Consider the following 72,089-nt stretch of genomic DNA (forward strand, 5'->3'; position numbering starts at 1 on the left):
CCCTGCGCCACCAGGGAAGCCCCAGATTATTCTTTTTATTTTCTACTTTGTATTTAATTAAGTAGCTGTTGCAAGAAGGTGTACACATACTAAATACATCACATTTAGCTAACCTCATTGACCATGGAGACCAGCACTAATCTGCAGTCTTGTTCTTAGCCCAGAAGGCACACCCCCACCTTGAAGCAGCACCCTTGAAATGACACTGAGTTACTTATGTTGACTCCTCTGCATCTTGCCTAGGCCTTCCCACCTTGTTGGTAGACTGAGGAATCCAGTCTACCAACTGGGTGCACACTCACATTTGAGCACCACTGATAAAGTCCATCAAAGGATTGTTTTACAAACATGAGTGAGGCCCAACTCTACAGTGAGGGTAATAATCAAACTTTGTACGTCACAGCAATGTTTTTGTACTTCATTTCTTTCCAAAAATAACCTTGTGAGGCAGAGAAGGCTGATGTTTTTATCCTCATTTTTCTCTCTGAAAAACCTAGGATTGTCCCTGCTTGGATAATAATTTGGTTTTAATTGATTCTTAACATTAAGCTAAGCAAAACCATGGAGTGCCAAGTGGGCAACAATATCTTGTTAACTAGAATTCTTATCACTTCACAAACATTCATGGGAAGCTTTAAAACTTCTTTTATAAATGCAAATTAAGCCTTAAAGCAAGCTTGTAAGATAACTGAAATTCTGTTTTAACCTGATGGACACCAAAATGACTTTGCTAAATTTAAACTGCATTTCAGTGGAAACCCATGGTCACTGTAGAACCAAAGGGAATTGAGCCTGTTGTTTGTTTGCTGTGATGGTTTTTTGTTTTTTTTTTAATATTTATTTATTTGGCTGCGTCAGGTCTTAGTTGCAGTGCGTGGGCTTCTCTCTAGTCGTGCCGTGTGGGCTCTCTAGTTGTGGTGTGTGGGCTCTCTAGTTGTGGTGTGTGGGCTCTCTAGTTGTGGAGCGCAAGCATGCAGTTATCCCATGGCATGTGGGATCTTAGTTCCTCGACCAGGGATCAAACCTGCGTCTCTTGCATTGGAAGGTAGATTCTTAACCACTGGACCACAAGGGAAGTTCCTGCCATGATGGTTTTTAAATAAAGCAAGGAAACACTAAAAACAAACAAACCATCAGTGAGGCATTAGAACCAAAGAGGAATGACAAAAACAATTTGCAACTCTTATGATCAGTCATGAGGCTTATTAATTTCACACACTATCTTATTTAATCCTCAAGCAAACCTATGATATCAGTAACAGCCCCCTTGGTACCCATGGAGGATTAATTCCAACACCTCCCTCAGATACCAAAATCCATGGCTGCTCAAGTCCCTTATATAAAATGGCATGGACTTTGTATATACCCTGCAGACATTCTACTGATACTTTAGATCATGTCTAGATTACTTATATTACCTAAAACAATGTAAATTATATACATAGATGTAAATACAACATAAATGCTGTGTAAATAGTTGCTTTCATGCAGCAAATGCAAGTCTTGCTGTTCGGAACTTTCTGGAATTTTTTTTTTAATATTTTCTATATGTATCTGGTTTTATCTGTGGATGCAGAACCCATGAATATGAAGGGCGGACTGTACTGGATTTCTATAAAGCCACTGCTCCCCCAGATGAACCTTATTCATTCTCCTAAAAACAATGGGGCTTTTCTCCAGAAAACTCCTCCATCAATATTGAAAAGGCTGGGTGGGAACTTGTCACCAGGTAAGAACGCAACCTCAGCCAGGATTCCTTAGCCCTAAATTTTCCAAGCTTTTGTCATTTGCCTGCCAATTTAATTATCATTTACTTCTCCTATTCACTACTTGTATATGAATACATTTATTTTGCAACAAATCTTTTTATCAACACACCTTTTTCTAAAATTATTATTGAAAAATAGTTGATTTATATTAGTTTCAGGTATACAGCACAGTGATTCAGATACACACACACACACACACACACACACACACACATATATTCGTTTTTAGATTCTCTTCCATTATACGTTATTTATTACAAGATATTGAGTATAACTCCCTGTGCTATACAGTAGGTCCTTGTTGGTTATCTATTATATGTCTGTATATATATATGTGTGTGTGTGTATATTTTAATCCCAAACTCCTAATTTATCCCTCCCCCACCCTTTTCCCTTTGGTAACCATAAGTTTGTTTTCTATGTCTGTGAGTCTATTTCCATTTTGTAAATAACTTTGTTCGTATCATTTTTTTAGATTCCACATGTAAGTGATATCATATGGTATTTGTCTTTCTCTGTCTGATTTACTTCACTTAGTATGATAATCTCTAGGTCCATCCATGTTGCTGCAAATGGCAATATTTCCTTCTTTTTTATGGCTGAGTAGTATTCCATTGTGTACTACATACCACATCTTCTTTATCTATTATCCATTTTTTATCCATCTGTCAATGTCAGCATACCTTAAATAGAAGACCAGTATTGTTCTCAGAAGAAAAAAAAACTTAATAAGCAAATACATTGAAACAAAATCATTCAATGATGAAATTTGGTATGTGGCCAGTCAAAGACTCAAAGGCTGAGTGCTTACTCTCCCCTCCCCTCCCCTCTCCTCCTCTCTTTTCTTTCTCTCTTCCAACAGGATGAACAACTATTAGAGAGGTGTTAAAGATAGAATAGCACCAAATTAAGACTTTCTTCTTGAGTGATCAGTATTGAAAGAGAATAAAAAAGGTATCAAGAGGGGGTATATGGAAACTCCCTGTACTTTCTGCTCAATATCTCTTAAACCTAAAACTCTTAAGAAAAAAAGCCTATTAATTTTTTTAAGTGTACTCATAAAAATAAAATTAAGAGTTTTAAATTGAACAACAACAAAAAGGACTAACATTCTCCCTGAATGAGTCAAGGCTATTTAATGCTGCATTCCCCATACTACCCCAAATCATCAGAAATTACTACCTGAAATTACCTCTCGTGGTCACATGGGTCCATGGCTTCCATTTTGTGAAAACGTAGCCAACGTCTGATTATATGAAAAAATAAGAGGAAAAAGCAGAGATGGGATGGTTTCCTGTTGATGGCAGAATGAAGTTGTGAATCACTCATCTTTCTGCCAAAGCCCTTCGTGATCTGGTCCTCATGTTCATGTTTGCCCTCCTGCCATTGCCCACAGACCCCAGGCATTATCATTATGTCAAACTCTGTACTCTTCCCTGCATCTGGAATTTCCTCCCCACATCTCTGCCTGTCAAATCTTCTTCAGGATCACCCAGCACACACACCATTCCTTCAAATGGGCCCACACAGTCATGTGAAGCCCCCCTCGGCTATCCCAGATGGGGAGAGCGTTCTTTCTCTTGGGTGTCTGTGGAGCTGTGTGTGCACAACCATTAGAGCCACCATCTTTTGTGGGGTGTGATGGATTTTTACATCTGCCTAGGGTACCAGATAAAATACATGGTGCCTAGTAAACTTTGACTTTCGGGTAAACAAAGGATAATTTTTAGTGTAAGTATGTCCCATGTAGTATTTAACTGGGTGTCCTGTATTTTTTATTTGCTAAACCTAGCAACCCTGTGTTTGTCTCCCGTGAGACTTAGCTTCCTAGGAAAAGGGTGGTAGCTTTCCATCCCTGTGCATGCAGCACCAAGGACATTACCAAGCACTTAGTAGAAGCTTGGTAACTATTAGATGGAGAAATGGCGGCATGAATGACTTCTGCCCAAACTCACACAGGAAACCCTAAGATTGCAAATAATGCCAGGAATACATTTCTATTCCTGCCTAGAAATGCAGGTTTGGAAGAGGGAAAGATAATGTGCTCAAATCTAATACATTCATAATCTACAAACTAGAAGGAGCGAAGCTGTCTACATTGTTCTCTAGCTTGTCTTCAACACATATAAAAACAAGTCACAGACGGCTTGGTTTCTGTAGCCTTTACAGGTCTATAGTCGGCTCCCACACAGATCACATTATGAGGGTGAGAACTTGGTCTACTGAATCCAAAGCCAGGCATGATGAATAGTAGCCACAGACAAGAACAAATCTACTCCATGTTAGGGCCAGTTCTGCCCCTATTATTCAGGTAGGCAATGAATCACCATGTTTTGCTTTCAGGCCTTCCTGTGAGGGCGGTGTGTGCTGATGGAAGAAATCACAGGCTCTAAAGTCAGATAAACCTGGATTTGCAGTTATGACTCAGCCACTGCCAGGCCAGAGGCCTCACTGGGGCTCAGTTTTCTCATCTGTAAACTGGGCTATCGTGGATACCTCCCAAAGGTTGAGGTGAGTATTAAATAGAATAGTGTACATGAGGCGATTGTATGGGACCTGTTCACAGCAAGTGTTCCAGTGAGGATGGGGATAACGATGATGATGTTTTTATTTCTACTGTTCCAACCAGAATGGAATCTCTTTGAACATATTGAACTGATTTCTTTATTTTCACTTTTTTTTGTATGGTCCAACAGCCTCTAGTACCATATGCAATAAAGATTTTTCATCCTAGAGACGTCAAAAGAGACCAAAGTTTTTAAAATGTTCAGTGTTTTAGGGCCTTTCAGAAATCTGACAGTATTTAACCACAGTAGGGTAGGGAAGGGCCAAAAATTAACCTTTGTAGGTGACTCGTGGACTGCACATCGTCTTTCATAAATCCTTGACAGACTAAGTCTGGGCAGATAAGAAATACTAGAGAAATAAAGAAGTAGGCACGTCCTTCTTAAAATAGTAAACAACAGTTTTCGCATAAAAACTGCCATTCTCACATTTCCTGCCAAGATGTTCTATTGGACTGTGTGCCCTAACCACAGGTACCCACCATCCGGAACATACCTCCATGAGGTGATGGTTGCCCTTCTCACCAGCTGCTCAGGAAAATGAGTTCAGAATGATTGATAATCTACTCTCAGCAAATGAATACTTACCATTTAAAAGGCCTTCTCCAATCTTTTTTGTTTTCTTTTTTTTTTTAACATCTTTATTGGAGTATAATTGCTTTACATTGTTATGTTAGTTTCTGCTGTATAACAAAGTGAATCAGCTACATGTATACATATATCCCCATATCCCCTCCCTCTTGTGTGTCCCTCCCACCCTCCCTATCCCACCCCTCTAGGTGGTCACAAAGCACCGAGCTGATCTCCCTGTGCTATGCGGCTGCTTCCCACTAGCTATTTTACATTTGGTAGTGTATATATGTCCATGCTACTCTCTCACTTCGTCCCAGCTTACCCTTCCCCCTCCCCGTGTCCTCAAGTCCATTCTCTACGTCTGCGTCTTTATTCCTGTCCTGCCCTTAGGTTCTTCAGAACCTTTTTTTTTTTTAGATTCCATATATATGTGTTAGCATATGGTATTTGTTTTTCTCTTTCTTACTTCACTCTGTATGGCAGATTCTAGGTCCATCCACCTCACTGCAAATAACTCAGTTTCGTTTCTTTTTATGGCAGAGTAATATTCCATTGTGTATATGTGCCACATCTTCTTTATCCATTTGTCTGTTGATGGGCATCTAGGTTGCTTCCATGACCTGGCTATTGTAAATAGTGCTGCAGTGAACATTGTGGTACATGACTCTTTTTTTTTTGTTTCAATTTTCTTTAGTTTTATTTCCTTTGAATTTTATTTTTTTTATACAGCAGGTTCTTATTAGTTATCTATTTTATACATATTAGTGTATATATGTCAATCTTGATCTCCCAATTCATCACACCACCACCACCACCCCTGCCACTTTACCCCCCTTGGTGTCCATATGTTTGTTCTCTACATCTGTGTCTGTATTTCTGCCCTGCAAACCAGTTCGTCTATACCATTTTTCTAGGTTCCACATATGTGCGTTAACATATGGTATTTGTTTTTCTCTTTCTGACTTACTTCGCTCTGTATGACAGTCTCTAGATCCATCCACGTCTCTACAAATGACCCAGTTTCATTCCTTTTTATGGGAGAGTAATATTCAATTGTATATATGTACCACATCTTCTTTATCCATTCATCTGTCAGTGGACATTTAGGTTGCTTCCATGACCTGGCTATTGTAAATAGTGCTGCAATGAACATTGGGGTGCATGTATCTTTTTTTTTTTTTTTTTTTTTTTTTTTGGCTGTGTTGGGTCTTCGTTTCTATGCAAGGGCTTTCTCTAGTTGTGGCAAGTGGGGGCCACTCTTCATCGTGATGCACAGGCCTCTCACTGTTGTGGCCTCTCTTGTTGCGGAGCACAGGCTCCAGACGCGCAGGCTCAGTAGTTGTGGCTCACGGGCCTAGTTGCTCCGCGGCATGTGGGATCTTCCCAGACGAGGGCTCGAACCTGTGTCCCCTACATTAGCAGGCAGATTCTCAACCATTGCACCACCAGGGAAGCCCACATGTGTCTTTTTGAATTATGGTTTTCTCAGGGTATATGCCCAGTAGTGGGATTGCTGGATCATATGGTAGTTCTATTTTTAGTTTTTTAAGGAACCTCCATACTTTTCTCCATGCCTCTCCAATCTTAATTCTTAGTCATTCCTAGCTTCATTTAACTACAGCTATCATTAAATTTGTATTTCCATATTAAGATACCTTCATGTAAACCTAGCATATTCCTCATTGACACCTGCCTTTATAACCATGTCTCTCTCTCACACACACACACACACAATCATCTTCTTGGAACTCTGTGGCTTTGAACAGTTTACCTGGGATGGAATTTTTTCACCTGTACAATGAGAAGGTTGGAATGGTGTGGTCTCTAAGCTCCCTTTTAGCTCTGTATCCTTAGGATCCTAGCCTTCTGTTTTGTCACCACATCTCCCTTAGTTGATCCGGAGTCCCACCCACCCCCCGCCCCCCATGCTGAGTCTAAGTCTATGAAAGAATGCATTGGTCAAATTATTTTTTCTCATCATTTTCACATTCATTTCTAGGTCAGCTCTAATGTGTACTCAAGCTGATCCAGGTAACAAAGGATCCCAAGATTGAGGTTTACCTCTTATTAACCAGGAAGTCCGCTGACAACTTCTTTCACAAGGCTTGGAGATTGAAAGGGGCCTGACACCTAGGAAACATACAGTAGTTGTTGTGTCATTGCTGTTACTGTTGTTATAACTGCAATGGGGAAAATTAATATATTGGAATTATTCCATCCTTGTCTATGCCCTTAATTGAGCATGGCAATGCCCACCCAGCTGCTCTTTTGTGCAGAGAAAGCCAAGATACAGGAAAGGAGAGGAAGAATCAGCTAAGAGTAACAGCCTAGACTGATGAGAGCAGAATTCGATATTCCCCAACTTTTCTCTGTTTTCTTATTCAGTCACCCCATGTGTGTAGTTTGTATGAGGAGCTTGTCCATACTGAATGATTTAAAGGACTCCAGATGCCTTCAGTTACACCAATAGTTATTCATTTCCTTATGGTAAACAGTATCCTCTCCCAGTGGTCTTTAAAATGTGGATATACCCAGGTGGTAAGACATCAAATTCCTAACACTTTTTTTAAGGTAAGTTCTTTGAGGGGAAAAAAAGAAAGAAATATCCTGAGAACAGTTTAAAGTTAGAGGTCAGCTAGAGGAAGTGTGTTGGTGAAGTGGGTAAGAGGAAAGGATGCTAAGATGGGGGACAAGATTCTAGAAAGGTGGGGCAGGGGACAGAGAAGATATGCCCCACTTCATGGTTTCACCTCTGGGCTACTGCCCCTCGTCCACCCCAGATATTAACAGTTTGTGGAGTCCCTTGGGAGCTGGGTCTGTCACACATACATCAGAAGAGCTCTGTGCCTGTGGCATGTGTGGCTTCTGACAGCATCTGGTTGCCCTGTCCTCAGGAGACCCGGCAGAAACAGCCCTGGGACCTTTGGCGAGGAGTCTACTCTAAGGATATTATTGAGGACCTGTGAAATCACACTATAACAGGAGAATGATGATTCTTCTTGAGAGAAGCTGGGTTTTACTCTCTGGGCCCTGTGAACCATGAATCTGAGCAGGAGTCCTATAGCAGATGCTGTCATGTCCCCCCAGACCCCCTACACCAAGTGGAGGTCCCCAAACCCCAGTTGTTGTGGTTATTGGCTGATAATGGCTACCAGCTGCCCCACTTCTCCTGAGAATTATCCGTGGCTGATGGGAGCCCTTTGCCCAGGTGGTTATAACCCCTCTAAAGGCAACCCGTAGTCAATAAGTAATTTGGGAGTAAAACTGCGGTGGGGCTTGCACTCCGGAGCCCACTTCCAATGGATCCGCCAGAGGCTAGTCCTGACCTAAGATTTTGTTTGGCTCCGTCCCTGTCCCTCTCATGCTTGATTCCCTCCCTCACAGGATTTTTTGAATAGAGCACCCTCAATAAATTGTATAAACCCCAATACCTGTCTAGGAACTTGTGCCCTTTACTTCACTGATTCTGAGACACTACCAATGGGAAGGTTAGTATGTATCACGAAGAAAGAAAAAAATGCTGACACTTAGTGTGGGATATGCTTCAGTTCTAAGACATACCATAATTTCAGTGAAAACAATATGCATCTTTGAGTTAATTAAGGTATGTTTAATATGTATGATCTCGGGGCTTCCCTGGTGGCGCGGTGGTTGAGAGTCCACCTGCGGATTCAGGGGACACGGGTTCGTGCCCTGGCCCGGGAGGATCCCGTGTGCCGCGGAGCGGCTGGACCCGTGAGCCATGGCCGCTGAGCCTGTGCAGCCGGAGCCTGTGCTCCGCAACGGGAGAGGCCACAGCAGTGAGAGGCCCGCGTACTGAAAAAAAAAAAAAAAAAAAATATGTATGATCTCGCTTCATCGCATACATCTCTCTATGCCACATGTTTGTATAAAGGCAAATAAACTTTGTTTCAACTATCTTTTTATACATCATAATTTACAAATCTAGAGAACCATTGCTGTGGTCTGAATGTCTGCTCCGCCTCCCCCAACCCCGTCCTCAGTTCATATGTTGAAATCCTAACCCCCAAAGGTAATGTTATTAGGAGATAGGGCCTTTGGGGGGTGATTGTGTCCTGATGGTGGGGCCCTCATGAAAGGGATTAACAGTCTAATAAAAAGAGATCCCACAGAGCTTTCTTCTGCTCTGAGGACATGAGGACACAAAGAAGTCTGCAGCCCAGGAGAGGTCCCTTACCCGACTGTGTCTGCACCCTGATCTTGGACTTCCAGCCTCCAGAACTGTGAGAAAGAATTTTTTTTTTTTTGCGGTATGCGGGCATCTCACTGTTGTGGCCTCTCCCGTTGCAGAGCACAGGCTCCAGACATGCAGGCTCAGTAGCCATGGCTCACGGGCCCAGCCGCTCCGCGGCATGTGGGATCCTCCCGGACCGGGGCATGAACCCGTGTCCCCTGCATCGGCAGGCGGACTCTCAACCACTGCGCCACCAGGGAAGCCCTGTGGAATTCTTTTTAATTTAATTTTTATTTTATATTGGAGTATAGTTGATTTACAATATTGTGTTAGTTTCAGGTGTACAGCTAAGTGATTCAGTTATGCATATACATATATCCATTCTTTTTCAGATTCTTTCCCATATAGGTTATTAGAGAATATTGAATAGAGTTCCCTGTGCTATACAGTTGGTCCTTGTTGATTACCTATTTTATATATAGTAGTGTGTATATGTTATTCCCAAACTCCTAATTTATCCCTCTTCCCCCACCATGTTTCCCCTTTGGTAAGCACAAGTTTGTTTTCAAAGTCTATGTGTCTGTTTCTGTTTTGTAAATAAGTTCATTTGTATCATTTTTCTTTAGATTCCACATATAAGTGATATCATATTGATATTTGTCTTTCTCTGTCTGACTTACTTCACTTAGTATGATAATCTCTAGGTCCATCCATGTTGCTGCAAATGGCATTATTTCATTCTTTCCTATGGCTGAGTGACATTCCATCACCCTTTAGAGCCAGTTTCTTCCTCTAGCTCCCGAAGAGCAGCTGCTTCTGGGCTCTCATTACCATCTGCAACACCTGCAGAGAATTCTAGGCATTAGCCTCCCATTGGTGGTCGGAACTGCTTCCTTCGCCAGGACGATGCACTTATAATGAAGACTTCTTTGCAGCTCAGAGAAAACTGCCATTGTCCTTTCCTGGTTGTCTGCTTCACGGTCTCCCAAGTGCCTATTTTACCAGTAGGATCCATGTAAGTTTTTTCAAGCTTGATCTGTTGTCCTTCTGAAATTAACTCCTCTGAAATAACAGACTGTTTTGGTATTTGGGAAGAATCTGTTGGTTCTTGGTTTTCTGTTTTCAAACGAGTTAGTCTTCACAGTCCTCAGGCAGGAAGTTCCCGTCCAAGATGTGGGGTGAAGGGAAGGGGGCCAAAAGAAGAGAGCGTGAGGCCAAGGCAGCGGTCTAAATGCTACTGCGTTCAGATCTTAGGTTGTTGTGAGAATTGTGTTCAAAAATTCAAAGTGCATGGTTTATTCAGCTAAAATCCTGGGCGCACAATAATGAAGCATCATCATCTCCTGGCAGGAATGACCACCTCTGCCAGGCAACCTTTAGCCTCAGTGTCCTTCCTTGGACACCTCTGGAAGGACAAGGCCAGCTGACGTCGCACAGACTAGGCACAGCCCTCAGATGAACTCATTCTTTCATTCATTATAGTAATGGAAACAATCAGGAGCTGGGAGAAATTCAGGCTTTTTCAACTGTGCAGCTGGGAAATTACAACTCCCACTAGAACACCAGTACCATGAGGGCAAGGATTTTCATCTGCTTGCTCACCACCATCATCCCAGTGCCTGGGACAGTGCTGGGCACCTAGCAGGTACTCAACACACCTAGTTGAATGATTGTGTGAATAACTCCACAGATATTTACAAGAGTTAATAATAGTGAGATGAGAGAATTCACACTGGGGAGGAGATGACTCACAGCTGAGTCAAATGTGAAACAGGCTTTAATCCTATAGTCTCCCCTTTTCTTTAATAGCCTTTAAAATATCCCAGTTTTATGGGGCATTTTAATGGAGATAAACTTAATAAATTAAAGTTATGTAATTAGTTATACTCAGCTTCCGTTATAATTACTTATTGATCCAAGGCTGCTTAGGGAGCACCTGGCAACAATGAAAGAAAAACAGTAGCAGGTGTTTGGACTTAGTTTGTGCTTGCTAACTAATTAGATGAGGATTTTTTCCCCTGGAAACCCTAAGCAGTTCTCCTTTGGCTCCAAAATTGAGAGTCGGAACCCAGGGGCTTCAGCCAACTCTGTTTCTCTCTCTTGCTTCTGGACTGGAAGACATTCTAGCATTAAGATGCTTTTGCATATTACTAATGTTATTCATTAGAGGTTGATTTTCTAGTTAAAGTCTCAGCATTCTATTGATGCCAGAGTTTGCACAGTGGAGCGGCTGGAGTCAAACTATTAGAGTTTGAATTGCAGTTCTGCATTTACTACCTGTGTGACCTTTAGCACATTACTTAAATTTTCTGTGCTGCAGTTTCAAAATCTATAAAATGGGCATAATGATGGTATTTACATCACTCGATTATAATGATGATTAAACAAATAAACAACGCCTTGGACACAGTAAGTGCTATAAATATCCCTTTAATCATAAAACTACTTGAATTTCTAACACTTAATTCCCAGTAAAGATTTTGTTAATAATTGATTATCTGATAATTTAGGCATATGATCGAGGTTGTTATAAACAGGCTTATATTTACACATGCCTAGTAAAAATTAAAAGTGTAACTCCTAAACGAAGGCTGGGTTGTGTTCAAGGATTGATTGGGTGGAGAGGGTCAGCCTGCCAGAGAGATTCACACTGGCTACCTTAGGCAAATGGGGAGGCCTCCAGAATCAAGCCTCAAGAAGGACAGGAATCAGGCATTTCCAGGGATCTCAGGAGGAGGGACCCAAGGGGAATCCCTTCAGGGATGACTCCAATGATTTTCCCTCTTGCATCACTCCCCTTGAGAGCTGAGCTCTTCTAAGAGAGTTTGATTGGCCTGAAGTCAGCTGCCCACCCTTGGGCCTAGTGGTGGGGCAGGTCCTAACAGGATTACAGGGAATGGAGGAGAGAGAGTTACCCAGAGGAAGAGCAGGGTGTCATTACCCAAAGGAATGGGGAGGGTTGCTAGACAGGCCAAAGCAGCAGCTGTCTCCTCCATGAAGAAAAGAGAAGGAGGCAGGGTAATTTTTTCTAAAATACTATTTATGTTTGTCCCGGAGGCCTTTCCAGGAATTTAAATGTATCTCTCTCCCTGAGGGGCTGGCTCATCCTCTCGGGGCATTCATGCAAAAAGAGCAAGAGTCTGGTGATAATCATAAACTACTTCTTTCCCTGGCCTAATGAAGCAGATCTCTAGTTGTTTATGTTGCATTCATTTAAATCTCATCTTTGCCTCACAATTTCATAAGAGCAACAATTCCTAGTTCAATCAAAACACATTATACTAAAAAAAAAAACACATTATACTAAACTCTCAGAATTCAGCAGATGATAAGCTTACAAAAATGGCTCACATATTCATGAATCTTTTCCCCAGTCAGGTTGTTTTTGGCTATAAGTGCTAGAACATCCAACTTGAAGTTGCTTAAGCCAGACAAAAATGTATTGATGCACATGACTGAGTGTCCAGATGCAGGAGAGGTGTCGGTGGTGGGGAGGGATTTCATCCAGTGGTTCTAGCCCTCTCCTCTGCAGTTACCATGATGCTTTCTGCCCCGTTTTCTCCCCATGTTCTTCATCTCAGGCTGGAAGCAAGATGGCTCAGAATTTCCAGGCCTCAAGACTACAAAAAGCAGTATCTGGAGGGAAAATGAGATCATTACTTAACGCAAATCTCAGGAATAATGTAACTTTCCCCAGAATCTTCTAGCAAACTTTCCTCTCATCTCCTTAGCCCAGATTGGGTCACATTCCCAATCCTGAAACGACCCTGGTGGTCAAGCAGATTCCATCTGCTAACTGGCTTAGACCTGGGTTCTTGAACCAGTCAAACTGGCAAAGGGAATTATATTATCATGCCTGGTTCCCAACTCACAGACCACTAGATGAGAAAAAGAAGGAACGTATGTTAAAAAGAAAATAGGGTAGGCATTTATCTTTTTTTTTCCTCCCCCAATATCTGAGCCTCACTGCTGCCCCACCCCTATGTCTGAGAAATTTAAGATTTAATGGAGGGTTTCCCTGGTGGCCCGGTGGTTGAGAGTCTGCCTGCCAATGCAGGGGACACGGGTTCGAGCCCTGGTCCAGGAAGATCCCACATGCCACAGTGCAACTGAGCCTGCATGCCACAACTACTGAGCCCACGTGCCACAACTACTGAGCCCATAAGCCACAATTACTGAAGCCCACGCACCTAAAGCCCATCCTCCGCCACAAGAGAAGCCACCGCAATGAGAAGCCTGCACACCGCAACGAAGTGTAGCCCCTGCACGCAGCAACGAAGACCCAACACAGCCAAAAATAAATATAAATAAAATGACACCTTCTTCTAAAAAAAGAAAAACAAGATTTAACAGAAGACAGAGGCCACTTCGTGTTAATGTTGGAGACACCATCAGCTTTCTGACTTTCTCTCGGCAAGAGCAGGGACATGTAACTGAGGCTCCACAGAACTATCTCAGGTTCTTTTCAGAACCTTGAGGCAGAGAGCCAGGCACCTCCTAGAAAATCCATTTGAATGGCAGGTGGTAGCAGGCTTCCAGGGACATCAGTGGCCCCAGCAATGGTACATCCAGTGTAGGGTTGCCAGGTTTAGCAAATGAAAATACAAGAGATGCAGTTAAATTCAAATTTCACATTTCAAAAAAACAGTTCTTAGTATAATTTTTTTTTAGTGTGTGTCCCAAATATTGCATAGGACATACTTATACATAAAAAATTATGCACTGTTTGTTTAAAATTCAACTTTAACTAGGCATCCTACGTTTATCCCACAGCCCTAATCCAATGGCATCCAGTTTCCAGGGGCAACCACGTGTTCAGTGGCAATGGCGGAAGGGTCCTCACCAGACTGGTTTTGTGGCTTCTTTGTGGTTGTGGTCCAGCCTGCTTATCTCCCTCCCTGGCTCCTGCTCAGTTTCCAAGCCTAGTTCTGCATCATGACCAGAAATTCTGTGCAAATAAATCATACCGTGTAAGCTTTGGTTGCTCGCAACTCTGAACCCTGGTAATACAAACCTCGACATCCACTACAAAAATGTGAACCTGTCCTTTGGCATTGATGTCAGTACGAAACACAAAGGGAGAATGGAACATTTTTAAAGCAGAAGTAGCATGATACTGCCTTTTTTTTTTTAACTTCTTTATTGGAGTATAATTGCTTTACAATGGTGTGTTAGTTTCTGCTTTATAACAAAGTGAATCAGTTATACATATACACATGTTCCCATATCTCTTCCCTCTTGCGTCTCCCTCCCGCCCACCCTCCCTATCCCACCCCTCTAGGTGGTCACAAAGCACGGAGCTGATCTCCTTGTGCTATGCGGCTACTTCCCACTAGCTTATCTATTTTACGTTTCGTAGTGTATATATGTCCATGCCTCTCTCTCACTTTGTCACAGCTTACCCTTCCCCCTCCCCATATCCTCAAGTCCATTCTGCCTTTTGAAGTCTGGGTCTTAGAACACGATGTTTGGCAAGCTTCTTCTTTGTCAGTGGCTTAAGGAATTTCCCAACAATGCCTCCTGCTTCAACTAACCTAAGGGTAAAATAGAAACAATTCTGGAATGTTCAATGACTTTAAAATTAAGGATAACAAAATTCTGGCATAAACAGACAAAAGTCCCTTACTAGGACTTTTCCAATCTTTTAGCCTATCCTGACTAATAAAACGAAACTATTTTCATATATCATAATCTCACTACTACTACATTTAGCAATAAGAATACAATGAAAACCTGTAGCATGAAAAACGTTATTAATACTTTCTGGCTCCTAAGTTAAACTGTATTCCTATTAACCTTCTTATGTCCGCAGAATAAGACATATTCATGGTCTGGATTCTGTTTGGATTGGGGGCTGATGCTAATTTACCAGTTGTCATTGGGTAGTATAATAAAGCAATTTAATTACACTAATAGTTATAGACTGGAAACACTGCCCTCCTTCCTTCTCTAGACCATGAAAGAAGTATCTTGGTTCTAGGTGGTGACATTTGCTACCCTGCATACATGCCGGGGGCCACTGGGGTGCTTGGGCTACTGGCTTATTAAGTGATGATATAGGTCGTTTGCTGAGGTTGAACATGGTGCTTATAAGCTGGGCACAGCCTCTCTAGCCTTTTTCAGCTTCACTCCCTCACAACTGGGACAGCTGGCAAGGCTCTGGAAGCCAAATATGAAGCAAACATTCTCTTAACAATTGACAATTCCAAACATGAACAGGCTCCCAAAACATAGGGGTGGTGGATTTTTTTTCACATCCAGCAGCCATTCCTTTTTTCTGACATCCCCTGATTCCTACATAGAAAAGTATTGCTCCCACATGATGTGAAATCTAAGAGACACAGTGAAACCAAAGGCTGCCATTCTACTGAAGAAGCTGAGGGGGTCCCTGAAGGCTCCTTCTATAGGATTCTACTCCCAGCCTAGCCAAAGGGGTAGAGGATGTGACCTCATCCTGGCCCAGTACGTGGCCATGTTGACTGGTCCACTCAATCAGAGCCAACCGGACACAACAAAACCTGGACTGGGACTCCTGAGAAAAAACCATTTTCGCTCTTTTTCACTGAACTTGAAGTGCTAGAAAGTTAGGGTTAGAACTGTAGCAACCAAACTGCTACCACAGTGAAGAGGCTTTTCTGAAAATAGGGCCAATCAGAGGCCAGAAGATCAAAGAGAAACTAGGTCCTGGTAACATCACTTAACCTTCAGCAAGTCATAACTGAAGCCAGACCTACCCCTGGAATTGCCAAATTCCCTTTTCTAAGGTCAGAGTGTTCCTGTCACTCGGGACAGAGCTGAAGTGGTACAATTGGTTTTCCCTCCACATGCAAGTGTGAGACTGTCCAGCATGAAGAACAGTCACAGCCAGGCCTCGGACCAAGGCCTTGGATCTCTGGATCACCGTTGGGTGGAGTCTCATCCAGGGTCTCCTGCTGTAACTTCAGGCAAATCACCTCACCTGTCTCTGTCTCCTCCCCATCAAAGGAATGTTCCTACTTGCCCTAGAGACTCATGTGGCCATTGTGGGAAGAGCAATATGGAAGCAACCAATATGGAAAGGCTACAATATTATTTTGTTCTAATATTATAATATTGTATTTGCTTTCCATGCAATCTGGGAAGCTTTACCAAAAGAAGCAACTCTAGAACCACACTTCTTTGTGTTTTTGTTTTTCCTGAGGGGCATAATTTCTTCCAAAATCATAGAATTTACAAGACCAACTACCTTTTCTTTTAATTTTTTTTAAAATTAATTTATTTATTTTTTAATTTTTTTTTTAATTTTTAATTTTTAATTTTTTAATTTTTTTAATTTTTAAAGTTTTTTAGTTTTGGCTGCACTGCACAGCTTGTGGGATCTTAGTTCCCTGATCAGGGATTGAACCTGTACCCCTGCAGTGGAAGTGGGGAGTCCCAACCACTGGAGCGGCAGGGAAGTCCCTCAAGTGCCTTTTAATTCAGTCATCTTGCAGTTCATTTTTTGCTTCATATTTAAGTGTTTGGTGGTCAGACCACATTTCCGCTAAGAGTTCATGACTTGTTTTCAGGTGGGAATGATTAAAAGTTAAATATAATTGTTATCTGTTTGAGATCTATGAATAATTTTGAGAAAATGTTCAGAAAGTGTTATTTCACAAAACCCTGCCCTGAACTCAAGATCAGATGGTATTGAATTATGGTTTTCTCAGGGTATATGCTGAGTAGTGGGGTTGCTGGGTCATATGGTAGTTCTGTTTTCATTGCAGCACTATTTACAATAGCCAGGACGTGGAAGCAACCTAAATGTCCATCAACAGATGAATGGATAAAGAAGATGTGGCACATGTATACAATGGAATATTACTCAACCATAAAAAGGAATGAAATTGAGTTATTTGTAGTGATGTGGATGGACCTAGAAGCTGTCATACAGAGTGAAGTAAGTCAGAAAGAGAAAAACAAATACCGTATGCTAACACATATATGTGGGATTTTAAAAGCAGTACTGATGAACCTAGTGGCAGGGCAGGAATAAAGATGCAGACGTATAGAACAGACTTGAGGGCACAGGGAGGGAAGGGGAAGCTGGGATGAAGTGAGAGAGTAGCATTGACATATATACACTACCAAATGTAAAATGGTTGGCTAGTGGGAAGCTGCTGCATAGCACAAGATCAACTCAATGCTTTGTGACTACCTAGAGGGATGGGATAGGGAGGGTGGGAGGGAGGCTCAAGAGGGAGGGGATATGGGGATATATGTATATACGTAGCTGATTCACTTTGTTGTATAGCAGAAGCTAACAAAATATTTATTCTCCAATAAAGGTGTGAAAAAAAAGATTAAATGGTATTGAAACACTGGTTTGTTTGGTTTGGGGTCAGCAGATGGGGCTGTGCTAGATTATATGTTTAAGTTATCAGATTTCACTAGAAAAACGAATGATTTTCTAAATGTGTTTCCAGAAAAAATGACTAAGTGTGAGTAACACTAAAATAAACGTCCTGTAAATTGCGAGAGGGATACATTGAAGGGGAGAAAAGGCTCAGTGTTTCTACCACTGTTTCTGAATTGTGTTACCATGGAAACTGGTACCATAAAACAGGTCACTTTGTTATTCGACAAAGTATTTATTAGTTTCTGCAATCAAAAAAGAAAACAAAAGGGGGTTTGAAGTAAGTACAGATAAAACCCCTATTCCTCAGTCCTTGTATTTCTACAAGGAATTTTGGCTGCTGACAAGGTCTGATCAGAGCTGCACGTCTAAGTCTGTTTTCCATTCTTGTGACCGTAGGCAGCATTTGCGTTCTATTCAGGGAGCAATGAAAAGATCATTGAAGGGTTGGTTTCAAGCAGAGGTGTGACGTGTACATCAGATGTACATACTGATGTGTAAAGAATGGATCATAGTGGAGCAAGCATGGTAGAAGGGGGATGAGTCACGAGGGTATGGCTGTGGTCCAGGTAAGAGATGAAGTGGTCTGAACCAGGACAGTAGCAGTGAAGTAGAATTGAGGAAATGCCAAGTGCTTTATTGGAGTAAAGATATCCTTTATGAGCAAAACAAAGGTGACCTCACGTGAATCCAGTAAAAGTTACTACAATGATTCTTTGGGGTTTTTTGTAAGTTTATTTTTTGATTTTTGGCTGCGTTGGGTCTTCATTGCTGCACGTGGCATTTTCTCTGGTTGTGGCGAGCGGGGTCTACTCTTTGCTGCAGTGCGCAAGCTTCTCATTGCGGTGGCTTCTCTTATTGTGGAACACAGGCTCTAGGCACGGGGGCTTCAGTAGTTGTGGCACAGGGGCTCAGTAGTTGTGGCCCATGGGCTTAATCACTCTGCGGCATGTGGGATCTTCCCGGACCAGGGCTTGAACCCGTGTCCCCTGCATTGGCAGGAGGATTCTTAACCACTGCGTCACCAGGAAAGCCCTGATTCATTTTTAAATATTGTTGTCTCTTCAATTCCCTTTGCTGATAAAGATTCTAATTAAAGACTAACACTATTTTTCTAAGAGGAGAATCATGAGAGAACACAGGCTTCACAAACATAGACCAAGTGACAAAGATAAACAAAAGGTAAAGGCCAATATAACAGAAAAATCCAACCAATAATGTGTTTACATCTTTGCTTGTGACACCTTGACTGTACCCTCAAAGTTGCCAACATCGGGAATAATCTTGAATGCACATGTTGGACCACTGAATTACTTCTTTGTAAAGTGATTTCTAAATAGTTCTAGGATTAGACATCCTAGACAATCATGTATTTCAAATGAAGTCTTACTTCTTTTACGTCTTAAGGCTCCAGCCAAGTAAAATTCTTTTATGGCATCAGCCTCTTTCCCTTAAAGGTTATCTGCTGGTAAGGATACTTGTGCATAGTTAGATTGTTAATAGAGTTCCAACGAACGGTGTAGCACACCAGCAGCCATGTAGGTAAGGAGCAGATAATCGAAAATATGTACTCCTGATTGACTGGGGGTTATAGATAAGCAAGTTGTCCTCCCCACAAGAGTCAGGGTCACTTTTACCTCTAGACCAGTTGTTAATGGCACTGGGCAAAGATAATCTACCCACATTTTATCTCTCTACCTTCTGGAGAAATAAAATTTCCAAAGTACAATTAGAGGAACTGGACTCAGCCAGCTTCTGTAGGAAGGGTTTTCATTTCTTTTTGTATAATCTGAAGAGCATATTTATTTATATTAGATGATTTGGTGAAGGCACAATAGATATCTTTATCCCATTTTTGTTTTATAGTTAAATGGTTTTTAACATATTCACAAAGTTGTGTAATCATCACCATTATCTAACTTCAGAACATTTTCAAGACCTCAGAAAGGAACTCCAGGACTTCCCTGGTGACACAGTGGTTGGGAGTCCTCCTGCCAGTGCAGGGGACACGGGTTAGAGCCCCGTTCCAGGAGGATCCCACATGCCGCAGAGCAACTAAGCCTGCGAGCCACAACTACTGAGCCCGCGTGCTGCAGCTGCTGAGGCCCGCATGCCTGGAGCCAGTGCTCCTCAGCGGGAGAGGCCACTGCAGTGACAGGCCTGCACACCGTGGTGAAGAGTGGCCCCTGCTCGCCACAGCTGGGGAGGGCCCGCACGCAGCAACGAAGACCCAACGCAGCAAAAAATAAATTAATTAAATAAATTTTAAAAAAGAAATGAACTCCATATCCATTAGTAGTCACTCCCCATCTCCTACTGCCCCCACTCCCTGGAACCACTAATGGACTCTATGGATTTGCCTGTTCTGGTCATTTTAGATAAATGGAATCATATACTACATGGCCTTTTCTGTCTGGCTTCTTTCACTTAGCATGTTTTCAAGGTTCATTTTTATTGTGGCATGTATCATAACTTCATTCCATTTTATGGCCAAAAAATATTCTGTTGTGTGGCTATCCCACATTTTGTTATTCATTCATTAATTGATGGATATTTGGGTTATTGCTACATGTTTGCTATTAAGAATAATGCTGCTATGAACATGCATGTGCAAGATTTTTCGTGTGTATGTATATATTATCAACTTTTTTGGGCATATACCTAGGAGCAGAATTGCTAGATTATATAGTAACTCTATGTTTAATTTATTGAGGAACTGCCAAACTGTTTTTCACAGCAGCTGCACCATTCTTCATTTCTACCAGCAGTGTATCAGCATTCCAATTTCTCCACATCCTCACTGACACTTGTTTTAATCTTATAGCCATCTTAGTGGGTGTGAAGTAGTATCTCATTGTGGTTTTGATTTGCATTTCTGTAATGATTAACGATGTTGAACATATTTTCATGTGCTTCTTGGCCATTTGTCTATCTTCTTTGGAGAAATGTCTATTCAAATCCTTTGCCAATTTTTTTTTAATGAGTTGTCTTTTTACTGTTGAGTTGTAAGAGTTCTTTATGTATTCTAGATATAAGTCTCATATCAAATACATAATTTACAAATATTTTCTCCCACTGTATGACTTTTCACTTTCTTGATGGTGTGCTTTGGAGAAAAAAATTTTAATTTTGAAGAAGTCCAATTTGTCTATTTTTTACTTGGTTGCTTGTTCTTTTGGTGTCATCTCTAAGAAATCATTGCCTAATCCAAGGTCACAGAAATGTATACCTATGTTTTCCTCTAAGAGTTTAATAGTTTTAGCCCTTACATTTAGGTCTTTGATCCATTTTGAGTTCATTTTTGTCAATGGTATAAGGTATGGGTCCAATCTCATTCTTTTGCATGTGGATATCCAATTGTCCCATCACCATTTGCTGAAGATACTGTCCTTTCCCCATAATGGTCTTGCACCCTTGTTGAAAGTCAGTTGACCATAGATTTATGGGTTTATTTCTGGACTCTCAATTTTGTCCTACTGATCTATATGTCTGTCCTTATGCTAGTACCACACTGTTTTGAATACTGTAGCTTTTGTAGTAAGTTTTGAACTTAGAAAGTGTGAGTCCTCCAACTTTGCTCTTGTTTTTCAAGATTCTTTTAGCTATTCTGTGTTTCCTTTGCATTTCCATATCAATTTTAGGATCAGCTTGTCAACTTCAGCCAAAAAGCACAGTTGGGATTTTGATAGGGATTGTACTGAATCTATAGATCAATTGGGAAGTATTGACATCTTAATAATATTGTCTTCCAATCCATGAACATGGGATGTCTTTTCATTTGTTTAATTCTTTAATTTCTTTCAATGAGGTTTTGCAGTTTTCACTGTACAAGTGTCACACTTATTATTGAATTATGTCCAAGTAATTCATTCTTTTTGAATTTTATATACTGAGCCTATATCCTGAATCCTTGCTGAACTTGCTTATTCTAATAGTTTTTAGGATCTTTAGGATTTTCTGTATACAAGATCATGTCATTTGCAAATAGAGATAGCTTTAGTTCTTCGTTTCCAATCTGGATGCTTTTTTTTTCCTTGCCTAATTGCTCTGGCTAGAACCTGCAGTACAATGGTGAGTAGACGTGGTGAGAGTGGACATCCTTGTTTTTTACCTCATTTGGGGGTGTGAGGAGTCTTACCCTACCTTTCTTAACTATGTGCTTTCTTCACTGTGGATGGCTCAGACTCTCCCAAGGTGGCCCTTTATAAAAAGTCCACCAGGTTTTACTTGTATTTTTCCCTCAGTGGTTCTCCATGTCTCTGGATTTAGAGTAAGTAGGGTATGTCACACCAATTAGATTGTATATGTTTAATATCTTATATCCTATATGAAGGCTACTTCATATAAAAGGATATCTACTTTTGCATGCACTGTCTTGGTTAGCCATGCTTACAACTTATGTGGTCCAAATTAGAGCACTGCCTAAATGCTTCAATTTATCCCATCTCTATTGCTTTGTATTTTAATGTCTTAAGGATGGCTTCTGTGACCAGAAAGGATTATTCAGAGACTACAGTTTAGCTGTTTAAATCAACTTTATTGTGGATAGAGTTTGCACCCATAATAAATAAAATGTACCCATCTTTAGTGCATGGTTCCATGAATTGTAAAAACTGTGTAGATCTATATAATCACCAAAAAATTTCCCTATGCCTCTCGGCAATCCCCCCACCCCAGCATCATGAAACTGCTAATTTGCTTTCTGTTGCTATAGATTAGTCTTACCTGTTCTAGAACTTCATATGAATAGATTTTTGCAGTATGTAGTCTTTTCTGTCTGGTTTCTTCCAATTCAGCATAGTATTTTTGATATTCCTCCATTTTACTGTATATATAGTAGTTCTCTTTGCTGCTTAGAAGTATTCTATCATCTGGATATATCACTTCCATTAGTGGTATTAGTAATAGTTTTCACCTGTTGATGAACATTTGGGTTTAGTTTGGGGCTACTGTGAATAAAGTTGCTATGAACATTCATATGCAAGTCTTTGTGTGGATTTGTGTTTTAATTTCCTTTGGGTAAATATCTAGAAGTGGAATTACTGGACCATATGTTAAATGTATGTTTAACTTTACTTTAAAAAAAAAAAAAGGAAAACAAAACATATTTACCAAACTGTTTTCCAGTTTTACACTCCTATCAGTAATGTATCAAAATTACTTCCAGTTAATCTACAATCTCACCAATTGGTGTTACCAGTCTTTTTAATTTTACCAGTCTAGTGGGTACAAAGTGGTATCTCACTGTGGTTTTGAAATTCCCTGATGCCTAATGATGTCGAGCATTTTTCTGTTTGCATACTTATTGGTCACTCAGATACCTTCTTTTGAGAAGTGTGTATTCCAGTTATTAAACATTGTTTTTCAAAGAGTAGAGGTTTCAAATTTTAACGAAGTGAAATTTATTAGGTTTTTCTTTTATAGTTAGCGATTTCAGTATCCTGCCTAAGAAATATTTGCCCCAAGCTTGCAAAGATTTATTTCCAACATCTTCTAGAAGTTGTATAGTAAATTTTGAGTTATTTTGTTGTATGGTGTGAGGTGAGGGTCAAGTTTCTTCCTTCTTTCCTTTTTTTTTTTTTTTTTAAATAGAGCCATCCATGGGCTTCTTGGAAAAGGAGAAGGAATCTGGAAGCAGCAAGAGGAGGGGTTTTCCTGACTTCCTGGACCCTGGTGCAAATGGAGCCCACACTTGAGAAGAGCAGAAGTTTCAGATAAGGTAAAAGAAACATCTGAGAAGAGGCTAACAATATATCAGTGCTGCTGAATCCAGCTAGTTTCAGCAAGGTACACAGTGAAAGGGTTTGAGAGGGCAGGGAGCGGGGGCGATTGCACCAGATGAAGGGATGTAAAGAGCAGTGGTGTGCAGGCTACTCACAGGGGTTATTGTACTGAAGTTTACATTAAAATACTTAGCATTGAAATTGTGGAATGTATTTATATGTATATTAGTTTTTAAAATCTAAACAGTTAACAGTTTAAGTACCTAATCAGGAGTCTACTCCTGGGGTGTTTAAATCAGTATCTGAAAATCCCCAAATAGGAACTGATGTTCTAGAGGGAGTTTCTGCAAGCTATTCAAATATCCTTAGAGTTCATAAATTAGTATAAGGAATGTTAGATATTTGTCACTGGTGGCATGAGGAAATTCAAGACATGTAGATGGGCTGGCTTGAAAACTGTGCTGGTACTTTCTCCCCTTCATTCTGTCTGTAGAATGGGAAGAATTAAATCTATCTCCTAGGGGCTGTTGAGAAGAATGATGCAACATACCCAGCTCCAGGCCTGGCACTGAATGACTGTTCGACACTTGTATTTGTTCCTTTTCCTTCTTTACCATTGTATTTTGAGCTCCCAATTTCATATCACTTACATGTTCACTCTTGTGTCTTCATCTCAACTCTCTTGCTAGACAAGCTTTAAGCTTCCCTAATTGTTGGCCTCCCTTTGGAGATCCCAAGGCCAAGTTTATCAAATCTTAGTGTACCTAATCACCTGGGACGCTGCTTTAAAATGTAGAGTCCAGGGATATACCTCAAAAGATTGTGATCCTGGGTGTGGTCCAGGAGTCTGTGGTATCATCACATACCTTCAGCTATGCTGAATGAGGCGGTCAGGGTTCATACTTAGAGAAACGGGTGATCTGAGAGAAGCTTGCTCAGAAGCCCTAGAGCTGCATCTTCTTCAAATTCGAGCCTGAACAAAGACAGCAAACCTAGTTTTCCGGTCCCTCAGGGAGCCTCAGACTGAGCTGACCCAGAAACTTGAAGCAAGCTCACCACCCAAGCTCCTCATTTCTGCTTTTCTTGACAACACAGAAATACCATTTTAGTCTGTCCAAAATGCATTTCCCCTTTCTCTGGTAACCCCCTGGAATTTGCTCACTCCTAGTTGAAATAAATGGTTCAAGCAAGGCTGATTCCCTCCTCTACCCCCAACTCAAGTCAATGAAGGTCAGCCTCCAGGACACTTACTAGAGCAGGGGAGAAGAGTGCCCTTTCTTTGGGGATACTAAAATGGTAGGGACCTAAGCCTGGAGGGGCTAGTCTCGCATTAGGTGGAGAACCCAATGAGAATGAAACAATAACTATGGTGCTCCTGTGACAGCTTTAGGCCCCTGGAGTTCCTACTTGTATGAGTTACTAATTCTTTTTGGTTTAAGTCCATTTGAGCTGGAATTTCTCCTTACGACTGAGAGTTCTGACTAATACACAGAACCAACCCCCCAAAGAAAGGCCTTTATATCACCCCCTCTCTCTCGCTCTTCTCACCCCTACCTTTCTGCACAAACAGATCCTCCCTCACTGGGCTGTCCCAGCGATTCCCCTGCATCTCACTCTCCCCACAGGATGTTACCTCCTTGCCCCAACTGAAATCCTAAGGACTTGAGTTTCCCATGTCCCTGTAAGCAGGGGACTGTCCTCTTTGGGTAGGGCCAAGTCTAGCCCACTTTTCTTTCACCCTCTGAGGGGGAAAAAAATCCTTTTCCTTTGAGATTCATGTAACCGAGCTCACTGTTCATTACGAATTTCCTGATAACTTAATTCACTTAGGACTTTGACACCTGTTTTACAGTCTCCCCTTCCACCTCTGCCATCATTCCAGAGGAATGTCACCATCCTATTAATAGCCTGTAAACATAGTTTATGTAGCACTTACTGTGTGGTTCTAAGCACTTTACATATATTTTAGCTCACTTGACCCTTCTAATAGCACAGGGTATTATTATCCCCATTTTATAGGTGAGGAAACTGAGGCATAGGAAGGCTGTTTAGACTTGTCTAGAGCTACCCAGACACTAAGTGGTAGAGTGGGTATGAGGACAGGGAATCTAATTGCAGAGTCCAGGCTCTTAAAACACATGCTCGCCTGCCAGTTCCCTGTTCCCTGTAATTGTAGCATCCCCCATAATGCCCTCTCTACATTGGTCCTGGACATTTGGAAGGTCCTTGAAGAGGAGATGTCAGCTGAGGGTGGTTTGGATGGCCAATGGAGATCTGTACCTCCACTTCCTACAGCTCAAATATTTATTGTCATCTCCCATGTAAATGTACCAACTAATAGGCCCAGAAGCTGGGATGTAAGTTGGGCTGAAGACACAGCAGAAGCAAAGCAAATTTTGTATTGTGCTCCTGGTACCCCGTAAGGCCTCTTCTCTGCCCCACTATTCTTATTCTCTACGGAAAGGTTGCTGCATTCAAGCCAGCCCATCCTCCCTTTGTCTAGGACTGTCTTTAGAATGTGTCCCTTGTCTATATCCTTACCCATGGACTGTGTTCCTCAACCTTGTAGAAACTTTGCACAAGAGGTTCAAAACCTGTTTTCCTTCCCTCCTCTCTGTTTGAAAGAGCAGACGGAAGGAAGCCAGGGAGCAGTTTCACCATCCTAGCCAATCACACCTAGATGAGCTGCATCCAGAGTGCCTCCACCTGAAAAATCGTGCTCCGCCCTCCTACCCCAACAGCATTCCACTACTTTCCAGCCTCCTGGCTCTCATTCCAGCTCAACAACTTGCTCATTTCCACTTCCAGCTTCCCTCCTAGCTTCACAATGCCAGCTAACAATCCCCAATCGCCTTCCACAATCCCCAGTCCTGCCAACACATGACACCAAGCACGACTAATTAGTGCTCACAACAGCTTTAATTATAACTACTTTTTGAGTGCCTACCATGTGCCAAGCACTCTCCTAATCACTTTACAAGCACTTTACTTAATCCTCAAAACACCACCGCCAGGAGTTAGGGACCATCATGATTCTCATTTTACAGAAAGGAAAACTGAGGCACCGGGAGGTCAACGCCTGCTCAGGGTCACAACTGCGTCACTCCGGCGGGACTTTCAACCCGCATTAGCTGTCTGCTTCGCAGGATCCCAGCCACCTCCCGGCCGTCACTACCGCACTAAAATGCTGTGTCACGCTGGAGCAGCAGGTTCCCCGTTAAAGTGAAAAAAACAGGAAGGAGGGAAGAGAAGAGAACCTTCGCGATAAACTCCGGTAAGGAGGCGGAGGTGCACAAGCAGAAACACTTCCTGGTGATCGTTACTCAGCATTTTGTGGGGTTCGCGGGGCTGGCGGGCAGGGATGCGACGGGCCTTTCTGAGAAATCGTAGGTGGCCTCTTCTCGAGCGTGGGCGCGTCCGATTAAGGCCTGGCTGGCCCCTTCCCAGGTGACCCTGTAGCTCATTGGGTGGCCTCCGCCCGCCATGCATAGTGCAGGCGCCCTTTACGTCACGCATCCCCACTCCCAGGTGGGGTACAGGTGGGAGGCGCCGAAGGTCTCCAGCCCAGAGGACTCCCAGGAGCTCCGCCCCGCGCCCGCCCCAGCCCTGCCCCTCCGGCCCCGCCCCTGCCGGCGGTCCCGCCCCCGTCCGGCCGCATCCGGGAGGCGGGGCGTAGCCCAGACGCCTAGGCGGGCCCGGGAGGCCCCAGCGGGCGCGCCCCCGCCACACTTACGCCGCGCGCGCCCGCCCGCCCCGCCCACCGTTGCTATAAAGGGAAAGCGGGCTGCGCGCTCTCCAAGCTTCGTCCGGTGCCTTGGATCCGCTTCCGCGTATTCCGGTGTAAGGTCGCTAGTCAGACAGCAGCAGCCAAGATGGTGAAGCAGATTGAGAGCAAGGTAAGCGTTCCGGGGCCGGCCAGGGCGCGGCGCGCAGCCCCGGCAGGTGGGGTAGGCGGTGGGCCGGAGGTGGGCAGGCCGCCCCTTCGCATCCCCGGAGGAAGGGGACGCGGCGACTCGGCCGGGGACTGCGAGGAGCCCGGGCCTGGGCGCTCCCGGGGCGGTGGAGCGTACCCTGGAGGGCTAGGTCCGGGTAACCTATGCGCCTGGGGGATGCACGCGCGTGGGGAGCGCCCTGGAGTCCTCCGTTGCGCCTCCGCCCCCTCCCCACCCCAGCCGGGAAACCGCGATTGGGTGAAGGATGGAGGGAGTCTGCCTTTGGCCCCCATTTGTATCCGGACACGGGCCCGGGCAAGGAGGTGGAGGGCTCCTTGGAGAAAGCCGGGGCTTGCTGGCTGCCACTCTCCCCGGAGAGCGGCGTGATCCACCCGCGCTGGGTGCAGTGAGCTCGCTGGGGAGTGGATTTAGGCCGGACACCCCCGGCTGCCTCCAGCACTGCTCGGCCGCATAGCTGACGCGTGTTGCATCCGCGCGAAGGGAGCGGTTCCGGTCTGGAGACACCCCCCGAACCCTTTCGCTTGTACAAGTCCGGCCCTAGGGGCCCAGGTGGCGTCAATGAGGTGAAGTCCGGGCCGCGCCCTCGGGACTCCTCCTCCTGCGGCGCAGGGCGTGTTTCCGGCAGCTCTGGCTTTGGAATGACTCAGTCCGCAAGGCTGGGCCCAGGGACCTTCACTGCCCTACCCATCTGTGATTCACCCACGGTGAATTTCGTGGTCGGTGGGTTTCGCTAGAGCCAGGAGTGCCCCTGAGAGCGGCCGCGCCCCGTTGTGTGCTTGTCGGCTTTCTGGTACCCAGACGGCCGTTCTGTCCTTTTAGGAATGACCAAGACAAAAAGTGTTCCATGTCGAGAGTTATTGCAAACTTAATACCCTTCTGCTTGGAAAACTCAGAGCCTAACAGTGTCCGGTGTACTGTGGCCCCTCAAGGAGTGGATGTTAAATGCTGAGGCACAAAACTGAGTGGGAGAAAACTGATGTTGCTCAAACAGTGGGACGAAACCGTTTACCCTGCGATACCGCCCACCCCAGTAAAGCAGGGGAAAGGCGGGTCGAGTGCCCCGACCTGGTTTAGGTGCTGGGGTTAGCTTTGGAAATGGAAGTTTGTCTGTTAATGGTTCCTTATCTTTTTGTTCCTTTTACAACCAGAAAACATAAAGATAGTTGTAGAAAGTTTGGGAAGAGAGATCTTCTATTTCCTAGACGCAACCACAAAATAGTTGAGGTTGTTTTTATTTCCGAGCTGTGTATTTGTCGTCTAATTTAGCCTGAACACTTTCCGTGTAATAAGAAGCTTTTTGCGATCATTTCAATATCTGAAGACATTGCTGGACATTTGGGCAGTTTTCCACGCTTCAGTGAATGTTTCTGTTCATAAGGCTTTATACAGAGTTCAGGCTGTTTCCTCAGGTTAGGGTCTTGAGTGCAGGGTCAAGGGATGTGAACCTTTTATGACTTATTAACAACCTTTTCATTGGTTGAAAAGAGAGTGCCTTGGGCTTCCCTGGTGGCGCAGTGGTTGAGAATCCGCCTGCCAGTGCAGGAGACATGGGTTCGAGCCCTGGTCCGAGAAGATCCCACATGCCACAGAGCAACTAAGCCTGTGCGCCACAACTGCTGAGCCCGCGTGCCACAACTACTGAAGCCAGCACACCTAGAGCCCATGCTCTGCAACGAGAAGCCACCACAGTGAGAAGCCTGTGCACCACAACGAAGAGGAGCCCCCGCTCGCTGCAACTAGAGAGAAGCCCATGTGCAGCAACGAAGACCCAATGCAGCCAAAAATAAATAAATTTATTTAAAAAAAGAAGAAAAGAGAGAACCTTAATATTGAGTTTTTTCCACATATTTTTATTCAGTGTCTACTGAGTGACAAACAACAGTCTGTGAGGGGAGGAGCGGATGGTCTTCTGCAGAGTCTGGTGACCTCATCAGTAGAACATCTGAAAACCTATGAAAGGAGTGAGAAATCTTTGGTCTATATGAATTGTTTCAGAATCCAGACACTACAAGCAGAAAATTGGTTCCTGGAGCACATTTCAGTCTTTCCCTATTTTAGTTCTCGTAATTGTGGCACCCTCCTCCCCTCATCAATACCAAGAGGTACAAGGGTGACAGTAAATTCATTACCCAGAAAAGCACTATGGCCTGGGGCCCAAAGTCCCTGATAATTAGTTGATGTTCAAAACTATGATCCAGAGTCAATCAAAAGCTAAGCTAATGTTTCTTGTAAATTTTGAGTACACTTTAGCTTTTCATCCTGATGGACTTCGTGCCGTGGGCCATCCAAGACAACTCTGAGGTTTTGGTAGTTTAGAGCCACTGGGATCCATTTCCGCTCCAAGTGTGTTAATGGACTATAAAAGTGAGGAGGAAGAAATCAAGTTTTTTGAAGAATGGCCACTGCCATTTCTTTTCTTCTTTTTTTCTAATAGTATTTTATTCATTTTTAAAAATTTTTTAGATTTAATTTTATTTTTTTTATACAGCAGGTTCTTTTTTTTTTTTTTTTTTTGGCGGTACGCGGGCCTCTCACTGCCATGGACTCTCCCATTGCGGAGCATGGACTCCGGACACGCAGGCCCAGCAGCCATGGCTCACGGGCCCAGCCGCTCCGTGGCACGTGGGATCCTCCCGGACTGGGGCACAAACCTGTGTCCCCTGCATCAGCAGGTGGACGCTCAACCACTGCGCCACCCGGGAAGCCCCAACAGGTTCTTATTAGTCATCAGTTTTATACACAATAGTGTGTACATGTCAATCCCAATCGCCCAATTCAGCACACCACAATCCCCATTCCCTGCGGTTTCCCCCCCTTGGTGTCCATACATTTGTTCCCTACATCTGTGTCTCAACTTCTGCCCTGCAAACCGGTTCATCTGTACCATTTTTCTAGGTTCCACATACACGCGTTAATGTTTTTGTTTTTCTCTTTCTGACTTACTTCACTCTGTATGACAGTCTCTAGATCCATCCATGTCTCAGCAAATGACTCAATTTCGATGGGCATTTAGGTTGCTTCCATGACCTGGCTATTGTAAATAGTGCTGCAATGAACATTGGGGTGCATGTGTCTTTTTGAATTATGGTTTTCTCTGGGTATATGCCCAGTAGTGGGATTGCTGGATCCTATGGTAATTCTATTTTTAGTTTCTTAGGAACCTCCATACTGTTCTCCATAGTGGCTGTATCAGTTTACATTCCCACCAACTGTGCAAGGGGTTCCCTTTTCTCCACACCCTCTCCAGCATTTGTTGTTTGTAGATTTTCTGATGATGCCCATTCTAACTGGTGTGAGGTGATACCTCATTGTAGTTTTGATTTGCATTTCTCTAATAATTAGTGATGTTGAGCAGCTTTTTATGTGCTTCTTGGCCATGTGTGTATCTTCTTTGGAGAAATGTCTGTTTACGTCTTTTGCCCATTTTTGGATTGGGTTGTTTGTTTCTTTAATATTGAGCTGCATGAGCTGTTTATATATTTTGGAGATTAATCCTTTGTCCATTGATTCGTTTGCAAATACTTTCTCCCATTCTGAGGGTTGTCTTTTCGTCTTGTTTATGGTTTCCTTTGCTGTGCAAAAGCTTTTAAGTTTCATTAGGTCCCATTTGTTGATTTTTGTTTTTATTCCCATTACTCTAGGAGGTGGATCAAAAAACATCTTGCTGTGATTTATGTCAAAGAGTGTTCTTCCTATGTTTTCCTCTAAGAGTTTTATAGTGTCCAGTCTTACATTTAGGTCTCGAATCCATTTTGAGTTTATTTTTGTGTATGGTGTAGGGAGTGTTCTAATTTCCTTCTTTTACATGTAGCTGTCCAGTTTTCCCAGCACCACTTATTGAAGAGACTGTCTTTTCTCCATTGTATATCCTTGCCTCCTTTGTCATAGATTAGTTGACCATGGGTGCATGGGTTTATCTCTGGGCTTTCTATCTTGTTCCATTGATCTATGTTCCTGTTTTTGTGTCAGTACCATATTGTCTTGATTACTGTAGCTTTGTAGTATAGTCTGAAGTCAGGAGTCTGATTCCTTCAGCTCCGTTTTTTTCCCTCAAGACTGCTTTGGCTATTCGGGGTCTTTTGTGTCTCCATACAAATTTTAAGATTTTTTGTCCTAGTTCCGTAAAAAATGCCATTGGTAATTTGATAGGGATTGCATTCAATCTGTAGATTGCTTTGGGCAGTATCGTCATTTTCACAATGTTGATTCTTCCAATCCAAGAACATGGTATATCTCTCCATCTCTTGGTATCATCTTTAATTTCTTTCATCAGTGTCTTATAGTTTTCTGCATACAGGTCTTTTGTCTCCTTAGATAGGTTTATTCCTAGGTATTTTATTCTTTTTGTTGCTATGGTAAATGGGAGTGTTTCCTTAATTTCTCTTTTAGATTTTTCATCATTAGTGTATAGGAATGCAAGGGATTTCTGTGCATTAATTTTGTATCCTGCAACTTTACCAAATTCATTGATTAGCTCTAGTAGTTTTCTGGTGGCATTTTTAGAATTCTCTATATATATAGTACCATGTCATCTGCAAATAGTGACAGTTTTACTTCTTCTTTTCCAATTTGTATTCCTTTTATTTCTTTTTCTTCTCTGATTGCTGTGGCTAAAACTTCCAAAACTATGTTGAATAATAGTGGTGAGAGTGGACATCCTTGTGTTGTTTCTGATCTTAGAGGAAATGTTTTCAGTTTTTCACCATTGAGAATGATGTTTGCTGTGGGTTTGTTGTATATGGCCTTTATTATGTTGAGGTAGGTTCCCTCTATGCCCACTTTCTGGAGAGTTTTTATCATAAATGGGTGTTGAATTTTGTCAAAAGCTTTTTCTGCATCTATTGAGATAATCATATGGTTTTTTTCTTCAATTCGTTAATATGGTGTATCGAATTGATTGATTTACATATATTGAAGAATCCTTGCATCCCTGGGATAAATCTCACTTGATCATGGTGTAGGATCCTTTTAATGTGTTGTTGGATTCTGTTTGCTAGTATTTTGTTGAGGATTTTTGCATCTATATTCATCAGTGATATTGGTCTGTAATTTTCTTTTTTTGTTGTATCTTTGTCTGGTTTTGGTATCAGGGTGATGATGGCCTCATAGAATGAGTTTGGGAGTGTTCCTTCCTCTGCAATTTTTGGAAGAGTTTGAGAAGGATGGGTGTTAGCTCTTCTCTAAATGTTTGATAGAATTCACCCATGAAGCCATCTGGTCTTGGACTTTTGTTTGTTGGAAGATTTTTAATCACAGTTTCAATTTCATTACTTGTGATTGGTTTGTTCATATTTTCTGTATCTTCCTGGTTCAGTCTTGGAAGGTTATACCTTTCTAAGAATTCGTCCATTTCTTCCAGGTTGGCCATTTTATTGGCATAGAGTTGCTTGTAGTAGTCTCTTAGGATGCTTTGTATTTCTGAGGTGTCTGTTGTAACTTCTCCTTTTTCGTTTCTAATTTTATTGATTTGAGTCCTCTCCCTCTTTTTCTTGATGAGTCTGGCTAATGGTTTGTCAATTTTGTTTATCTTCTCAAAGAACCAGCTTTTAGTTTTATTGATCCTTGCTATTGTTTTCTTTGTTTCTATTTCATTTATTTCTGCTCTGATCTTTATGATTTCTTTCCTTCTGCTGACTCTGGGTTTTGTTTGTTCTTCTTTCTCTAGTTCCTTCAGCTGTAAGGTTAGATTGTTTGAGATTTTTCTTGTTTCTTTAGGTAGGCTTGTATAGCTATAAACTTCCCTCTTAGAACTGCTGTTGCTGCATCCCATAGGTTTTGGATCGTCGTGTTTTCATTGTCATTTGTCTCTAGGTATTTTTTAATTTCCTCTTTGATTTCTTCAGTGATCTCTTGGTTATTTAGTAACGTGTTTAGCCTCCATGTGTTTGTGTTTTTTACTTTTTTTCCCCTGTAATTCATTTCTAATCTCATAGTGTTGTGGTCAGCAAAGATGCTTGATATGATTTCAGTTTTCTTAAATTTACTGAGGCTTGATTTGTGACCCAAGGTGTGATCTGCCCTGGAGAATGTTCCATGCGCACTTGAGAAAAAAGTGTAATCTGCTGTTTTTGGATGGAATGTCCTATAAATATCAGTTAAATCTATCTGGTCTATTGTGTCATTTAAAGCTTCTGTTTCCTTATTTATTTTCATTTTGGATGATCAGTCCATTGGTGTAAGTGAGGTGTTAAAGTCCCCCACTATTATTCTGTTAATGTCGATTTCCCCTTTTATGGCTGTTAGCAGTTGCCTTATGTATTGAGGTGCTCCTATGTTGGGTGCATATATATTTGTAATTTTTATATCTTCTTTTTGGATTGATCCCTTGATCATTATGTAGTGTCCTTCCTTGTCTCTTGTAACATTCCTTACTTTAAAGTCTATTTTATCTGATATGAGTATTGCTACTCCAGCTTTCTTTTGATTTCCATTTGCATGGAATATCTTTTTCCATCCCCTCACTTTCAGCCTCTGTATGTGTCCCTAGGTCTGAAGTGGGTCTCTTGTAGACAGCATATATATGGGTCTTGTTTTTGTATCCATTCAGCAAGCCTATGTCTTTTGGTTGGAGCATTTAATCCATTCACGTTTAAGGTAATTATTGATATATATGTTCCTATGACCATTTTCTTAATTGTTTTGGGTTTGTTTTTGTAGGTCCTTTTCTTCTCCTGTGTTTCCCACTTAGAGAAGTTCCTTTAGCATTTGTTGTAGAGCTGGTTTGGTGGTGCTGAATTCTCTTAGCTTTTGCTTGTCTGTAAAGCTTTTGATTCCTCCATAGAATCTGAATGAGATCCTTGCTGGGTAGAGTAATCTTGGTTGTAGGTTCTTCCCTTTCATCTTTTTAAGTATATCATGCCACTCCCTTCTGGCTTGTAGAGTTTCTGCTGAGAAATCAGCTGTTAACCTTATGGGAGTTCCCTTGGGAGTTCCCTTGTATGTTATTTATCGTTTTTCCCTTGCTGCTTTCAATAAGTTTTCTTTGTCTTTAATTTTTGCCCATTTGATTACTATGTGTCTCAGCATGTTTCTCCTTGGGTTTATCCTGTATGGGACTTGCTGCGCTTCCTGGACTTGCGTGGCTATTTCCTTTCCCACGTTAGGGAAGTTTTTGACTATAATCTCTTCAAATATTTTCTCTGGTCCTTTCTCTCTCTCTTCTCCTTCTGGGACCCCTATAATGTGAATGTTGTTGTGTTTAATGTTGTCCCAGAGGCCTCTTAGGCTGTCTTCATTTCTTTTCATTCTTTTTTCTTTATTCTGTTCTGCAGCAGTGAATTCCACCATTCTCTCTTTCAGATCACTTATTCGTTTTTCTGCCTCAGTTATTCTGCTATTGACTCCTTCTAGTGTAGTTTTCATTTCAGTTATTGTCTTGTTCATCTCTGTTTGTTTGTTCTTTAATTTGTCTAGGTCTTTAACATTTCTTGCATCTTCTCCATCTTTGCCTCCATTCTTTTTCCGAGGTCCTGGATCATCTTCACTATCATCATTCTGAATTCTTTTTCTGGAAGGTTGCCTGTCTCCACTTCATTTAGTTGTTTTTCTGGGGTGTTATCTTGTTCCTTCATATGGTACATAGCCCTCTGCCTTTTCATTTTGTCTGTCTTTCTGTGAATGTGGTTTTTGTTCCACAGGCTGCAGGATTGTTACTCATTTTATATATACATATTTTTAATTTATTTATTAGTTTTGTCTGTTGGGTCTTTGTTGCTGTGCGCAGGCTTTCTCTAGTTGTGTTGAGCAGTGGCTACTCTTCGTTGCGGTGCATGGGCTTCTCATTGCAGTGGCTTCTCTTGTTGCGGAGCACGGGCTCTAGGCGCGCAGGCTTCAGTAGTTGTGGCACTCGGGCTCAGTAGTTGTGGCTCATGGGCTCTAGAGTGCAAGCTCAGTAGTTGTGGCGCGCGGGCTCATTTGCTCCTCGGCACGTGGGATTTTCCCGGACCAGGGCTTGAACCCATGTACCCTACATGGGCAGGCAGATTCTTAACCACTGCGCCACCAGGGACATCCCTGCTGCCTTTTCTTGAACTCCCAACTTCAACACACAGGCACTTTGCTGAATGCTTTTTTACAAACCACTCTTATGCCTGTTGATTACCTTTGGAATGGGTGTGTTTAGGAAAAGAGATGCTAGGTGCTGCTCTTATTTATCTGCCTCAAATACATTGTTTTGTTTTCAGAATGTTTGTCTTAGTGATGGGGACCTTTATCAATCCTCACTGGTAGTTTCTGGGAGCTAGAAATTATGGTTTGCTTCTTAGATAGTATTGAATCATTTTCACACTGATGTCTGTTTTAGGCAAACTTTAGTATCCAGAGAATACAACTTGTCATGAAGTCCTACATGTACCTGGCTCTGTGACTCATGTTCAGTGAAGCCAGAAGTTATTGCTGAAAAATATTCTAGGTTGAGAGTAACCTCACCTGTATTGACTGAGGGCCAACCATGTTTACAAAACCATGGATTCATCTGACCAGACGTTGTCAATCTTTATTTCCCTGTCTTACCTGGATCTTGCAGTAAAGAATGGCTGGTTTGACCTAAAAAAATCACATTAGGGAAGGCTTTGAAGGAAATTCATCTGGAAAAAATCGGTGATGGTTTGGGAAAACAATTTCTGTACTTCTTACTCTCTGTGTGCCACCTCCACTACACACACACACCTCCCCACGCCCAAAGGTGTGGTGTGTTTATTTGTATGCAGGTTTGTACCTGCATAACTGAACTGGGTACAGAAGTCATGACCTACCCATTCCAGGAAACACCATTTGTGAATTGTTCTCCCCAATAAACATGAGGCAGAAATTAGAAATCTAGAGCAGTAACTTCAGAGGAATTCACTTTAGTTTTTTTTCGTTAACGGTGCATTATTCGCTTTCTTCTTTACTTGGACCAAATCTGATCTGATTCTTAGCTTTCAGAGGAAGGGGGGGGCGTGGTGTTGGTTTTTAATTAAACCAATGTGACTGGCATTTTTCCCCCCGTGAAGAAAACCGAGACTTCAGATATAGATGTTTGTATTTTGATTTCTCTTCATGGCCTTGGTTTTGGTCAGCACCAGCTGACTGTGGTTAAAAGAGTCGTCCCTTGTTAACTAGAAGGTTAGGTTGCTAGGGTTACAGTATCAAAACCATTGGTAAATTATTCAGGGAGGTTGGTGGTAAGGGATTTCTTGATCATTTCTACTGGTGGAATTTTATTCAACAAGCATGGCTTACGAAAAACAACAAAGAAAATTCCCTTCACAAGGGACTAAAACTTTCATTTGGTCAACAATGAAGGCAGAAATCAACGATAGTATGTATGATCTCAATTCTGGAAACTATACTAGAAAGAGTATAAGGCCATATGCTTAATGTCAGCAGTGGGTGTAAGGGTGTGGAGAAGGTTCTTTTCCTTGATATTTATTTTTTTTACCTTTTGGATGTTCTACCATAGACAATATTAGCTTAATCAAAAAGTTTTAGTTTTTAAAATAACTTGTGTTTTAGTTGCAAGATTCTGTGCCTTTGTGACTTATTCAGTTGAAGTGTGATTCCTTGGATCAATGAGTATTTAGTGAATGTCTACCATATGTTATACCTAGATTTGATGTGGAAACTTTTTTTTAATAAATTTATTCTATGTATTTATATTTTTTTGGCTGCGTTGTGTCTGTTGCTGCTCGCCGGCTTTCTCTAGTTGTGGCGAGCGGGGGCCGCTCTTCATTGCGGTGTGCGGGCTTCTCATTGCGGTGGCTTCTCTTATTGCAGAGCATGGGCTCTGGGTGCATGGGCTTCAGTAGTTGTGGCATGCAGGCTCAGTAGTTGTGGCGCACAGGCTTAGTTGCTCCACAGCATGTGGGATCTTCCCAGACCTGGGCTCGAACCCGTGTCCCCTGCATTGGCAGGCGGATTCTTAACCACTGCGCCACCAGGGAAGTCCAGATGTGGAAACATTTTTAATACAAATGTCTTTATTTTCCTTTCATTTACTTAGTTTGGATGTGGATTAACCAATTAATACTTTATATTTATGAAGACATGAATATTGATACACTGTATACATCCTACTTGTTTCACCTTATCAAATAACATTACACCACAGTAGGATTTCCTCAAAGTTTATTTGCTTTGTTTTCTTTTTATTAAAAAAATAGGCCCTGAAAGCAGGACCTCCAAATTGTGTTTTGTGTCGCATTTTATCAGGGCTTTTGGAAATAAACGTAACTTAACATCTGCTTTTCTCTTTCCCTTAGTATGCTTTTCAGGAAGCCTTGAACAGTGCGGGGGAGAAACTCGTAGTAGTCGACTTCTCAGCCACGTGGTGTGGGCCTTGCAAAATGATCAAGCCTTTCTTTCATGTAAGTATTTATTAGCCAACTTCTGCTTTTGTAAACTATTTGTGTGTCTGGGGTTGGTGGTCACAAAGCTAGGAAAGAAGGACAGAGGTTTTGTTGTTGTCGGGTCTTTGGTCTAAAAATCATAGCATAACAGTTTAGGTTTGACACATACAGCCTATTGAAGATGACTTTCAGAAGTTAATTTGGTTGGCTTAAGTGGTTTTGTTTTTCTTCACAGTGGAACATGGGCCCTATTTGAAGTTCAGGAATCAGAGTTGATGTTTCAAATTATTTTACACCAAGGAGAATTTGATTCAGGGAAAATGTCTTTTATGCTTACCTGTCCCTAAATATTGGGATCTTTAGTCCCTACTTTTAAGTTTCCATTTAAGAAGCTTCAGTGTGTTGGCTGCCATTACCCACTGCTAAATCTTTGTGGATTTTTTTTCTAATTTTCTAGTCTCTCTCGGAAAAGTATTCCAATGTAGTGTTCCTCGAAGTAGACGTGGATGACTGTCAGGTATGTGGCTGGAAATTTGGAATAATGTTGAGCTTTTTGCATTGGCCTTTTTCTCTGAATTACACATTGCTTGTTCTCATAAATAAGTAAAACACTAGAATTACAACCCTAGTTAAAAAGTTTATTTCAGAAGAACGGGTAATTGTGCCAATTATGAGCTTAATCCTAGATGTCAGGAGCTAAGTACATCACATCCTAAAATAAAATGGTTAAGGCATCTGTTACCCATCTTTACTAGTCACCTGCCATTCTAAAAGCCCAAGTAATCTACCGAACATTCTGAGATGCTCGACAAACAGAAATTGAAGAGACCAGACACCAAGATGCCTGATTCGAGAGCTGAGAGAAGAATTGGGGGGAACATTTCAAGATTGGTTTAATTTAACAAATGCTCGTTTAGCACTTGGGACCAGGCGCACTGTTCTTTGTGCGTAACAAGTATGGATTCATTTAATCCTTTGTCCTGTCATCATGCCCAGGTTGACCGTGGAGTTACAGTTAGTAAGTAGCAGAGCAGGGATTTAAACGTGTGTGGACAGGTTTGCTTAGCCCCAGCAGGGCAGGCATGGGTTAGGGTATGAAGTGGCAACAAAGGTACTCGACCTGGCTTCCAGTCCTGGCCCAGTGACGTCTGCTTCAGGCTCATTCTCGTATCCCTTGAACCTTGGTTGTTCTATGACCAGATCTTAATACCTGCCCCCACCAACCTTGTAAGGTTGATTATTCATTGAGCAAACATGGAAATCCTACAAAAGGTCCAGAAGGGTCTATAAAAAGGGTGGGGCCAGGGTGGGGAAACGTATGGCAGTATTTTCTAAGCCTGTGGGCACCTCCCAGTACCACATTGCTTATTCCCAGCACATTTCTCATCTTTCTTGCCGGACAAGCTCCTTGACTTAAGCTTCACATCCTCTCCAGGAATTCTCCTCTAGTTACTCCCTTTTATGCCCAGACTAGGTTTGTTCCCTTCCTCTGTGTCCCCCTGGTGTCCTCTGCCCCTCCTTTTCGTGGATTGGTGGTTGTCCAGTGGGAGGATCGTGTCCCTTATTAGCGCTCTGGGCTTGAAGTTATCTGTTCTGTGCCTCAGGTTGAGCCCCTGTTAAATGGCAGCGTTAATCCAGCATCGGAAGGCACTTGTCAGGATCGTGTGAGATAAGACCTGGGAAGTGCTTAGAGCAGTGCCTGGCGCATGATAAGCATTCAGTAAGCTTAGCTATTACTGTAATGATCTTTGTGTCTGTCCTTCATTAGTCTGTCAGTTTCTTGGGATCAGGGACCCTGTCTTATTCGCCTTTGTTTCCTCTTTATCAGCACACCTGTCTGACCTGTGGTAGGTGAAGAATGAATGAATTGGTATGGTTGTCAAGTAAAGTTATTCTGATGTGTCCTGGGTTTTTGTTTTCGTTTTTTGCAGTACGCGGGCCTCTCGCTGTTGTGGCCCCTCCCATTGCGGAGCACAGGCTCCAGACACACAGGCTCAGTGGCCATGGCTCACGGGCCCAGCCGCTCCGCAGCATGTGGGATCTTCCCAGACCGGGGCACGAACCTGTGTTCCCTGCATCGGCAGGCAGACTCCCACCCACCGCCCCACCAGGGAAGCCCTGGGTTTTTGTTTTAAGTAAGAGTAGACAGCATGTGTTTGTGAAAAAACTCTTGCTCCCTATTTTAACCTAACTTATTTTTTTAAATCTCGTCACCTTAGCCAGGTGAAAATGGCACCTGGAGGGGACTAAAGAAACTGGTACTGACCCTATCAGACAGCAAGTGAATACATTTTTATTTGGAAATACTAACATATGCTAGAGGCTGCACTAAGCCCTCTGCCTACATTGTATCATTTCATCCAGGCAGTGACCATGAGAACTATTTTTATCAGCATCCCCCCCTGAACAGATAATGGGACTGCAACACAGAAGGGTAAAAGGTCGATTGAGGGCTTCCCTGATGGCGCAGTGGTTGAGAGTCCACCTGCCGATGTAGGGGACACGGGTTCGTGCCCTGGTACAGGAAGATCCCACATGCCACGGAGCGGCTGGGCCCGTGAGCCATGGCCGCTGAGCCTGCGCATCCGGAGCCTGTGCTCCCCAACAGGAGAGGCCACAACAGTAAGAGGCCCGCGTACCGCAAAAAAACAAAACAAAAAGGTCGATTGAGGCAGAGCCTGTGGATTTGGCCCCTGTATGGTGCTGGGGCCAGGACCAATGCTTTCTGCCTCAATCCAAAACCTTTGGGAAGTAGGTGTGCAGAGCAGGCCCAGACTTCAATATGACAGCCCCTCCTTTAGACGTGGTTGTCATCCTCATCATCACTCTAAAAGTATGTAGACCTCTAGACCTTGAAGTGACCTTCTCATAAGTTGGGGACCTTTCACTTTGAGCAACATATGATTTTTTGTGTGTGTGTGGTTTTTTTTAATACTCTTAATGACAACTATTACACCATCTAAATAGCCTTATCAACTTTCTGCAGCATTAAAAATTGAATTCCAGAACCCTTTGGTCACCCCATACACATAGCAATAGTCTGTCAGTTCCTACTTACCTGGCCATTCAGCAGAGTAGCAAGGCAGGTGATTCAAACAAAAAGGACTTCATTATCAATCCATGAGTTGTTTTTCCCCCATGGAATTTATGAATTACATGAGTGGAATTTTTTTTTTGTTGCTTTGGAACGCTGTAGATAAAACCATCCCTTGATTTTGGCTCGAAAAGAATCAGATGAGGGAAAAAATGACATCAATTCATTATTTTGAGTATTAGATCATATCATTAAAATAGATGGAATATTTTAGGACTGAATTTGTTTTTATATTTTTTATGCAGACAATTCCTGTCCATGCAGACTCAGGGTACTTAATGTTTATAGTGTCTTTGGGGCAAACAACACCTAGTTTTAATAGAAAAATCTCTGAACACTTGGGCTGGAAGAGATGATCTTTTAGGTGTAATAGATTCAGATGGACAGTTAGGAGGCATGGACAGTTAGGAGGCATGGACATATAATGTGGTACACACACAAAACAACTCTGTATGCATAGCGAAGTATGAATACTACTTTTGAAAATGATAGACTGATCTTATTTCCTTAACAGCAGACTCTACTCCCAACTCTACAGAGTATGATACTTATAAGCTCAAAAGAAACAAAGTAACTTAGGCCTGATAGTTTTGCAACCTTTTAGGATGCCATGTGTTTCCGTGATGAGAACAGCCAGGAATGAGTTAATAACAGGTGACAACAGCAGATTTAAAGTTATTTTGGCTATACAGAGTGCTGAGCTAGAAACCAATGAAACAAAAGTTAATGAGGTAAAATGTAGCCTCGTTACACTTACTAATAAAAACTAATAAAAATCTGAGATGGGCTAAAACTATAGGGAAGGAGAACAGAGTGGGGGTGGGGGCTAAGAGGGAGTATTTGACCACAGAGAAGCTACTGAGGAAGTTTTATGGGAGTGAGGGAAGAGTTCTGTATCCTGATTATGGCAGTGTTTATATGACTACACAAGTTCCAGATTGTTTTTTTAAAAATGGCAGGACCTGGGTCTTTCATTAGAGAGTGGCTAGCTTTCTGTTTTTAAATGAGGGAAGTAATAAACTTGAGATCAAGAATGTTTTTAAAACCTCAAAGGTAACTACTTAATTTTTAAGTGTGCATGCCTTTCAAATCACTACAGGAGTGGGCCAGTTGGTCCATAGAACAAGTAATAGAAAACAAAAGAAAAAAAATAACAGAGGCAGTAGAGATCAAATATTAGTTATAGAACTACTAACCTTTACTGAGGTCCATAAAAGATTTTACTAGATGGGTATATACTGTCTTCCAGGATGTTGACTCAGTATTATTAAAATGCTAGTTAGTACTCTTAGATTCATCCAACATTTTTGGGAAATTGATCATGACATTCTGAAATCATGTAGTCAGGAAAATCCTGGAAAGTATTTTAAAAAACTAATTAGGAGGGAAGTCATAGAGGATGGGAAGGGGCAGGCCCCATAAAGTACATTAGCAGCAATAATTAAAACCGTGTGGTCTTGTAACCAGAGTAGGTATGTAGATCCATGGACAAGACTAAAAGGTCCAAAAAAGTAGAATCGAATCTATTAACCCATGTATATTAACAGTTAACCATTTGGGGTTAAGATGTTGCATCTCTACCTCATTCTTCACCCCCAGATACAATCTAGAAGAAAGCCAAACATAAATTCTAGAAAATACTGAACACGTAGAAGTGATACACTGTCAAGCACATTAACTGCCCCAGTTCTTATATTCTTAAGAATTTGATTAACTGTTTTTCTCTGTGGCCATTGCAGAAATGGGCCTGAACAGTTAACTCACAGAACTGGAGTCTCCTAAATCCAACAGAGCACATGCTTTCAGTGACTGGCGTAGGGAAGGGCAGATGGATCCTGTTACATGAAAAGTCTTAAACTGGATGTCAGAAATCATGATACGTACTGATAAACTGACACATTCAAATTGGGAGGTGGTTTAATCGTGTATCTAGAGCCTTTAAAGTGAATATTTTCATTCCCTTAGCAATGCTTACTTTCATGGGTGGGGATTGAACCATAGTGTAGAGATACTGAGGCAAAATCTGAGCCTTTTACATTATCGACCAGCAGATGAGTTAAAATGATCCGTCCATACAGTGACAGCTTTCGGACCATAAAAAGGTGAGATTATACTTATCTAAATAATTAAAATTGAAAATGATCTTCTTAAACTGAGCAACTTTAAGGTTTTTTGCCCTGGGACGCGTCTGAATTTATTCACAAGAATGTGCGTAACCTAAAAGCCCAGTGTGGTGGATTCAATTATGGTACAGAATCCTGCATTACCTTTAAAAAAAAAATCACTTTCTTACCCCATGAGAGAGAATTCTTAATGCTTTAAAAATTTACCATGTAAAGACTTGATTGCAATTTTTTTTTTTTTTTTTGGGCTGTGCTGGGTCTTTGTTGCTGCGCGTGGGCTTTCTCTAGTTGCAGCGAGCAGGGGCTACTCTTCGTTGTGGTGCGTGGGCTTCTCGTTGCAGTGGCTTCTCTTGTTGCGGAGCACGGGCTCTAGGTGCGCGGGATCTAGAGCACAGGCTCAGTAGTTGTGGTGCACGGGCTTAGTTGCTCCACGGCATGTGGGATCTTCCCGGACCAGGGCTCGAACCCATGTCCCCTGCATTGGCAGGCGGATTCTTAACCACTGCGCCACCAGGGAAGCCCTTGACTGCAATTTTAAGACGTAAAACGTATGAACATGACTTACAACACACTTCAAGTCTTTCTCAAAGCATTGACACCACTTCTGAGCATTTATCTTGTTCCTAGTTTTTTGTCTTATTTTATTGTAAGTTAGGCAGTTGTACCAATGCGGGAATGCTAAGCTCTGGCTAGGAGAGGTATAAGGCATCCAGAATCTGAGAACGGCAATTAGACTATCATTTCCATTGATTGGGACCCTGTATTTTCTGCTGATAAGGCTTTGGGATTAGCGTTTTCATCTGAAGGTTGTGATCAGTATCCAGGTCCTGTTGTCTTTGGATGTGGAGTACCTTTTTTGATAGACAACCACTGACAAAGACTGGAACCTAACAATGAGTAGTGATGTTGGTGTGCTCGAGAGAGGAGGTGAGCTCAAGGTCCTTGTGATGTTGGTGTGCTCGAGAGAGGAGGTGAGCTCAAGGTCCTTGTACTCCTTCTTCCTTACTTATCTCCAGGTCCTGTTTTGCATGCTTTTATATGTGATGCAGGTCAGTTGCACCCCCTGCACGTTTCTATGATTAGAAGTGGCGGAAAGGGTGGCTCACACTTTCCAGACCACAGCCCTTCCACTGTGGGTACTATAAAAACAAAACTAACAAACACCCACCTCTTTTGAGGCTTCTGCCAGCTGCTTGCATGAAAGATGGTATCCAACTGGTGGCTTCCAAGTGTCAGGAAGAGACAGGGAAGGGACTGCAGTAAACTGCTGCTCTCCAAGTGCTGGGAGGGGCCAGCCCAGTGTTTCCAAATCTTCAAGCAATTCAGAGATTTTTTTTTTTTAAGCATTTACATGAACCAAGTAACATATCTAGACCAGCTTCAGTCCCCTAGACAACCAGTTTCCAACCTTTTAGCTAAACCAGTCCTTCTACCCTTCTAACTTGTCATCTTCTGGTTTCCCAATTACTCATCCTCAAGGTCCAGAGCCTTGACATGTGCAGCTCATTGTCTTCCTGTCAACTCTCCACCCCATTTTCCATCCTGGATTCTCAGACTACAAGGGAATTTCTGGAATTGTAAATTGGTACAATTAAAATGTTATGATCTTCATTTGGATGGTCTTATCACAGGTTCTTGGGAATTTCCTTATGACTGTTGCTTTCAGTGAGTACTTAGTGCCTGGAATATAGTAGACATTCAGTACATACTAGCCGTTTTATTGCAGCCATTACTGCCCTTGTGCTTCTTGTTGCCCAGCATTTAAAAAAAAAGTAAAGGTTATCTGGAAACAGCAGCGTCCACCACCCTTCCTGCCCAAACTGGCAACAGGACACGTGCAATTTCATAAAGACGTAAAACCACACTTTTCTGCCCGTCAGAGGAACAGGTGAAGTTAGGCTGGTGTGCTACCATTGACTGGTGGCTCAATCTAGGAACCGCTCCTTTTTTTTGAGGGGGGGGCATGCAGCCTGGCATATGGGATCTTAGTTCCCCAACCAGGGATCGAACCCACGCCCCCTGCAGTGGAAGCTCGAAATCTTAACCACTGGACTGCCAGGGAAGTCCTAGGACCACTCCATTTTTAATTCCCATGCCCCTTACTCCTGAATCCCCAACTAGAAGTCACCACGGTGTTTTTAGCTGACCTTCCTTCCTTTCCTGTGAAAGTTCTTTGGTCTCCGTGGTCTGCTTCTCAGAGTTCTGCCTCCGTGGTTGGTGTCCTCCACAGCTTTTGCTGCTTGGTTAGGGCTGTGTGGTTCTTTCTTCACTTCTCTCCTTATCCTCTTTGCAGTGCCAAGCTGATGTATTTGATCCCTAATGTACCTGTTCACTTGAAACTCTTGTCCAAACCAAACCCTTTTCATGGCATTCCCCCCGCCAAACCTGGTGTGAACAAGGTGTTGAGAGGTAGGGGTTATAAAACAATAACAGAAAAACCAGTGTGGAGCTGTCCCTGTAGATCCCCATGACTTTATTCTTGAACAAGTCCTTTGTAAATAAGTTGTTCCTCTCCCTAACTCTAAACTTTCGCCTTTATGATCATCATCTATGTACCTCACTCCAGTACAACTGGGAATAATTCGATTAAACAATTTGAGTCACTGTATAGTATCTGATTCTAGTATCTCTCAAAGATGAGAGTACGTATTAATTAGAATTTTAATTGAGAATATAACCAATTTGGCTTTTGTGCTGCCATTGTAGTCCTTGTTTAAGCATATAAAAATTGGCGCTGAGTTCTGGGTACATAACAGGAAAAAGAATCTGGTTTTAGATCACAGGTACCAGAGCTCAGCACTCCTCATGGTCTTATTTTTATCTTCTTTCTACACCTCCCTTCCCCCCAGGATGTTGCTTCAGAGTGTGAAGTCAAATGCATGCCAACCTTCCAGTTTTTTAAAAAGGGACAGAAGGTAGGTACATCTGACCTTGAAGAAAACCAGCTGGGTGATAGGAAAGCATGATATATAAAAGAAGAAACTGAAGTGACTTACCCTTTACATTGGGAAGCACATCCCTGTTTTTTCCTTTTAAGAATATTTAAATATGTCATTCTTCATTAAGTACATAATGTGACATCTCATTGATAATTGATCTTTGCTAAAACTAAAATCACAGGGATTTGGTGATTAATCCCTGTGATTGGTGCTTATATTTATATCACAGTGCATTTATCTTTGTTCAGAGGTATTTGTGTAAAAAAACTGAGTCTTGACTTTTGAGGGGCTTTTGTTTTTGTTTGTTTTTAACTTTAAAGAACTGGGTGTTATCCATGGATGTAAATTTTAAATAAGCTTATACTTAACTTCCTCTCCTCCCCCGGCCCATTCTGTGGTCATATCTGATATACAAAATAGGGATGCAATGCTACATCTAATGGCAATTCAATATTCTCTCAACAGGTGGGTGAATTTTCTGGAGCTAATAAGGAAAAACTTGAAGCCACCATTAATGAATTAATCTAATCATGTTTTCTGAAGACATGACCAGCCTTTGGCTGTTTGTTTAAAACTTGTAATTTTTTTTATTTACAAAAAGGAAGGATCAAGTATGAAGACTATATACCTAACTGCCATCTGATAAGTGACAATAAAATATTAACTGTACCCTTTTTAAAACTGTCTGGTGTCTTTGCATAGTTTTCAAAATAAATGAAAACTGGCCATTTGAATGTCCTAGTTATTTTCATATGTTCTTGATAACTTTTTTTTTTTTTAACCTTGTAGGCCACTGATGATTGAAGATTTTTCATGTACTTCTAGGAAAATCTTGTTGGAGGCAATGCACAGATAAGAGAGTAATATGTTAAAATTCTGTTATTATTTTTGACCTTATGCACAGAGAAAGTATTATTTTTTGTTCTAGCAAGCAGATCTCCTATGCTCTCTGAATGGTCCTCATGACCAAAATTGATGTCTGCCCATGAAGGAATTGTTTATCTCTGGTTTCAGATTCCTGTCCCAAAGGTTACAGTGAGGCGCCAATTTTGCTAATGGTAAAGGAGTTCTATTATCTGTTAGGAATTCTTCATAGGTGGCTCACAAGGGAGTTCCCGCAAACATTACTGTGGGAATTTGATTCTCTCAAGTATCTAATAAACTGGTTTTATATGCTAGATAGAAGTTCCAACCTAAGCAGTAAAGAGTGTGGACGTTACTGTTAATTTCATTCAAAGAACGTTGTTTCTTGTGTTCTAGACCCAAAGGGCTGGAGGAATGCTTGCAGAAATAGTTTTTAAATTTGTACAGTAAAAAATCAGAATTAAATCATATGCTCCTCACCATCCTTCTATTAATTTAATCTTTGCAACAATCCTATGAAGTAGGCACTGTAATCCCCACTTCCCAGTGAGGAAACAGGCAAAAAGGTTAAGTAATATCCCCAGCATCACACTAGTCAGTGGAGGATACGAGATTCAAACCAAGTGAGTCTGGAGCCTGAGTGCATGCTCAACTATTACACTGCTGCTCAGTGTAACAATGTAATAACTAGGTAAAATGATGGGCCCTTAGCTGGGTTTCTTTCCTCATCTGAAAATCAGGATACTGAACTTAGATGAACGTTCAAAATATTAATTGAATGCTTATTATGTGCCAGGCACTGTGCTAGGCTAGGGATATAGCTGTGAATAGGACACCCTTCTCATAGAGCTTACATTCTAGAAAGGGAGGCAAACTAATGAATAACAGACTGTGGAATACACTATGAGGCCAAAACAAATGGGCACAGTAATTGAGACTAATAGGGGGACCTGCTTGGGATGGAATGGTTCTGACAGGAGACTAAGCTGAGACCTGATGGTGAAAAAAGACTGGCCAGCAAAGAGCCAGGCACTCTACTTCCCAGCAGAGAGAACAGCATGCAGCAAGACCCTGAGTCAGAGAACTTGGTACATTATAGACCCAGCAGAGATGCATGAAATAGAGGCAGACGGTGGCAGCACCCAGTCATCCAAGGCTTGTTCTAGGTGCAAAGGGAAGAAAGACATTGAAAGGTAAGCCTGAAGTAACATGCTTGGATATTGAGTTTATTTTGGCAGCTGTATTGAAAATGGGTTGGAGAAGGAGGCAAAGAACTAGAAAATCATTTAAGCTTTGGCATTTACCTAGGCCAGAGATGATGATGCCTGTGATTGGTTGATGGTGGGAGAGAGGGAACAAAGTGAGTATGGACTCAACATTTAGGAAAGACAATCCGAGGGACGTCTAGGAGTAGGATTCTAGAGTAAGTACCAGGTTTTTGACTTGAGCAAATGGGTGGTTGGGGTGCCATGTAATGAGTAAGCTAAGGAATTGGTGGGGAGGGGGCAGGTTCTCTTGGGACATGTTAAGACATGCTTTGGTGGTGTACATTTAAGATGATGTTATGCAGGCTGTTGGGTGCTAGCCTGGACTGGAATAGGAATTTGAAAGATGTAATGTAGATGGCTCTTAAATGTGTGAGATCACCCAGGAAGAGAATCCAGAGTAAAGAGGGCTCAAGACAGCTTGATGAGCTCCCAACATTTAGAGACCAAGTAGAGCGGGAACCAACAAAAGAGACATAATGGAAGCCAGAGGGGAAGGAGGAAAACCAAGAGGGTTTTATCCCAAAAGCAAAAAAAAACATTTCAAAAAGGAAGGTGTGTCAACTATCAAATGCTGTTTTGAGACTAAGAAAGATGACAGGAAAACAAAATGGAGAGTGATTGTGACAAAATTCTTATGGAAGGATAGGGATGGAAGCCAGGTTGGTGAGAACTGAAGAGTCAGTGATCAGAAATGACCCAGAAATCACACTTTTCATATCCATCCTAAACAAAGTATCATTTGGAAAGAAAAATGTCCAAGGATGATTGTTGCAGCATTGTTTATAGCAGCACGAAATTGGATCCCCATCAATAGAGAAATAGTTGAATCCAATATGATAAATCCTTTCTAGGTAATACAGAATTTGAAATAAAATTCATATTTATGGCAAGACAAGAAAAATCTAAACATGAGAGTTCTTCTCTGCCCTTTGGCCTCCCCTCTCTCCTCACTGTGCATTGTGTATCCACATGATGCATTGACCAAACCTCCCCCATCAGCAGGAATACCTGCTCAACCGTAAACAGCAACATTCACCTAGCATCAATAAGACAACTTCTTAAAAGATAATATTTCTTCTTGATCTTGTAAAGGGTCACATGACCTACCACAATGGCACTTAAATCTGGATTATGTAAACTGTCATTAATGCACCATTTAATGTACAGCCCTCTGTCTCAAAAAACATATATAAACTGTCTTAACTTGTAACAGGTGGAAGAGTTCTCAGAGCTTTCTGAGATGCTCTTCCCAGGTTATAATCCTCAAATTTAGCTGGAATAAAATTTTCTAATTTTTCTTAAATTGATTAATTTTTCATCAACAAGAATAAAGAGTTATTAATAGTGAAATAGGAAAATTTCAAAGTCACTGAGTGAAAAAAGTTACAGAATGTGAACAATACAGAACAGTACAATTTTATTTGTGTAAAACACAAGACATGCTAGATACCTCCGTAGGTAAATCTGCGTGTAAATTAACATGAGAAGATCTTGAAGGAAACATTTCTAACCAGAGCAGTGACTTCTGGAGAGGAGGGTAGGTAGAGATTGATGAGTTTTAGTTTTATCCATAAATGTTTGGATTTTTCATAACAAGAATGTACTCATGCATTACTACAAGTTAAAAAAAATTAATTGTAAAGACGGGGAAGCAGGGTCTGTAAAACTCATGCAAAATTTTCTCTAAAGTAGAGCTGAGAGATAATAGACATTTTCTGTATAAGACAGTGGGTTTGCTAGCATGCAAATGGAAATGATACAGAAATAGAGATCAATTTTGTGGGAAAAAGGATTCCTGAAAAGGAATTCTTTGTGTAGTCAAGAAAGAATGGGTGGGGGGAGCTTTCAGGAGACAAGATGGAGGAATAGGAGGACCTTGCGCTCACCTCCTGTCATGGGCACACCCAAATCACAACTGCTGGACAACCATTGATTAGAAAGACTGGAATCGGGGCTTCCGTGGTGGCGCAGTGGTTGAGAATCTGTCTGCTAATTCAGGGGACACGCGTTCGAGCCCTGGTCTGGGAGGATCCCACATGCCGCAGAGCAGCTAGGCCCGTGAGCCACAACTACTGAGCCTGCGCGTCTGGAGCCTGTGCTCCGCAACAAGAGAGGCCACGATAGTGAGAGGCCCACACACCACAATGAAGAGTGGCCCCCGCTTGCCACAACTAGAGAAAGCCCTCGCACAGAAACGAAGACCCAACACAGCCAAAAATTAGTTAATTAATAAACTACCCCCAACATCTTAAAAAAAAAAAAGACTGGAATCTACCCATAAAAGATATTCTACATCCGAAGACATGAAGAAACCATGAGACAGTAGGAGGGGCGCACTTGCAATATAATCAAATCCCTTACCACCTGGGTGGGCAACCCATGAACTGGAGAATAATTATATCACAGAAGTTCTCCCACAGAAGTGAGAGCTCTGAGTCCCATGCCAGGCTCCCCAGCCTAGGAGTCTGGCAGCAGGAGAAGGAGCCCCTAGAGCATTTGACTTTGAAGGCCAGTGGGGCTTAATTGCAGGAGCTCCACAGGACTGGGGGAAACAGAGATTCCACTCTTGGAGGGTGCACATGGAGTCTCGCACACACTGGGTCCCGAGGCAAAAGCAGTGCTTCCATATGAGCCTGGGCCAGACCTACTTGCTGGTCTTGGAGGGTCTCCTGGGGAGGCAGGGGGCAGCTGTGGCTTCCCTGGGGTCATAAAGGCTGGTGGCAGACATACTAGGGACCTATGTGAACTCTGGCTGGAGGCACATTTTGGGTCCTTGGCACCGAGACTTGGCCCCACCTAACAGCCTGTAAACTCCAGTGCTGGGACGCCTCAGGCCAAACAACCAACTGGGCAGGAATACAGCCCCAGCCATCAGCAGACAGGCTGCCTAAAGACTTCCTGAGCCCACAGCCACCTCTAGACATGCCCCTTGACACAGCCCTGCCCACCAGAGGGTCAAAACCCAGATCTACCCATCAGTGGGCAGGCACCAGAAGCAAGGAAACTACTATCCAGTAGCCTGCAGAACTGAGTCTGCAAACAGGTCAGAACCTACCCTGGGACCAACTGGTCCCTGCCCCTTGGGTGACCAGAGGGGATTGTACTGCTGGGACACATAGGACATCCCCTATGGAGGGCCACTTCTCCAAGGTTGAGAAATGTAACTAAGCTACTACATACATAAGAATCTAAATAGAAATTTATACAAAATGAGAGAGGGCTTCCCTGGTGGCACAGTGGTTGAGAGTCCACCTGCCGATGCAGGGGACATGGGTTCGTGCCCCAGTCCAGGAAGATCCCACATGCCGCAGAGCGGCTGGGCCCGTGAGCCATGGCCGCTGAGCCTGCACATCGGGAGCCTGTGTTCCGCAGCAGGAGAGGCCACAACAGTGAGAGGCCTACGTACCACAAAAAAAAAAAAAAAAAAAAGCAAAGGAATACATTCTAGATGAAAGAACAAGATAAAACCCCAGAAGAACAACTAAGTGAAGTGGAGATAGCCAATCTTCCCAAGAAAGAGTTCAGAGTAATGATTGTAAAGATGATCCAAGAACTTGGGAAAAGAATGGATGCAGAGAGCGAGAAGTAGCAAGAAGTTTTTAGCAAAGAGTTAGAAAATGTAAAGAACCACCAGAGTTGAAAATATAATAACTGAAATAAAAAATACACTAGAAGGAATCAATAGCAGAGTAACTGAGGCAGAAGAACAAATCAGTGAGCTGGAAGAGAGTGTTGGAAATCACTATCACAGAACAGAATAAAGAAAAAAAGAATGAAAAGGAATGAGAACAGTTTAAGAGACTTATGGGACAATGTCAGACACACAAACATTCGCGTTATAGGGGTCCCAAAAGGAGAAGAGGGAGAGAAAGGGCCTGAGAAAATATTTAAAGAGATAACAGCTGAAAACTGCCCTAACACAGGAAAGGAAACAGTCACTTCCACTCAAGTCCAGGAAGCACAGAGAGTCCCATACAGGATAAACCCAAGGAGGAACATGCCAATATACATACTAATCAAACTGACAAAAATTAAAGACAAAAGAAATATTAAAAGCAACAAAGGAAAAGCAATAACATACAAGGGAATCCCCATAAGAATATCAACTGATTTTTCAGCAGAAACTCTGTAGGCCAGAAGGGAGTGGCATGATATATTTAAAGTGATAAAAGGGAAAAACCTACAACCAAGAATACTCTACCTTGCAAGGCTCTCATTCAAATTTGACAGAAAATAAAAAGCTTTACAGACAAGCAAAAGCAAAAAGCATTCGGCACCACCAAACCAGCTTCACAACAAATGCTAAGGGAACTTCTCTAAGTGGAAAAGGCCACAACTAGAAAGGAGATTACAAAATGGGAAAGCTCACCAGTAAAGGCAAACATACAGTAAAGGTAGGAAATCATCCACACACAAATATGATATCAAAACCAGTAATCATGAGAGGAGGAGAGTACAAGTGCAGGATATTTGAAATGCATTTCAAATTAAGACATCCACAACTTAAAACAATCATGTATTATATATAGATTGCTATTTCAAAACCTCATGGTAACTGCAAACAAAAAGTCTATAATAGACATACACATGAAAAAGAAAAAAGAATCCAAACGCAACACTAAAAATAGTCATCAAATCACAAAAGAACAAAAGAGAAAAGGAAGAAAGAAGACCTACAAAAACAAATGCAAAACAATTAACAAAATAGCAGTAAGAACATACATATCGATAATTACCTTAAATGTAAATGGATTAAATGCTCCAACCAAAATACATAGACTGGCTGAATGGATACAAAAACAAGACCAGTATATATCAATATGTTGTCTACAAGAGACCCACTTCAGATCTAGAGACACATACAGACTGAAAGTGAGGAGATGGAAAAAGATATTCCAAGCAAAGGGAAATCAAAAGAAAGCTGGAGTAGCAATACTCATATCCAAAAAAATAGACTTTCAAATGAAGAGTGTGGGGCTTCCCTGGTGGCGCAGTGGTTGAGAGTCCGCCTGCTGATGCAGGGGACACGGGTTCGTGCCCCGGTCCGGGAAGATCCCACATGCTGCAGAGCAGCTGGGCCCGTGAGCCATGGCCGCTGAGCCTGCACGTCCAGAGCCTGTGTTCCACAACGGGAGAGGCCACAACAGTGAGAGGCCCGCGTACCGCAAAAAAAAAAAATGAAGAGTGTTACAAGAGACAAAGACACTACATAATGATCAAGGGATCAATCTGAGAAGAAGATGTAACAATTGTAAATATATATGCACTCAACACAGGAGCACCTCAATATATAAGGCAAATGTTAACAGACATAAAAGGAGAAATTGACAGTCACACAATAGTGGGGGACATTAACACCCCAATTATCAATGGAAAGATCATCCAGACAGAAAATCAATAAGGAAACACAGACTTTAAATGACAAATTAGACCAGATGGACTTAATTGACATTTATACATTCCATCTGAAAGCAGAATACACATTCTTTTCAACTGCACATGGAACATTCTCCAGGATAGATCACATGCTGGGCGACAAAGTAAGCCTCAGTAAATTTAAGAAAATTGAAATCAGATCAAGCATCTTTTCTGACCACAAAGCTATGAGATTAGAAATCAACTAGAAGAAAAAAACTGCAAAAAAAAAAAACATGGAGCCTAAACAACATGTTATGAAACAACCAATGGTTCACTAAAGAAATCAAAAGAGGAAATAAAAAAATACCTAGAGACAAATGAAAATGAAAACATGATGATCCAAAACCTATGGGACACAGTGAAAGCAATTCTAAGAGGGAAGTTTATAGTGGTAGAAGCTTACCTCAGGAAGCAAGAAAAATCTCAAACAACCTAACCTTCACCTAAAACAACTAGAGAAAGAAGAACAAACAAAACCCAAAGTTAGCAGAAGGAAAGAAATCATAAAGATAAGAGCAGAAATAAATGGCATAGAGACCAAGAAAACAATAGAAAAGATCAATGAAACTAAAAGCTGGTTCTTTGCAAAGATAAACAAAATTGATAAAACTTTAGCCAGACTCATCAAGAAAAAAAGGGAGAGGGCTTAAATAAATAAAATTAGAAATGAAGGAGAAGTTACAACTGACACAACAGAAATAAAAGGACCATAAGAGACTACTACAAGCAATGATATGCCAGTAAAATGGAAAACCTAGAAGAAATGGGCAAATTCTTAGAAAGGTACAATCTTCCAAGACTGAACCAGGAAGAAATAGAAAATATGAACAGACTAATTACAAGTTCTGAAATTGAATTTGTAATTTAAAAACTCCCAAACAAAAGTCCAGGATCAGATGGCTTCACAGGCAAATTCTAACATTTAGAGAGAAGTTATTCCAAAAAAATTGCAGAGGAAAAAACACTTCTGAACTCATTGTTTGAGGCCACCATAACCATACCGAAACCAGACAAAGATACCATAAAAAAAAAAAAAGAAAATTACAGGCCAATATCACTGATGAACATGGATGTAAAAATCCTCAACAAAATACTAGCAAACTGAATCCAACAATACATTAAAAGGATGTTACACCACGATCGAGTGGGATTTATCCCATGGATGCAAGGATTTTTCAATATCCCCAAATCAATCAGTGTGATACACCACATTAACAAACTGAAGAATAAAAACCGTATGGTCCTCTCCACAGATGCAGAAAAAGCATTTGACAAAATTCCACACCCATTTATGATAAAAGCTCTCCAGAAAGTGGGCATAGAGGGAACTTACCCCAACATAATAAAGGCCATATATGACAAACCCACAACTAACATCATACTCAGCAGTGAAAAGCTGAAAGCATTTCCTCTAAGATCAAGACAAGGATGTCCACTCTTGCCCCTTTTATTCAAAATAGTTTTGGAAGTCCTAGCCACGGCAATCAGAGAAGAAAAAGAAATAAAAGTCATCCAAATTAGATAAGTACTAGTAAAACTGTCACTGTTTGCAAATGACATGATACTACACATAGAAAATCCTAAAGATGCCACCAGAAAACTAACGTTCATCAATGAATTTGGTAAAGTTGTAGGTTACAAAATTAATATACAGAAATCTGTTGCATTGCTATACACTAACAACCAAAGATCAGAAAGAGAAATTAAGGAAACAATCCCATTTACCATAGCATCAAAAAGAATAGAATACCTAGGAATAAACCTATGCAAGAAAGCAAAAGACTTTTCTCTGTAAACTATAAGACACTGATGAAAGAAACTGAAGACAAACAGATGGAAAGATATACTGTGTTCTTGGATTGGATGAATCAATATTGTCAAAATGACGATATTACCCAAGGCAGTCTACAGATTCAATGCAATTCCCATCAAATTACCAATGGCATTTTTCACAGAAATGAACAAAAAAAAATTTAATTTGTATGGAAACACAAATAGCCAATAGCAATCTTGAGAAAGAAAAATGGAGCTGGAGGAATCAGGCTCCCTGACTTCAGACTATACTACAAGGCTACAGTCATCAAAACAGTATGATACTGGTGCAAAAACAGAAATATAGATCAATGGAACAGGATAGAAAGACCAGAAATAAACCCACACACTTATGGTCAATTAATCTATGACAAAGGAGGCATCTATACAATGGAGGAAAGACAGTCTCTTGAATAAACTGTGCTGGGAAAATTGGACAGCTACATGTAAAAAAAAATGAAATTAGAACACTCTTTAACACCACACACAAAAATAAACTCAAAATGGATTAAAGACCTAAATATAAGATGGCTACTACAAAACTCTTACAGGAAAACATAGGCAGAACACTCTCTGATATAAATCGCAGCAATATCTTTTTTGATCCATCTCCCAGAATAATGGAAATAAAAACAAACAAATGGGACCTAATTAAACTCAAAAGATTTGCACAGCAAAGGAAACCATAAACAAAATGAAAAGACAACCTACAGAATGGGAGAAAATACTTGCAAATGATGCAACCGACAAAGGATTAGTCTCCAAAATTTACAAACAGCTCATGCAGCTCAATATCAAAAAAAACAAAAACAACCCAATCAAAAAAATGGGCAGGGCTTCTCCGGTGGCGCAGTGGTTGAGAGTCCGCCTGCCGATGCAGGGGACATGGGTTCGTGCCCTGGTCCGGGAAGATCCCACATGCCGCGGAGCGGCTGGGCCCGTGAGCCATGGCCGCTGAGCCTGTGCGTCCGGAGCCTGTGCTCCACAATGGGAGAGGCCACAGCAGTGAGAGGCCCGCCTACCGCAAAAAAAAAAAAAAAAAAAAAATGGGCAGAAGACCTAAATAGACATTTCTCCAAAGAAGACATACAGATGGCCAAGAGGCACATGAAGATATTCAACATCGCCAATTATTAGAGAAATGCAAATCAAAACTACAGTGAGTTATCACTTCACACCAGTCAGAATGGCCATCAACAAAAAATCTATAAACAATAAATGCTGGAGAGGGTGTGGAGAAAAGGGAACTCTCCTACACTGTTGGTGGGAATGTAAGTTGGTGCAGCCACTATGGAAAACTGTATGGAGGTTCCTCAGAAAACTAAAAATAGAATTAACATATGACCCAGCAATCCCACTCTTGGGCATATATCCAGAGAAAAACTTGGTCAAAAGTACACATGCACCCCAATGTTCATTGCAGCACTGTTTACAATAGCTAAGACATGGAAGTAACCTAAATGTCCATCGACAGATGAATGGATAAAGAAGATGTGATATATATACAATGGAATGTTACTCAGCCATAAAAAAGAATGAAATAATGCCATTTGCAGCAACATGGATGGACCTGGAGATTATCATACTAAGTGAAGTAAGTCAGACAGAGAAAGACAAATATCATATGATATCACTTATATGTGGAATCTAAAAAAAAAATGATACAAATGAATTTTATCTACAAAACAGAAACAGACTCACAGACTTAGAGAATGAACTTATGGTTACCAGGGGGGAAAGCAGGAGGAGGGGTAGACTGGGAGTTTGTGATTGACATGAACACACTGCTATATTTAAAACAGATAACCGGGCTTCCCTGGTGGCGCAGTGGTTGAGAGTCCGCCTGCCGATGCAGGGGACGCGGGTTCGTGCCCCGGTCCGGGAAGATCCCACATGCCGCGGAGCGGCTGGGCCCGTGAGCTATGGCCACTGAGACTGCGCGTCCGGAGCCTGTGCTTCGCAATGGGAGAGGCCACAACAGTGAGAGGCCCACGTACCACAAAAAAAAAAAAAAAAAAGAAAAAAACAGATAACCAACAAGGACCTACTGTAAAAAAAAAAAAAAAAAATGCCATCACATGTACTCTTATGAGAAAAAGGCAGAGAGATATGGCACATACACAGAGGAGGAGGCCAGGTGAAGGTAGAGTCAGAAGGAGGAGTGATATGACCAGAGGCAAAAGAATGCTGGCAGCACTGGAAGTTAGCAAGGAACTGAATCTCTCCTGGAACCTTTGTGGGGAGCATGGTGGCCATGCTGATGCCTTGATTTCAGCCCAGTGTGGACTCCTGGCCTCCAGAACCATGTGAGAATAAATTTGTTGTTTTAAGCCAGAAAAATAAACTTAAAAGCTTTTGGACAGCAAAGGAAACCATAAATAAAACAAAAAGACAACCCACAGAATTGGAGTAGATATTTGCAAACGAAGCAACCAACAACGGATTAATCTCTAAAATATACAAACAGTTCATGCAGCTGTATGTCAAAAAAACAAACAACCCAATCAGAAAATTGGCAGAAGATCTAAGAAGACATTTCTCCAAAGAAGACATACAGATGGCCAAGAAGCACATGAAAAGATACTCAACATCACTAATTATCAGAGAAATGCAAATCAAAACTACAATGAGGTATCACCTCATGCTGGTCAGAATGGCCATCATCAGAAAGTCTGCAAACAATAAATGCTGAAGAGGATGTGAAGAAAAGGGAACCCTCTTACACTGTTGGTGGGTATGTTAATTGGTACAACCACTATGGAGAACAGTATGAAGGTTCCTTAAAAAACTAAAAATAGAGCTACCATATGTTCCAGGAATCCCACTCCTGGGCATATATCCATAGAAAACCATAATTTGAACATATACATGCCTCACAATGTTCACCACAGCACTATTTACAATAGCCAAGACATGGAAGAAACCTAAATGTCCATCGAAAGATGAATGGATAAAAAGATGTGGTACATATATACAATGGAATATCATTCAGCCATTAAAAATATGAAATAATGCCATTTGCAGCAACATGGATGGACCTAGAGATTATCATACTAAGTGAAGGCAGACAGGGAAAGACAAATATCATATCACTCGTGTGGAATCTAATTTTTAAAAATGATATAAATGAACTTATTTACAAAACAGAAACAGACTCACAGATTTTGAAAACAAACTTATCGTTACTAAAGGGGAAATGTGGGGGTTGGGGAGGGATAAATTAGGAGCTTGGGATTAACATATACACACTACTATATATACAATAGATACCCAGCAAGACCTACTGCATAGCACAGGGAACTCTACTCAATGTTCTGTAATAACCTTTATGGAAAAAGAATCTGAAAAAGAATGAATATATGTATATGTATAACTGAATCACTTTTCTGTACACCTGAAACTAACACAACATTGTAAACCAACTATACTCCAATAAAATTTTTAAAAAAGAAAGTCATGAGGACCTAAATATATGAAGCAAATATAATATATATTTGGGAGAAATACACAGTAATGCAATAATAGTAGGGAACTATAATGCCCCACTTATGTCAATGGGTAGAACAGACAGAAAATAAGTTAACGTTGACTTTTAATGACATGTTAGACCAGATAGACCTGACATATAGTAACATTCTATCCACAACAGAATACACATTCTTTTTGTTTTTTTTTTTTTGCGGTACGCGGGCCTCTCACCGTTGTGGCCTCTCCCATTGCGGAGCACAGGCTCCGGACGCGCAGGCTCAGTGGCCATGGCTCATGGGCCCAGCCACTCCACGGCATGTGGGATCTTCCCGGACCGGGGCACGAACCCGTGTCCCCTGCATCGGCAGGTGGACTCCCAACCACTGCGCCACCAGGGAAGCCCAGAATACACATTCTTAAAGGGCACATGGAACATTCTCCAGGATAGATATCATGCTAGGCCACAAACCAAACCTTGCTAAGTTTAAGACTGAAATTATATCAAGCGGGCTTCCCTGGTGGTGCAGTGGTTGAGAGTCCGCCTGCCGATGCAGGGGACACGGGTTCGTGCCCCGGTCCGGGAAGATCCCACATGCTGCGGAGCGGCTGGGCCCGTGAGCCATGGCCACTGAGCCTGCGCGTCCAGAGCCTGTGCTCCACAATGGGAGAGGCCACAACGGTGAGAGGCCCGCGTACCGCAAAAAACAAACAAACAAATATACTTGGTTGAAATTATATCAAGCATCTTTTCTGACCATAATGGTATGAATCCAGAAATCAATTAGCAGAAGAAAACTGGAAAATTTACAAATGCATAGAGATTAAATGACAAGCTACTGAACACCAATGGAACAAAGAAAGAGAAATCAAAAGCTATCATGAGACAAATGAAAATGGAAATACAACATACCAAAACTTATGGGATGCAGCAAAAGTAGTTCTAAGATGGAAGTTCATAGTGATAAGTGCTTACCTCAAGAAACAAGAAAAATCGCAAATAACTACACCTCAAATAAAGAATAAGTGAAGCCCAGCGCTAGTAGAGGGAAGGAAATAAAGAGCAGAAATAAATGAAATAGAGACTGAAATGAAAAAAGACAATAAGGAAAAAAGAAAGGGAAACCAAGAGCTGGTTCTTTGAAAAGATAAATTGACAAAACTTTAGGTAGACTCACCAAGAAAAAGAGAACTCAAAATCAGAAATGAAAGAAGAGACATAAAAACTATGCCACATAAATATAGAGGATCATAAGAGAGTACTTTGAACAATTATACATAAATTGGACAACCTAAGAGAAATGGATAAATTCTCAGAAACAAAAAACTTTCCAAGGCTGAATCATGAAGAAATAGAAAATCTGACCAGACTAATTACTGATAAGGAGATTGAATTATAAATCAAAAACCCCTAACAAGAGTCCAGGACCAGATGGCTTCCCTAGTGAAATCTATGAAACATTCAAAAAAGAAATAATATCAATCCTCTCAAACGCTTCCAAAAAAGTAGACGAAAACTAATTTTACCCTGATTAGGCCAGCATTACCCTGATACCAAAACCAGAAAAAGACACTGCAAGAAAATTACAGACCAACATCCCTGATGAATGTAGATGCAAAAATCCTTAACGAAATATTTGCAAACCAAATTCAACAGTGCATAAAAGGATTATACACCACGATCAAGTGGGATTTATTCCAGGGATGCAAGAATGGTTCAACATATGCAAAATCAATGTGATATACCACGTTAACAAAATGAAGGATAAAAACATATGATCATCAACAGATGAAGAAAAAGCATTTGACAATATTCAAGATCCATTTATGATAAAAAATTTTCCAAAACGTGGGTGCAAAGGGAACGTACCTCAATATAATAAAGGCCATATATGACAAGCCCACAGCTAACATTATACTCAGTAGTGAAAAGCTGATCAGGAACAAAACAGATGCCCACTCTCACCACTTTTATTCAACAGAGTACTGGAAGACCTAGCCAGAGCAATTAGGGGAAAAAAAAAAAACAGTAAAGGGCATCCAAATTGGAAAGGAAGAGGTAAAACTGTCACTATTTGCAGATGACATATTATATATAGAACACCCTAAAGACTCGACTAAAAAAAACTGTTAGAATAAGTGAATTTAGTAAATTTACAGGATACTAAAACATATGGATCTGTTGCATTTCTGTACACTAAAAAATTATAAGAGAAAGGAAGTAAAAGACCTGTACACTGAGAACTATAAGACACTGATGAAGAAAACTGAAGGCACAAATCAATGAAAAGATATTCTGTGCTAATGGACTGGAAGAATATTGTTAAATGGAATATTGTACATTTTAACACTACCCAAAGCAATCTACAGATTCAAAGCAATCCCTATCAAAATTCCAATGGCATTTTTCACAGAAATAGAACAGACAATTCTAAAATTTATATGAAAGTACAAAAGGCCCCAAAGAGCCAAAACAATCTTGAGAAAGAAGAACAAATCTGGAGGCATCACACTCCCTGATTTCAAACTGTATTACAAAACTATATTAAAACAGTATGGTATTGGCATAAAAATAGACATATAGTGCTTCCCTGGTGGCACAGTGGTTAAGAATCCTCCTGCCAATGCAGGGGACACGGGTTCGAGCCCTGGTCCGGGAAGATCCCACATGCTGTGGAGCAACTAAGCCCATGTGCCACAACTACTGAGCCTGCACTCTAGAGCCCATGAGCCACAACTACTGAAGCCCACGCACCTGGAGCCTGTGCTCCACAACAAGAGAAGCCACTGCAATGAGAATCCTGCATACTACAAAGAGTAGCCCACGGTTGCCACAAGAGAAAGCCCGTGTGCAGCAACGAAGACCCAATGCAGCCAAATTAATTAATTAGTTAATTTTTTAAAATCGACATATAGATCAACAGACTATAATAGAAAACCCAGAAATAAACCCATGCGTAAAGATGCATGCAAATTTAAACCAGATTGTGGGTTTGGGAATAGGAGGGTGGAATTTCCATCAGATAGTTTCCATTTTCTAAGATGGAAATGGGATGAGAACAAGTAGGCAATTTTAAGGAAAATGTATGAATTAGTAGTCTTCAAAATGAGGAAGCAGAGCACAGTTTCTGGGCAGGGTTGAGTGCCCTATGAGAAGTTTGTGAGCATTTCAAAGCCCTGCTCTGTGCCTCTCCAGTCACATTCAGCTGCTTCAGTGCAGGCAATCAAAGGTGGAGAGTCAAGGTACAAGCAGGAATGCGTCTTAGGTGAGTCCAATAGAGGGAGGATACAAAGGAGTTGGTAGCATTTTCAAAGCATTGATTATATTGGTACAGTACAGAATCAAGCTTAGATAAGTAGAGAAGAGAAACCAGAAAGAAGAGGGTGAAGATGGTGGAAAAAGTGATGGGTTTGGGGATGGAAAGGTGGCAGTGGGAGTGACCGAGTAAGCAAACTAAAAAGATAGAAGATGGTGGGCAGAGTGGGATTTAAAAAACAGATTTTAGAGGTAATACATTTTCTAAGGAAGACGAGGGTTAAGGTGACCATCAGAGGGTAGTGAGATGAGAGTAGAGGAAGATGGTCAGAACTCAGTGGGTTAAGGATCTGAGACCAGGAGATTAGATGGGTTGCTGAGAAGAATATGGGAATAGGAACAGAAAGTATCTTTGTGGTAAACCATCTTCAGTGAATGAAGGGGTGTGATAAGGAGGGTAAGAATGGCATGAATAAGTCTCAAAGGAGTGGGATATTTTGCAAGAAAAAGTGGTTTGTATGGGGGTATTGGGGACAAGTGAAATCCCCAGTCACCTCCTTATCTGAGGTATGTGGGGTATAAAAGGCTGGGAAGGGAGAACCTTTAGGTGATTCCTGTTAAGGAAGGAGGTGATGTTCCAAGAACACACTGAAGATACTGAGAGGGGTCTTGATGTAAATTCCAGGAGATACCATGAAAGGGACTGGGAGGCAAGGAGAAAGGTTGGGGCAGTCTTTGGTCAGATAGGGGCGTGGCTCTCAATCTAGACAGCACATTGGAATCAACTAGAGAGCTTTAAAGAAAATACACTGGGTTCAACACCCAGAGATTTTCACTGGTCTTGGGTGTTGCCTGGACACCAGATGATCGGATATGCAGCCAAGGTTGAGAATCACCAGTTGAGGAGATGTACAATACAGCCAGGGGATGAAGGGGGACTGGCTGAAGCTCGGACTTCTGACAGTGATTGTGGTCAATGGGTTTCATTCTGATAGTCTCTTAGAGTGAGACGGGCAAACACCCAAATTGTTGCAGAAGATCATTAACAGATAACCTTTTAACTTCAGAAGCATTTTAGGAGATGAACATAAATATCGTGGTCTTTCTTCCTCCCCTTCATAGAGTTTTATAGCTCTTTCCTGCCAACCTCCAGACAAAATCTCATAGTTGCTAAGCTTCATTGCTTTACTGCAGACCAAGTGGTTAGGATGCTTCATAACTGGATGTATACATTGTTAGCTATTTAAAATATTAAAGATGTTAGTACTCACTAAAGATTCTATAAAAATCTCAGTAATTGGACAGTACAATTGTCACATGTTTTCTCCAAAGTGGATAACTAATAAATATAGAGATAATAGTAAGCACTTTACATTTGTTACCAAACTCATGTAATAATGAAGGTGAATACAAGATTTACACTTCCACAGGATATAGAGTAACTAGGGTCATAAAAAGACGGCAAATATAGTATTCCATTATGTGGATATCCTGTAACTTATAGTATAGCACACTGGTCTAGAGTTGTTCATGGTCTAGCAGGGGAAAAAGAGCAAAACAACTAACCATCTGACTTATCAGGCCATTAAGGGCTCTGGAAAAGAAAGAGTTATTCTGTCTAGGAATTGAGAAAACCCTTAACAAAGGTGGTGGTGTTTGACTAAAGCCCAAGGGAAAGAAAAAGGGCACCCAGGGCATCCCAAAAGTAGCATGGGCTTAGTGGCATGGTGGTAGCTTTGGAGAAGGGCAAGGAATCCAGCCTGAATTTGGAGCAAAGCAACAGATGAAGCCACAAGGGAAGGCTGGGACCTTAAAGGCCTTTGAAATAATTTGGCTTCAAGGTCCTTGCTTCCCAATGTATTTTACGTCACAGTACACACAAAAGCAATACTTGAACAGCCCACTGGGTTAAAGAACAAAGGTTTTGGGGACATCTACATGTGTCTTAGTTAAATACTAATATTTTAATTTTAAATAATTTTAATACAAAAACCAAATACAAACTATTAGGAAGGATATTAAATATTGAATTTGTGTAAAACTTCCACAAAAACCATCCTAGTTTAATGTGGAACTTCAAGCTTGTTTTCATGAACTTTTTAAAGGTTCACAGGTGAAATATAAGACACATGTGCAAAAATAAATAGAATTATTCTAAATGTATTATTCTGAGATCTGCTCCTTGCACTCAGTTTAATGCTTCTGAGTGTCACCCATGTTAATATGCAAAACTGTAGATCATTTGTTTTCCTGTCTAGGATTCCATTATATGGCTACACCATAATTTGTCCATTTCACTGTTATGGAACTAGGCTTAGTCTCAGTTTTTATTTATACACAATGCTGCCATGAACGAAGTTCTTTAAGGTATATGTGAGAAGTGGAATCGCTGGGACATGGAGCGGTGCTTCTTAAACATTTGTGTGCACATGAAATCACCTGGAAATCTTAAGATGCTAATTGCTTCAAGTAGGTCTGAGGCAGGGTCTGGAATTCTGCAGTTCTAACAAGCTCTCAGGTGATGCCAATGCTGTTGGCCCATGGACCACACTTTGAGCATGAATTTGCTCAATCTTATTAGATAATGCCAGTTTTACCAGGTACTTACAGGAATAAGAGTTCTTGTTACCCCACATACTCACCAATACTTAGTATTCTCAGATTTTTAAATTTAAATGAGAGTAAATCCAATTTAGTGGCTGTGCAATCACATTTTCTGGTTTTCTTTTGCATTTCTGTGATTTCTAATAATGTTGAGCTTTTTTATTATTATTATGTTTGCCTGCGTTGGTTCTTTGTTGCTGCGTAAAGGCTTTCTCTAGTTGCAGCAAGAGGGGGCTACTACTCTTCCCTGCTGTGCATGGCCTTCGCATTGCAGTGGCTTCTCATTGCAGAACACGGAATTTAGGTGGGCAGGCTTCAGTAGTTGTGGCTTGCAGGCTCTAGAGCGCAGGCTCAGTAGTTGTGGCACACGGGCTTAGTTGCTCCGCGGCATGTGGTATCTTCCCGGACCAGGGCTCGAACCCATATCCCCTGCATTGGCAGGCAGACTCTTAACCACTGCACCACCAGGAAAGTCCCATGTTGAGCGTTTTTAATATGCTTAATGGCTACTCAGATTCTCTCTTTTGTGAAGCACCTGTTAAAGTCTTTTCCCCTCTTTTTCTACTGTTTATTCTTTTTATTGATTTTTCAGCATTCTTTTTCCATTCTAGATACCAGCTCTTTATTGATTTTATATTGCAAATATGTTCTCAGCTTGTGAATTTTCACCTACTTTGTAGACTTTTTGAGTAAACAGAAGTTCCTAACTGTAATATTGTTGAAAACTTGAGGTCAAGTAGATAATTGCCTTTAATATTTGGGAACCTTTTTTTTGATAGGTTATACTACACATAACAATTCCTATCACACTTTTTAAAGTTTTCTCTTATTATAGCTAGTAACCATCAACCAGAAACCAAACAAAAAACACTAATCACACAAGTAGGCGATAAAACTTTAAACAATGGAACAACCAACATCTGAAATATTATTTAAAAGAAACACGTCTTCTTCCTCTTTCATTGCACAACACAGTGTTAAAATCTACTGGATACGCCAAGCGATTTCAAATCCATTTTCATGTCTTCAAGCCATATCTTTCAAAATGGCAATGCAACTTATTTCTAGAACACACATGCACAGTAGTCACCCTGTAGCCATGTGGAGGGCACATCAACCACTATCGTGCAAAAGCATCAAACGCATGTGAAGACAGAGATCTGGGGGCTACTGCTGGCAGCTGGTCCTTCCACCTGCCCCACCCCCACCCCGAGCCTGCATCACACCCCCTTCCCAACTAGCCATACCTTGGGGTTGAGCTTCCTGGGCACCTGGGCCATGTTCTCCTTCTGCATCTCAATGGCTACCTCTCTGCAGTGGGCAGTGGAGAACACAGAGTGGAGGAGAAGACAAACGTGACTCAGCTCGGGCTACCATCCAAGGAGCCACAGAGACACTACTTATACTGGAGCTCATGGGCCCTCGAGCAGCCTGATTACTGGTGGATCAATGTTTTGTGCCACACCTGTAGCCTGTTTGCCTTCTCTGGGATACAGGCTGGGAAGCTCTGCTTGAGGAAAGAACTCTTAGAAGACTTTAAGGCAGGGCAAAATGGCCATGGGAGGTAGTGGATGGACTGGAACAGTCATTCTCAACTCCGGCTGCACAGTCAGATTTACTGGGTTGGTTTCCCGTTATTCTGGAATCTGAGGCCCCACTCCCAGAGAGTCTGATATAATTGCTATGGGGGAGGCACAGGCATCAGTAAATTTTTAAAAGTTCTCCAGGTGATTTAAATGTGTAGTTGCTAATGAGGATCACATTAGTATGCCTCAGGGTGGGGATGTTAGTGGGGAATCTACGCTGTAAGAAGCTGGAGGACCCGAAATGCTCCCGTGCATGGAGTTGAGGAGGAGATGCTGGTGTAGACCAGTATTTTCTTAGAGTGTAGTCCTGGGAACTTCTAACAAACACAGATTCCTGGGCTTTACTGATAGAATTTCTGGGGGTGGGACCCAGTGATTCTGCGTTTTAAATAAGCTCTTTCTAGGCGATTCTTAGAACACTGAAGTTTGAGAAGTGATAGATATTCTGGAGGTAGAACCTACAGGATTCTATCATTACCTACAGTTATGAATATAAAGATGAAAAAACTGACTTTAAGAATTCACCAGAGGGACTTCCCTGGCGGACCAGTGGTTAAGACTTCGCCTTCCAGTGCAGAGGCTGTGGGTTCGATCCCTGGTCAGGAAGCTAAGATCCCACATGCCTCGTGGCCAAAAAATGAAAACATAAAACAGAAGCAATATTGTAACAAATTCAATAAAGACTTTTAAAATGGTCCACATCAAAAAATCTTAAAAAAAAAAAAAGAATTCACCAGAGTTAAACACCCCCAAAGAGATACGTGCATGTATTCACCAAAAGGCATGCATTGGAATGAGCCTCAGTGAAACCAGTGAAGAATGTATCTGGTCCCCTTCGGAGAATTAATATACCACTGCTCTTGTAAGCCTCAGATCTCAGTTTGTTTGTGTTGCCACAATCTAAGTGGAGCTGTGACATATTCGGGTCACTGCTCATGGAGGAACTGGGTGTTATTTTAGAGTGCAGGAAGGAGTTGGGTGGAAAAAGCAATAGGTAAGAAAAAAGAATAACACGTATCAACTCTTTTTTTAACTTGAAGTATAGTTCATTTACAATGTGCTAGTTTCAGGTGTACAGTACAGTTTTATATATATATATATTTTTATATATATACATATTTTTTCAGATTCTTTTCCATTATAGGTTATTACAAGATACTGAATATAGTACCCTGTGCTATACAGTAGGTCCTTGTTGTTTATCTATTTTATATATAGTAGTGTGTATCTCTTATTAACCCATCAACCCTTCTCAGCCTTGAGGTGGTTGATTCTTCCATTACAAAGTATCATTTACCTGTAAAGCTAGAGATTTCTTCTTCTTGCTCCCCTTTATGTTTCAATTCTCAGTTCCTGAGGTACTCGCAAAATAGTGTAGTGTTTGCCACAGTCGCACACTGTACCCCAGGAACATCTGCAGTATTACAGAATTCATATTGCTCTTGAATGTGTATATAAATATATAGGCCTACAGGTAGCATAAGAACTGTGACATTAATGATTAAATCTTTACATTGGCAAGTAGATGGACACTGACTACTAGGATTGAGCAGTTTTACTTTTTACAAAAATATTTGACAAGATTTAATTTCACAAATTCAGTAAAAATTTTGCCTTTATTGGATATATTTTTGTCCCTCACTTTTTGGGGCAATTGTGAATATTTAAAGAAAAAAATAATTTTTGAAAACATGAGACCATTCTAATGTTTTAAATTTTTTCTTACTCTTAATTTACACTTTAGATTAAAATATATTCAAATTTTGAATATTTGAGAACTACACATCATTTTAAAATACTTTAGATCATTGAAATCAATACAAGTCAGGGTCATACTAAGGACTTCCCTGGTGGTCCAGAGGTTAAGACTCTGAGCTCCCAATGCAGGGGGCCCGGGTTTGATCCCTGGTCAGGGAACTAGATCCCGCATGCCACAACTAAGAGCCCGCATGCCGCAACTAAGACCTGGAGCAGCCAAATAAATAAATAAATATATTTTTAAAAAGATCATACTAGAAATAGATAATAAAACAGAAGAAAAAACTGAAAGGGATAAATAGAAAATTTCTAAATGAGAAGGCTGCTTACATTAAAAACAAACTGGCAACAATAAAGACTGGCAGATTTTATTGAGTATAATCCATGTAAAATTTAGAAATAAGGCATTATAAATTATTTATTAATAAAGATTTAATTATTCATGATAATGAAAATGAATAAGATAATTATTCTTATCAAACCTATACCTTGAACTTCAAGTCAGATTAAATCCTTACAACTTCATGTTATTTGCTAAATGATTCTTTGGCTACTAATTAAAACATTGAGATGGAAAAGAGAATTATTCATGTCAAATGCATAATTCAGAAGTAGCAAATGTAACCCTGGGCTGCTCCTTGCAAGATAAAGAAAATATATCCATGAAACAAACAAATTGATCAAAAAAGAACAAAACATCTGGAACGTTACTATGTTTGTTGGATAATGATGCTGGAAAGTAACTCCAATGCTTTTGATAGCATAAGATTATTTCTAGCAAAACACAAATGTGCTTCAAATTAATGGTATTGATTTTCCACTGGATAAATATGGTAGAAAATATAGTATTTCATTTAACACCAAGTCTTTCAAACAGAGTGTATTAAGCATGTCTTTTTATTCTGATGTTTTAACATCTGAGGGCTTACTCACCCTGAAGGGATTGCCCCTTCCAAGGCTAGCCAATTCCTAGAGCTAGTACAGATTTACATCTGAGCATGTAGGACTCACCAGAGCCCACACAACCCGCAGCTTCCTCTATCAGGCTCTCATACTCAGAGTCACTATCCACCTGCCCTCATTATCCCAGCACGTACACACACACACACACACACACACACACACACACACACACACACACACACACACACACACACACACACACACACACACACACACACACACACACACACACACACACACACACACAGAGAAAATGATATTAAAAATCTGTAGTGTGTATTTTCACCATGTGTCGCAAGCATGGAAGATTAAGTTTTCCCTGCAACTTCCTCAGCTATGTCTCCCATCAGTATGATATTTGCTCCCACTGGCTGAGAACTGAATACAGGTGTCTTTCTAAAAGTTGGAACAAAGGGGCCTTGCTACCCAGCTGAACCGAGCCCAGAGCTAGGATTCTGGAAAATCCAAACCAAAGGCCTGCCTGTGATGCCAGGTACCAGGCAGTGAGGGACAGCTCCTTTGCCCCAGAACCCACTGAAATTATTCAAACTAGCCACCCCTAAGCCTATTTACCCTGCCTCTCCTGCTCTTTCCTGTGGAAACCACAATAATGGCTCTCATCTACATTTTCCTCTCACTCTTTATGCCTCCTGACCCTGGTGCTTCCCTGTGTGGCCCTTACATGGCATGGTATGTTCCCTTTTCTTGCAAACTGTGAGTAACAAACTATCTTTCCAATGGTAGACATCTGATATTTTGGCCTCACCATATCCTACTGTAGGAATAATAAAACCTACATTTTTTTTTGGCCACACAGCATGTGGGATCTCAGTTCCCTGAACAGGGATCGAACCGCACTCCCTGCAGTGGAAGCACAGAGTCTTAACCACTGGACCTCCAGGGAGGTCCCAAAACCTACATTTTAAAACACAGAAAGAAACTGTGGAAATTGGCTTTTATACAAAGCTCAAGGAAAAGTATTTTATTACTCCTGTTACGTGTTTTACAACCAGTCTTCAGGATTATCTCTGGTCAAGGTTGGTATTTATGACTGTAAACTAGATTCTTGTTTACAGGGGTATGAGACATCACTTGTACACAAAAAGAAGCACATATGCGATTACTAGAACTGGGGGGGAAAGGTAAGTAAACAATTGATGATGCTGAACAAGGACAAGTTCATGCTGACATAGAGTATTCGCTCGAAGTTCTTAAAAAACAAACAAACCAGTGTTAACCAAGAATTTTATGTCCTGTTTAAGAAATCTTTGCTCAATTACTGCACAATATCTACAGAAAACAATGGAAAGTAGTATGAATGATTTTAAAACTTGGTGCTAGAATGGACAAATAAAAAACAATAAGACAAATGATTACTAGCCAAGATGGAGAATTCAAAATGGAATTTGTAGACAGAAGAAATGATCATACTTTCCAACAAGAAATTCATATTCAGTTCAATCAGATTATGGCAGGGACAAATGTCATTTCAACTAACAGTTATTAAACGTATTGTTGAACTACCGGAAGAAAACAAGAAAGTTGAGGTGAATATCTCATTCATTTTACACCTATTGTAAAAAGCACAGCTGTTGACTACAGTGATATGGAGATTGAACATTTTCTAGATGCTTAGTGGCCCCTTTTTTGAAGTACCTGTGTAAGTCTTTTGACTATTTCTGTATTGGATCTCTTTTTCTTACTGATTTATAGTTCTTTATATTTTCTAGATATGTACTTACTAACTGACATTTGTATATCCACTCTATGCCTTGCATTTTTACTTTTAACAGTATCTCCAAGAAATCAAGAATTTCTAGATTTTCATACAGTCCATTTTATCAATAATATCTTTTATTGACAGTTTTCCTGTCCTGATTAAACAATCTTTGTCTTCACCAAGTAAATAAATATTATTTTATGATGTCTTCTAGAAAACTGATTTTTTTTGTTTTTTTACAGTTGGACCTACAGTTCTTCTAGAATTGAGTTTTTGCTATAATCTGAGGCAGAGGTCAAGATTTCTTTGTTTCCCATAGGATATCCATTTGACCAGACATTGCTTATTAAAAGGATCAACTCTTCTGCCCCCACTGCTCTGCAGTGCCACCTCTGTCATAAACATCTTAAGCTGTTTTATTTCAAGGGAGTTTTCTGTTTCCATATGACTTGAAATCTCTTTAATTTAGGTCCACCTTCTGCTTGGACCCCTAAGTGAATTCATATAGGAACTTTTGGGGGGATGTAATTGTTGTCAATAAGCAATCATGGGGTGTCTTCAGGGAGTATGTCAATTAGCCTTCAAGCAAAGCACATATTCCAGTTTCTGGATGGACCAAAACTTTTCTCCAGTTTCTTACTCCATGGCTTTTTGCTTCTACAGATGGCAGGTAGGGAGAAGTCAGAGCTACAGATACCTGGTTCTCTCTCTTTCATGGTCACAAACTTCCTAAAGGCCCAAAGGATCTACATTTTAAATCAGAGACCATTTCATTGCTACTCTCATTATCCTTCGACCATTCAATGGAATGTCCACTCTCCCAAGAGATCTGGGCTAAATCTGGGGGCACAGAAGCTAAGTTGAGACTCGTAAAAGGCTTATTCCTTCATGATTCATCAGTGAAGAAGTAAGGAGTCTGCCCAGGCCCATCTCCACCCAGAGCTTCTGAGGAAAAAGAACTAAGCAGCCCAGGACGAACGGAAAAAGAACTTCCCAGGAGGTTGAAGTTTCAGCCAATGTTTAACCTGACTCCAATCCTCAAATGCCCTTGTGTTCTTGGACTCATCCCATTTCCAAATCCACCAAAACACAACAAGAGCCCATTAGAGTATCAAAAAATCAAATTAAATATTAAAAAAACAACAGGAAAATTAGGCCAAATTGAGCAACTCTCACCTGGCCAGTTCATGTTGGGTGATTTCTATAAGCCCAGGGGCTGTTAACAAAACCTCCTGGGATTCAAAAAACAAAACAAAACAAAACAAAAAACAGATGCAGTTGAACTCTTTGGTAAAAACAGAAGCAGAGAATGGTAGGACTTTCAGTGACCTTCCTTGGTGTTTAGTGCACACATCTGGATCTGTGCACAAATTAACATGCTATTCAGACATCCACAGTGTGGGTGAACAGAGCAGAGGCCTGCAACTTGGATAACACAGCCTAAACAGAAACTCACAGTCGGGGTAACAAGAAAGGGCAAAATTTACAGGTGGGACAGCTGTGGGTAAAGTCCCGACTGTAAGTCTGTGAAATTAGATTTGCTATTTTTCCCTGAATGTGTAACAGATCAAGAGTCCAGTCAGCAGTGCAGAGGGCCCAGGCCACACCTGTGTTAAGATCGGGCCAAGGGTGGGATAGGGAGGGTGGGAGGGAGGGAGACGCAAGAGGGAAGCGATATGGGAACATATGTATATGTATAACTGATTCACTTTGTTATAAAGCAGAAACTAACACACCATT

The 72,089-nt window shown here is 41.3% G+C and overlaps 1 protein-coding gene and 1 long non-coding RNA gene across 3 annotated transcripts; both read left to right on the forward strand.

Annotated features, from left to right (window-relative positions):
- Positions 1-3,910: 3,910 nt before the first annotated feature.
- Positions 3,911-26,535, forward strand: LOC132522792 (uncharacterized). 2 transcript variants are annotated; one of them, XR_009541329.1, is made up of 3 exons: positions 3,911-4,280; positions 23,068-23,194; positions 26,246-26,535. It is a non-coding gene; the product is annotated as an uncharacterized LOC132522792 (long non-coding RNA). The 2 variants fall into 2 exon arrangements; XR_009541328.1 differs by lacking the exon at positions 3,911-4,280 and adding an exon at positions 16,876-17,019.
- Positions 26,536-26,953: 418 nt separating this feature from the next.
- Positions 26,954-46,369, forward strand: TXN (thioredoxin). The gene is made up of 5 exons (XM_060154646.1): positions 26,954-27,094; positions 37,393-37,497; positions 37,937-37,996; positions 45,546-45,611; positions 46,101-46,369. Exons 1-5 carry the CDS (start codon positions 27,071-27,073, stop codon positions 46,161-46,163), a joined length of 318 nt encoding a protein of 105 aa, XP_060010629.1. The 5' UTR covers positions 26,954-27,070; the 3' UTR covers positions 46,164-46,369.
- Positions 46,370-72,089: the final 25,720 nt, after the last annotated feature.

This window comes from Lagenorhynchus albirostris, chromosome 7 (genome assembly GCF_949774975.1).
Source record: "Lagenorhynchus albirostris chromosome 7, mLagAlb1.1, whole genome shotgun sequence".
Lineage (NCBI taxonomy): Eukaryota > Metazoa > Chordata > Mammalia > Artiodactyla > Delphinidae > Lagenorhynchus > Lagenorhynchus albirostris.

Bases quoted from the DNA above. Each gene is read 5' to 3' on its own strand.
- TXN (XM_060154646.1), top strand. From the start codon at position 27,071: ATGGTGAAGCAGATTGAGAGCAAG. The intron at 27,095-37,392 runs GTAAGCGTTCCG...TCTTTCCCTTAG, and splicing joins TGAAGCAGATTGAGAGCAAG to TATGCTTTTCAGGAAGCCTT. The intron at 37,997-45,545 runs GTATGTGGCTGG...CCTTCCCCCCAG, and splicing joins TAGACGTGGATGACTGTCAG to GATGTTGCTTCAGAGTGTGA.